This window comes from Hyaena hyaena, unplaced genomic scaffold (genome assembly GCF_003009895.1).
Source record: "Hyaena hyaena isolate Hyena2069 unplaced genomic scaffold, ASM300989v1 scaffold_138, whole genome shotgun sequence".
NCBI classification, from domain to species: Eukaryota; Metazoa; Chordata; class Mammalia; order Carnivora; family Hyaenidae; genus Hyaena; species Hyaena hyaena.
Genome location: NW_024080770.1, coordinates 154,400 through 225,551, shown reverse-complemented (window position 1 = coordinate 225,551; position 71,152 = coordinate 154,400). Strand labels below are relative to the sequence as shown.

Sequence of the window (71,152 nt, the reverse complement as noted above, 5' to 3'; positions counted from 1 at the left end):
AAACTTTGCCACCCCATTAACCTTGAGGGGAGCTGTTCCCTTTCCATCAATTCCTGAAGACACTGGAGCAGCCCTAGTCAGTAAACTAGACCTTCTCCCCCAGTTAATCTTTGATCCTTTCACCGCTGTGGGAGCAGAAGTCCCTGGGGAACAATGTCTCTGGGGAGGATGCCTGACATTTTGAGCCCCATCGGTGGCAGGACCTCAAGGGCCTGTTCCTGGCTTGGTCGTACAACAGATTTCCTGACACCTGCCGAAGAGAGATCTGGAAGCCCCATCAAGGGTGTTTTAGGACAAAGCACCCCATGTGGGGTTTGCTGAGCGTTATTCACTCACTTTTCCAACAGCCAGGCTTTTATAGCTAAATTTTCCCACTGTGGGCTGGTGGACCGTCAGGGCCTGTCTCTTTTCTAAGTTGTGAGGGTTTAAATGTGTGCCTTGGGGGCACTTTATAGTTTTTACTTGATGTCCATAATACAGTTTTGAAATTTCTCCCAGGTATCTGGGTGGAAACCTATGAAAAGGTTTTGCCTTCTTTTGTTAACTCACCTTTTCATAGCTGTCACACCTTCATCTGGCATCGTGGCTATAGGGGCTATCAAGATGAAATTGTCATTTTGGAGATCTCTGCTGTACCATTTCCATCTTTTTAACAAATTGGAGAGGTTGGGGTTTATAATGGTTTAGCACGATGTGAGCTGGGATGGGGCTCCCTTCCAAGCTCTTTGAGCTGAAGTAAGCCATTAAGTCCATCTAGCTCAGTGGTTCTCAAACAGGGGCCATTTTGTCCCCCAGGAGACATTTGGCAATGTCTGGACACAGTTTTTGGGTTGTCAAAACTGGGAGCGTGAGAGAAGCCAGTGAGTAGAGGTCAAGGATGTTGCTGAACATCGTACAGTGCCCAAAACAGCCTCTCACAATAAGGACTTGTCCCACCCAAGGTGTCAACAGCACCACACTTAAGAAACCCTGGTCTAGGGGCACCTGGGTGCCTCAGTCGGTTAAGCGTTCGACTTTGGCTCAGGTCATGACCTCATGGTTTGTGGGTTCGAGCCCCGCGTCAGACTTCGTGCTGACAGCTAGCTCAGAGCCTGGAGCCTGTTTCAGATTCTGTGTCTCCCTCTCTCTCTGACCCTCCGCTGCTCATGCTGTCTCCTCTCAGAAATAAATAAAACATTGGGGCGCCTGGGTGGCTTAGTCGGTTAAGCGTCCGACTTTCGCTTAGGTCATGATCTCGTTGTTTGTGGGTTCGAGCCCCGCGTCGGGCTCTGTGCTGACTGCCAGCTCAGAGCCTGGAGCCTTTTTCTGAGTCTGTGTCTCCCTCTCTCTCTGACCCTCCCCTGCTCACGCTGTCTCTCTCTCTCTCTCTCTTTCCTAGAAATAAATAAAAAATATTAGAAAGAAAGAAAGAAAGAAAACATTTAAAAAATTGAAAAAAAGAAAGAAGGTCTCGTCTAGCTTAAGGGCAAAAACAGGGCATTCAATCATATTTTTACAAATCATGTGGGAAACATTTAATAGGGGAGGAGAAGTAGCTTCATTTAGGATGCCTATCTTATATGGCAAAGCTTTTTAACTAAAAACACCCCAGGAGTGGAGCCTAACCATTGCATCCCCAGGCAGCAGAGGGGATGTAAGAAAAATGCCTACAGAGTTAAGACATCAACAGGTCTTACCATAGTTACACGCAGGCCTCATCTGACACCCCCTGCCACCACTGTCAGGGTCCAGGTTGTGCCAGATCCTGTCGTAGTTATGGTAAAATGTTGCAGGAAATAAGAGACCACATACAGAGCTGATTATTATTAGGTTTCGTCATTTACTGGGACTCTGCATGCAGGGAGGAAGGAAGGTAAGTACTCACTGAGCGGCACCTTAAATTGAAGACTGTCATATCTCGAAGCCTAAACAATCAAAAGTATAGGCTTTCTTTGATCCATGGGTATAAACTAAGATCCTCTCCAGGAATTGCCTGATGCCCACTAAAGGAAGGAGGCTTCTTAAAACCCAGGAAAGGGAAAGATATTTGTGATACTCAGCTGGAGAAGGGATGGTAGGTATCATGGTTACAATCAAGATCAGAAAAGACCATTTGAAGGAGTGACAAAATATACATCTAAAAAGGGTCATGATGTTTGCCCAGTAAAATATTAAGAATGCGCCTTTTTCCTCAATTAAAATGCTTTACTTTGAGAGTAACAGGTTTATGGTCAAGTGCATCGCAGTGTCCCGTCCCGCATGTTAGTTGCACATTAGGTGTTAGGAAGATGCAAATCAAAACCACAATGAGCTTTCACTTCACACCCAGCATTCCCGGTGGGAATGTAAAATGATGCAGCCGCTTTGGAAAATAGGCTGGCAGCTCCTCAAAGAGTTAAACATAGAGTTCTCAAATGAGCCAGCAATTCCGCTCCTGTGATGAACATGATGAAATATGTGTAATGCCAGGAAGTAAGGAAGTGTTCAAAAATGGATTAGGGCATGTGATCCAACAATCCCACTTCTGTGTATATGTCTATAAGATAGAAAAGAAAGACCTTGAAGAAATATTTACATGCTCAGCTAGATCCCAGCATTATTCACAATCACCAAAAGGTAGAAGCAACCCAAACGCCCACCGACAGATGAGGGGACTAATAAAATGTGATATGTGCATGCAATGGAATACGAGGCAGCTTTAAAAATGAAGGAACCCTTGTCACATGCTACAACTTGGTTGAGCCTTGAGAACATTAGGCCAAGTGAAATAAGCCAGTCACAAAATGACAATGTGTGGTCCCACTTAAATGACATATCTAAATAGTCAAACTCATATACATGATAGAATGGTAGGCACCAGGGACTGAAGAATGGGTAAAAGCGGAATCTTGTAATGGGAATAGAGTTTCAGTTCAGCAAGATGAAAAAGTTCTAGAGATCTATTTAACAATAATATAAGCATACTTAATATTACTGAACCGTACACTTAAAAATATTTAAGATGAGGGGGGGAGGGCACCTAGGTGGCTCAGTCTTTTGAGCATCAGACTTTGGCGCAGGTCATTATCTCGCAGTTCATGAGTTCAAGCCCCACATCAGGCTCACTGCTGTCAGTGCAAAGCCCACTTCATATCCTCTGTCCCCTCTCTCTCTATGCCCCTCATGCTCTCTCTGTCTGTCTCTCTCTCTCTCAAAAAAAAAAAATCGTTAAGACAGTAAATTTTATGATATGTTTTTTACCACAATAAAAAAAAAAAAGAATTTAGGGGGCATCTGAGTGGCTCAGTCAGTTAAGCGTCTGACTCTTGATTTTGGCTCAGGTCATGATCTTACAGGTTCATGAGTTCAAGCCCCATGTCGGGCCCTTTGCTGACAGTGCAGAGCCTGCTTGGCATTCTTTCTCTCCCTCTCTCTGTCCCTCCTCCACTCGCACATGCCCTCTCTGTCAAAAGAAAGAAACTTAAAAAGGGGGAGCATTTATTATAAAAATTGACCACTTACTACACCACAAAGCAAGAGTCAAAACATTCAGAACATACAGACTTACTAAAAAAAAAAAAAAATGGCGACAAAGCCAAGAAAATTAGATGATCAGTCTGTCTAACAGCAGTTTCCAAAATAGGAGTACAAAAAAAAAAACAAAGAAAGGGAGTTTACCAAAGAAATAATAGAAGGAACTTTCCAGATTTTCTAAAAGATATGAGTTTCCAGGTTGAAGAGACATCATGAACTTTCTAAACAATGAAAATAACGCTTCAAGAGCGAGCAAGAGAAGAAAGCACTAGCTGCATATAAAGAATTGGAAACTGAATGTCACCTGACTTTATCAACAAAACTATTAAAAGATGGAAAATCACAGAGCATGTTTTTTAAATGTTGTGGGAAAATAATTTCCATCCTAGAATTCTATACCCAAATAATCTGTCAGCCAAATGTCAATACAAAGTCATTTTCAGGGGGCTCCTGAGTGGTACAGGCAGTTAAGCGTCTGACATCAGCTCAGGTCATGATCTCACTGTTTGTGAGTTCAGGCTCCGCATCAGGCTCTGTGCTGACAGCTTGGAGCCTGGAGCCTGACTCAAATTCTGTGTCTCCCTCTCTCTCTCTCTCTCTGCCCCTCCCCTGCTCATGCTCTGTCTCTCTCTTTCACAATAAATAAACATTTTTAAAAAGTGATTTTCAGACATTCAAGATTGAAAAGATTGACTTTCCTTGTAATCTTTCTTGGGAATCTACTTGGTGGTGTGCCCCAACATATTAAACTAATAATTAAAAATAGAAAAATATGGGATGAAGGAAATGGGAGATTCCACATAGGTAAGATGGTAAGGAATGGGGGCACCTGGGTGGCTTAGTTGGTTAAGCGTCCGACTTTCGCTTAGGTCATGATCTCGCGGTTTGTGGGTTCGAGCCCCGCGTCGGGCTCTGTGCTGACTGCCAGCTCAGAGCCTGAAGCCTGTTTCAGTCTGTGACTCCCTCTCTCTGACCCTCCCCTGCTCACGCTGTCTCTCTCTCTCTCTCCTAGAAATAAATAAAACATTTAAAAAATTTAAAAAAAAAAAAAGGGTAAGGAATGGTTGTAGAGTGAAAGAAACTTCTGGAAGGCAGCTGTGCAGCCGCCTAGAGAACTAGTCCGGAATGGACCAGTCCTGAGAAAACCCTGAGCAGGAAACTAGAAAAGCCATTTGCTCCACCATTTGCTCTTTAGTAACTAACTATGTGTTATAAACATTTAGCTGAACCCGGTTCTCAGTAATGGCAGAAAACTAGAAAGTATTGCTCTCACTCTTGATAAAAGAAAAGAGGATTTGCAAGAAGAATCCATCATGGATTCTCTCAGTTTGGAGATTCCCTACATCTAATTTAACCTCTACCACATCCCTGGCTGGTCACCTGGCCCAGGACACAGGACATTTAGTCCAGTGATAGAGACGTGCCTTCCGCAGGCATACATCACACTGCCCCGAAGTTCTATTTGTTCAATAGTACCTCCTTGATTAAAACCGAATTCTGGCTCTCGGCCCCTTGAGCCCATCTCTTCCTCTAGAGCCGCATAGAACAAACAGCCATCTCATTCACATCACGGCTCTTCCAGTCTTTGCACATTTTTGCGGCCTTCTCCCTGCCCACCCTACCCATGTTCCCTCTGACGTCAGCATGCGTCAGAATCACCTGGAGGATTTATTTAAACACGGCTCGCCGGGCCTCACCCCCAGAGTTTCTGACTCCCCTAGGCCTGGTGTGGGGCCTGAGAATTTGCACTTCGGACACGTTTTCAGGTGTGCCGAGAACCAAACATTAAGAACCACAGTTGAGCAAACAGCTCCCGCTCCTTCAGCTGTCGGTCCACTGTTTCCGTGCCCCTCACCCTTATGTTAAAATGTAGCATCAAGCCTCCAGGATGGAGGTTATGATGCTTCTCATAAGCCAGTGACTTCCAGCTGGAGGACAAGCAAGGAACAGTTAAAAAGGCAGACGAGGGTCATGGGAAAGGAAATCCCTAAGCAATGACCTCGTCCGGAAGCAAGTGCCTTCAGTTCCTCGGCAGCCAGAGCAGCAGCTGTAAACTGAAAATGCCTAAAAGGTATATCTTCACCTGCCCGCTCTCCACTGCTGGACAGGCCTCCTTTCCTTCCCTGTCTGTGCCTTGTTTGGCCTTTCCCTGCTCCCTAAAATCCTGGGTCCTTGGGATGGCCTCTGGACATAGTACTACCCATAAGGGCCTCCAGGTGGCGCTTTAAGCTTATCAGAGGCTGCTTTTTCCGTTTAAAGGTGCCAGGCTGACCTAACCCAGGTGAACAGGTAAGGCTCTGGAAAAGCAGACACATCCAGGTTACTATGGCCTCAGTCCCAGTCCCCAGAGCAGCTGGGGATGGGGTCAGTCTTGAGTGTGAGTGAGGGGCCATAATAGCCCTTCTCCCTCCAGGAGAACCCCTAGGGAATTTGTCCCTTTCAAGGCCAATCTCAGGGGGTAGTTTAAGGTCACCAGATTTTGCAAATAAAAATAGAGTGCTCAATTAAATTTGAATTTCAAGTAACAAATTTTAGGGTTTTTGTGTGTGTAGATGTATCTCAAGTAGTGTCTGTGGCAAACTTACATTAAAAAATTATTTAGGGGCACCTGGGTGGCTTAGTCTGTTAAGTGTCTGACTTCGGCTCAGGTCACGATCTCATGGTTCATGAGTTTGAGCCCTGTGTTGGCTCTGTGCTGACAGCTCAGAGCCTGGAGACTGCTCCTTCAGATTCTGTGTCTCCCTCTCTCTCTGCCCTTTTCCTGCTCATGCTCTGTCTCTCTCTCTTAAAAATAAACATTAAAAAAAATAATAAATTGTTTATCTGAAATTCAAATTTAACTAGGAATCTTGTATTTATCTGGTAACTCTAGTTTAAGTTTACTTAACATTTTCTGCCTTGCATTTAATGCATGCTTATGGAATATATGCTAGGCATGTGTTAGATAACTACAAAAATTAGGCAAGTATGGCTCCTGCATTTACAGATTCGTTCGGGGAAGACATACTGACAGATGATTATAGTACAGAAAGTGCAGGAATCAAAGGAATAATGGAAGAAGTTTGCATTTTGGCACTGGCTTTAGTTCTAGTCATGCTTCTGATGTTCATAAGCTGTGTGATCTTAAGCAAGTTAGTTAACCTGTCTGGGCCTCAGTTGTTTATTGTGAAAAATGGAAATGATACCAACCTCACGAGGTGATCAGAGAGGTTATAGGAAATTAATCCAATGAATCTCAGCCTTTATTACCCACATGATTGTCACAATGGGCATTTTCTTCAAAAAGCAGGGTAACACCTTGCAACCTAAGCCACTGGTCTAGAGTTGCTGTTTATTCTGGACACAGTACGTCATTACTGTTCACAGGAGGCTTGTCTTACGACCTTTGCTAATTTTAAATTTGCATATTGGCTTCGATGTAATATATCGGATATAACCGAGGTGGGAATTCAAGTGAACTCCTGACCCTAGTGAAAGTTTGGTTATTACTCAAAATTACCATTCACTAGATATTTACTGTGTGTGAGGCACTGTGAGGCATTTTTCATACATTATCACATGTAACCATCACAATAGATGAGAAAAACCAAGGCCCAAGGTCACATAGCCAGGAAGTACTGAACCCAATGCCTCTACAGTTCCAGCAGGGTAGAGGGAAGTTAGGGTCACTCTCTAGATAAGGACTCATCTGCTTCATGTCATGTGACCAGAATTCATCCCTCAGCAAAATTATATATTATGCACACAGGTCCCCTGTACATCTTAAAACCACGTCAAGGGTTTCTTTATGTGGGAATCAGCCCTAATCGAGTGTCTGTTCCACTTTAAGCTAGTTTCAAATGAATAATGAACACCACTGGTAACACTAACCTTCCCAAAGTATAGAAAGGTCAGGTGGTTTTTAGCTTGCTTGGCTATTTTTAGTTTTATGTGAGGTGCTAAGAATACAAAGGTAAAAAAGATGTGGTCTATGAGTGTGAGGACCTTGGACCTTGATAAAGAATATGCCTGGTACCAAGGAGAGCGTGTCAGCTCTCTGTCCCACATGTCATGACAGTGTCCCAGAGGAGATGACACTAAAGCTGGTCTTGAAGAATGAGTAGGAGTTTGCCCAATAAAAAGAAAGGAGTGGAGCATGCAGCTGGGTGGCTCAGTCTGTGGAGCATCTGACTTTGGCTCAGGTCGTGATCTCATGGTTTGGTTTGTGGGTTCAGCCCCGTGTGGGGCTCTGTGCTGGCAGTGCAGAGCCTACTCGGGATTCTCTCTTTCTCCCTCTCTCTCTCTCTGCTCCCCCATTTATGCTCTTCCCCCAAAAAATGAATAAACTCAAGAAAGAAAGAAAGAAAGAAAGAAAGAAAGAAAGAAAGAAAGAAAGAAAGAAAGAAAGAAAAGGAGGGACTCCAAGCAGGGTGAACCTCAGACCACACAGACCACAGACTTGGCCACAAAGCAGACTGCAAGTGCCTCCTCTTTGTGGCTGATATATGTGGCAAAAGGTGATGAGGCTGAGGGACATAAAAGGCGAGGCAGGTGAACTGGAAATGTCTGGTAAGGACCAGATTATAATACAGTTTGTCCACCATCTGAAGGAACCTGAACTTTATCCTTTTATCCTAGCCAGTGGTTCTTAAAGTTTCCACTAAAGTCCCCCCAAAAGGCAGTGGACAGTGTACAGGCATTGAGGTGTCCTGAGTTCAAACCCTCTAAAATCATATGCCTTTAAAATCATATGATCTTTGCATTCTATTTCATCACATGCATTTGTCTTAATATTTTTAAGTGTTCTACTGAATCCGCAAATAAAAATTAAACTTGAGGAAGATGTAACTCTTCTATAGCTGCTCCCTCTCTGTCTCCTTACATGAATCCCCCATGGCCAGAGGTTGCTCCAGCTGGTTTGAAAAGGACAGCCATAGGGATTTAAGCAGAAAAGTTATGTGATAAGAGTTATCTTCTGGAAAGAGCTTTCTAGGAGTGGCTGTTGAGGATGGGTCAGAGATGGGAGAGGTTGAAGGCAGAGAGACCAGGTGGGAAGCTCAGCAACAACCCAGGTAAGAGAGGGTAAAGGTGATGGGGATAAAGAAGGATCATATCTGAAAGATATTTACAAGTGCAATCGATAGTATGGGAAAACCGTTCTGGTATAGGGAGCTGGGAGGCGATGTGGGCTAAGATCATCCTCAGGTTTTTCCTAGTGATGCCACTGGCAATAATAGGGAATATAGGAAGGGTGGGTTTGTGGGGGGAAGGGAGGGTAAATAAGTTTAACTTAAGCTCACTGAGCTTGAGGTGCTCATGGGTTGGAATATATCTAGAAGACACTTACATAAACAGGTCTGATATTTGGGAGAGTTTATTGGGCCGGAGATCCAGATCCAGAAGTCACAGGAATAGATGGAGGCACCCAGGGAGTATGTACTGAGGAAGGAGAGAGAAAAATGAGATGGGAACCCAGGGAAATAGCAGTGTCTAAGGGCAGATTTAGGGAGCAAGAGAGAATGGAAAAAGGAACATCAAAAAGTCAGGAGGACCCATGATTCCCTGGTTAATGGCCAATTCTAGGGCCGGCAGGGTGGGGGTGCAGGAAAGTCACAAGATGATCCTGGAACATCTTGTGTCAGAAAGCAAGGAAATGTTCAAAGAATGATGAAAACAACTCCAAAGGGCACAAGAGCCAACTTGGAATTTCTTCCCCGGCCAAATCTGTGACAAATGGTGTATCAAAACAAATAATCATAGGAAAAGATTATCACCCACGGGGGGCGGGGGGCGGGTGGGAATCCATGTCAATGCTAACATAAGTAAATGGGAATGGGTCCAAGCCCTAAATCAGGAACTGGCCACATGTGCCCAGCTGGATTTGAGAATTGCTATGAACTAGTAACTGCTGTGTGTGCCTCTGTTTTTCTCCTTTTTGAAATGATAATGCCATAGCAATTGTCCCATGCCTGTGCCTCTAGTGTTTGCTGCCCATGTATGAGACACATGATGTGTTTCTTTACTTCGCGAGGGCTTCAGGTCAGGAGGATTGATATTCAAGGAGCTATGCCCAAGGAACTGGATGTGAGGAGCTATGTCCACATGGGGACCCAATTTAGATGAGGGGTTCTTGGACTTCGAGCTGGTGCTGTCATGGAATGAGACTTGGGGCTTCTTGGAGGATGGGATAAATGTATTTTGCATTGAGTGGGACGTGAACGATAGGGCGTGGCAGATTGTATTTTCCAAAGATGACTTCAACAATCTCTCCCATCCACATGCTCTTATTATATGACTTGGATATTCTTCCCATTGAGAGGTGGGGGTCTATGTTCCCTCCCCTTGCTCTTAGGTAGACTTTTGTGATTTTTTTTCCAACAAAAAGACACACCAGAAGTGATATCTGAGGCTAGGTCATAAAAGATCACTCTCATTCTCATCCTGAAGCCTTCGACTACCATATAAGTAGTCCAACTGCCCTGAAGCCACTGTGTGGCTGTGGTAATCAAGCTAACTCTAAGACAACTGGAAGAGTGAGTGTTGTCTAGCCAGCCCCCTGCCATTTAAGCTCCTGCCGCCATCTAACTGCTGCACTGGTAGGAGAATCCTTGAGCCAGAACCACCCAGCTGAGCTTTTTGAATTGCCATCCCACAGAAATGGAAATAATGGAATCATTATTATCTTAAACACTTAGAGTGATTTATTTTGTAGCAATAGATAACTGGCACAAGGTAAAATGTTAAGGTGGAGAATCTGGGTGAAAGGTATGCAGGAACCCTTTGTATAGTGGTCGTCTATCCCCTGCAAAGATGTGGGGCTACGAGGACATAGTCTCTTCCCACGATCCCTCGGGGCAGTCTACACCACCCTAGTCTACACTTACAGCCATGGAGCTGAGCTGGAACTTCAGAATGGAGATGCAAAATAAACTGAATCTGAAAATTTCTCCTTGTCTTTATAGCACCCAGACCCCCTGAAGATCCAGTTAGGAACAGCTTCTGTTCTCCAATTCTGTGGCTAGGAAAAAGTATGGCCTAGATTTTCACTCTCCTAACCCCTCGATTTGTCCTGGGGATTAAAAAAGTATTTTTTTTAATGTTTACTTATTTGAGAGAGAGAGAGAGAGAGAGAGCAGGGGAGGGGCAGAGAGAGAGAGACCCAGAATCCAAAGCAGGCTCCAGGATCTGAGCTGTCAGCACAGAGCCCAATGCAGAGTTCTAACCCACAGACCACGAGATCATGACCTGAGCCAAAGTCAGATCCTTAACCAACTGAGCCATCCAGATGTCCCTGTCCTGATAATTAACCTCTACAAGGAACCCATTCCTTTCTGAAAGTTGCCTTGGATAGGAAGAGAGGGTCTTGACTAACACTTGCTGTGTACCTCTTTTCATATTCTACTTATGATAGACTGCCTTCTCCTTCTCCCCTGAGAAAATGGGCTTAGAGTCCTTTGACACCAATAGTCCTGGGATGGAATCTCTGGGAGCTAAACAGGGAGTCTGGGAAAAGAATGAATTCTTACTTCTGAGTCATTTGAAGAGAATGCAGCATCTCCAGTATGCCAACAAGCCCAGCCGCATCCAGTGATGTTCACCTAGAGGGCTTGATCCAAGCTGGGTCAGCAGATGATAGAATGGTGAGGTGTGAAGCGCTTACACTGATTATAGAGGGTGACGGGAGTCATGGAGGAGGTCAGTACCCAGTGAGGAAATTTTCTTTAGCGGATACATTCGGGATAGTATAGAAGGGAGACTAGCTAGGACAAGGATTCAGGAAATGCAGAATGCTAGAGTCTCAGTTAATAGATGACTAGAATTTTGGCATTAAGATGGAGAGCTAAGGGAGTAAGGGAGTTATAATAGTAGCAGTAGTATTAAAGATTAAATATGCATAAAGATCATAAGGAAAGTACTCAGATTGAGACTCTGAGGCAGTTTGGTCAGAGAAAGTAAGAAACAATGAAAATCTTTTTTTTTTTCTTTTTACCTTTTGACTCCCTTCACCCATTTCTTTGGGGTCAAAGAAAATCTTGAAGAATCTTTGAAGGAAATCTTTGTCTTCACTTGATTCAATTACATAAACACTATGTATTTATGTGGAAATCTACTATGCGTCACATTCTGTGCTAGATGCTGAGGGAGCTGATGAATAAGACAGAATTCCTGCCCACAAGGGGTACATGGTCTGACTGTGGAGACAGATTGTAAAACAAAGACAATACTATATAGGATGTGTGCAGTAAAAGAGCTATGTTCAAGGTGGGTACAGAAGTGACCTCAGACATCTGTGGGAGTCGGGGCTGAGAGAGGGAGAGCCAGAAATCATCTGCAGGAAGAGAACCAAGCTAATGAAATCACTAAGGGGGGCGCATAGTGGAGCCCTGGACAGAGCACTGAAGGGCAAGGGCAGCAGGCAGAGGGATAGGAAGAAAAGGGATCTAGAAGAACTGGAGAGATCTATAAAAGCCGACTTGGCATAGGGAATTTGGAAACACCAGTGAACATATCAGGGAGGGAACTACTTATGAGGAGATAGAATATCAACCAGCTAATGGGAAAGATGAAGAAACAAGAATTGCTTACAAATGCATCAGGAGAGACAATAAGGTTGATAAAAACTCAAGTGATATGTGTATAGGCGATTTCGTTAGCTCGATTTAGGGGTGAAGGTATAGACTTTCTGGCAGAAGACGAAAAGGTATGTTTAACACAGGTAGGGGGAAATTGAACTTGGAGATTAGAGTAACGGGCTGTGATTAAAAACCATAAACCGCGAGGAGCTTAGCCTTAGAGCTCTCCTGTGTTGCTGAAAGAGAAGAAATGTACGCGAATTTTTTTCCTTTGCAGTAGCCCTGAGGCAGATAAGAATCCGTCATCTGGCTACTACGGAATCAGGTGTAAATGGTTGTTCCTTCTGTGATTAGTTAGACGGGGTGGAGGAATTGTTACCCTGTTGCTAAGGAAAAAGGAAGGGGCTGTTCCCAGTTGCCATGGTGACAAGGTAAGAGCGCTCCCTCGGTACCACCATAAATTTATGAAGTGGTTTCTTCTCCTTGTTGCTATGGCAATGTAGAGGGACTGTTCTCGACGTCTCCCACCCCCCCTCACCCCCCGCCGCCGTTGCTAAGACGAGGTGGAGGTTGGGGCTGTCCTTTCCTCGCCGCCCAGTTGCCTTGGAGACGGCGGGTGCCCTGGCCCCGCCCCTCTCGGACTGACAGCGGTGGCCGCATCGCGCCTGCGCAGTGCTCTCTTCCCCCGCAGTCCCTGTGCGTTGAAGCCGGAGACCGCGGCGGCCTCTCTTAGGACCCCTCGCCCCGGAGCCGCCGGCCGGAGCCGCAGCCTCAGCCGCAGCGCCCCTGCCGCCTGTTCCCCGCCCCGCCGCCTCCGCCGGAGCCGCCTCGCGCACTGTGAGTCCCGGCAGAGGCGACTGACGCCGTGGGGCTGAGTCAGCGAGAGGCCCGGGCCCGGGCTGGGGGAGGGGAACCGGGCTGCCCCCTCGCCTCCCCAGCCGCGCCCCCGCCCCCCAGCCGCGCCTCACCCCCGCCGCCTCCGTCCCCCCCATCCCTCTCTCCTGGGTTCCCAGCGGCGGTCGTCGGGCCTCCGAGCCACTCCCCCTCCCTGCCGTCCCTCCGGACCCACCTCGGGGTTGGGGGGGTGGGGGGAGTCCTTCCCCACTGAGATGCGGTGCCACCGCACCTGCACGCGGGACTGATTCTCTCCCCACAGCTCCAAACTGCCTCCGGTCCGCCCTTGTCCCTTCTCCTTACCCCTCTTGGGCCTGACACCTCCGGCCTCTCTGGTTTTCCCCAGTGATATGCCAGAAAAAGAGTGACAAGGGAGAAGGCGAGGGGAGACTTGGGGGCGGGGGGGGGGGACACATTCTGCCTGCCCCAACCTTGGGGCCTCAGGTTTCTTACCCACAAGCTCGAGCCCTGGCTGGTGTGGGGAAGCAGCTCTGGACAGTTCTGACTGGCTGCTAAGAGCTTGTGGGGCTTTCAGAATAGATTCCGCTGAGAAGGACGCGGCCCCATGACGATCAGCTACTGTTTAGTGAACACCCGCTAGTGCATGGTGGCCTTCTAGTGGGCTGGGCTATTGCCTCGGCTGGTGCCACGGAGAGGGACTAGGGGTATTGGGGGCCGGGCCGGGGGGTGGGGGGCAGGTTGCATTGGGGAGCTGAAGTTACTGCGCTTCCGGTGTGTTGTTGTGAATAAGCATCATGCGGTACTCTTTAGTATGCTTTTTTTTTCTTTTTTCTCTTCTATTTTTTTTTTAATGCAGTACAACCCTGGTATAATGTGAGGTTTGGAAATAGGCCTGATACCATCCACAGCAAGTGCTTACTGTTTGTGTGTTGAAGGGTTGTGGCGAGACAGTCTCTGATACCTGTAAATTCCATGTAGTAGCCAACCAGGCGATAGTGAGTTTGAACGTAACCCGGACACAGTGAAGAGGAGGGAGAAGAACTGGGGTGTCTCCGTGGTGTAGGTCTGAGGCCTGTACCCCAGCCTCCTGCAGCTGTGAGTTTTTATGGGACATGTCACCGGATAGGGGTTCTAGCATATTTGGACAATTCCCCGGGTTACGTCTGCTACCAATCCCCCTGCCCACCCTGCATTCCCTGATCTTGGAGCATCCCAAACTGTTTTCTTTTTACAGCAGAAATTGAGCTGTGAAGTCAGAGTTGGTGTCCGCAGCCAGAAGCTGTCTCAATAAACGTGCCTCAACTTGAGGCCTCCTGACTACGATGCATGTACCTCATTTCTCATTGCCAACTTCCTTTGATTCTTTTTTTTTTTTTGGCTTCCAGATTTCAGCGTGCTGTTAGCAAATATGTGTAAATATCAGCCAGTTAAACCCTAAAAGACACTTTGTGGTTTGTTTGTTTTTTACTACAGACTGCAAAAAGAGTAGATAGTTTGCTTCTAAGAATCATAAGGGAAGGATCCATTAATTTGGAGTTTGGGGGGGGTTGCAAACAGTGAGAAGAAAAGATTTTGCTCCTTGACTTTGCTCAATCATGGCCTATTGGCAGCCTTCTCAGAGCCACTCCCCACCCCCATGCCCATCAGATTAGTTTACAGTAGCAAAGACGGCTGTCGCCCTACTTTTAAACATAGAGATGAAGTTTAGGAAAACTACAGCCCCCATGCAGCAGTGCAGTTTCTTCTGTTTCGAATGCCAGTCTGGGGTTTGGCGGGATGCACCTGCCTGTGGGGCAATGGGAGCCGTGGGGCCTGGGAGTTACATTCCTTCTGTGTGGTCCTCTGTGTTGCATAGCTCACCGAAATACCCGGGCAGGGCAGGAGCAGACAGCTGGGCCAGAGGGCTGCTCCTCCTGGGTCGAGTGTATTTTGGGAATCAGCGATATTACTGGGGTGGAGGGTTGCGAATGAAGAAGCAAGAAAATGTGTCGAGGCTAGAGAGATGAGGAGGGTGTGAGTAAAATGTTCCCTTTCCAGTTTGCTGTGGGACGGTTCATTTTCCGAGCATCACAGTGGTTTTTATATGGCTTAATTTGCCTTTGAAATCCATACCAGTGTTTTATGGGGTAATGATGAAATGCCTTTTAAGTGGCTATTATTGGGAAATAGGACTAATACCTGTGTCTTATACATTGCCCATCCAGCTGTTACTGAATGCATTCGTTAGGATCAGGGAGAGGGGCATGATTTGAATCAAGTTAGACCTAAATCTATGTAATCCATGTTGTGGTTTCGTAGCATTATATTTCCCTGATGCTAAGACACACTAGTAATTTACCAACAGCTTTCAGTAACATCATTTAACACAACCAGATCATAATATATATGTTGATTCTAAGGCACATCAAGAACATCAAAATAGCCAGGAAGTGGCAAGACTTGAAGGAGGGTTTATATTTATAATATTTCTGGGCATGCAAGGATGCCATCACTGACCTACCATCCTCAAGGTGCATGCATTATGAGGACAGATTTTGTCACACCCTTCCCCCAAGCCAGCCTACTTTCAGGGGTTATGTGTGTAAGATGATTGACTGCCATTAGGCATAATAGTTGGCTATCGAACAGAGGAAAGTTCCTAGGTAGGCATCCCACCCAAGGCCTTAATATGGTACCTTCCAGAAGCTGAGCCAACTAGCTGGCAGCAAACGCCTTATGAGCTGTACATTACCTTAGCTGGGCAACATCTTTCAGAAGCTGAGCAGAAAATACTATTTTTCTAAAGCAGTGTGCATCTGCCCTTGTTTACAGACACGCTTGTAAAGATCCTGAAGCTCGTGCCCAACCCCTGTATGATGTTAGAAGTAGAGGGGACATCAGACGATGTCGTTCAATTTTCTTTTTTCCAGATTTTAGCAGGGGACGCTAAAAGTGATTTGCCTGAGGTCGCCCTACTAAGGTAGAAAGTATGTAAAAACACTTTGTAAACTGTGTATACCATACAAGTGAATGTTGGTGATTATTAGTGGCTGAGTCAGGATTAGAACCCAGATTTCTTTTAGAACCCAGACTAGAACCAGCCTACAATACTACATTGCCCCATCCCTCATTTTAATATTCCAGAGGCTTTTAATAAAAACAATTTACTAGTCTGTAATTAGTCCCGTAGATGAGGACTTGTTTTATTGTCTGAGATGTTGCAAAGCGAGGTAAAATCTAGTGTCATGCTGTCTAATTAAATATTTATTCTTGCTGCCTTAAAAATAATAATTTTGTCTCCCACACTCTGACCTGAGGAAGGTTTTGCTTTGAAAAATTTGCATCATCTAATATAAAGCAAATGTGAAGAAGGGTATTTGAAGCCCTCTCAGCTTCTCATCTGGGAGGCCGCTGTGTCCCAGGAAGCAGGATGCAGAGGGCTGAAAGGGGCCAAGAGGAGGAGAAAACTGGGTTATCGTCCAGCTCCCAGACTGTAACCTTCTGTCGTTCCTGGAAGCCCCGGTGAGACTCCTAACCCTTCTCCTTGAGGAAGTGAGGCGGTCTGGCCTCTGGAAGCAGACAGACCTGAGTTCAAATGCTGGTCCTGCCCCTTCCTGGCCTTGGGGGGCCGTGGAACCTCCGAGTGCCAGTTCCTCACCTGCAAGCCTGGGGCGATAACCGGCCTGTTTCTCAGGGTGGTTGTGGGGATTAAATGAAAGAAAGTATGTAATGTGCCTGCTGGGTAAGAGATAGCAACCACTATTTTGTGTTGCCAGTGTATAACATAAAAAATATGCTTTCAGAATGGTCCCATGACTTAAATCCATCTTGGGCCCTCAATTCGGCAGCCCCCATCTCCCAGCAGCTTTCTCATCATGTTTGACACGCACAGAGGGGAGATCTGTCCTGTGAAGGCCTGGCACTTGCAGTGTTATTCCAACTGCCAAAACAGGAGTGTATGAAGTGCCCCTTTGTGGCCATGGATTCAGCTGACCTGGCTGCCTGAGAGACTGGCAAGGCAGGGGCGCTTGACTAGCAGAGCACAGACTTGGTGTGTTTGTGTGTGTCACGGTGGGGGCCGTTAGTCCTCCAGCTGGGGAGGCCAGGGTGGGGAGGGAGCTTAATTTGAAATGAAAAAGCCTCTGAGCCCTCCCTTGTGACTAAAGCTCCCATGGCTTTCATGTACTTTCTCTGCTGTTAGGAGATGCAGCCCCATCAGTGACTTTGCTCGGATCAGCTTTTTCATCTGTCCGGGAGATCTGGAGGGCCAGGGAAAGGCGCTCCCCATCCGCGGAGGGAAGCCTTCTTTCTCGCAAGGAGAGGTAAAGGGAGGTCATCTTGGATGGCGACGTTTCCAGATGGGGTCCAGGCAAAGATTACCAAGTAGCTCCCGAGCCAGGGCAAGCCATTCATGTCTAGAACACAAATGAACTTAAAGTCCTGTAGGTTTCATTTGGGAAGGAAATACCCAGGAATAGGCATCTAAAGACTGAAAAGATAAACACAGTAGGTTTTACCTCTTGGAAGTAGGACTTGGGTGTGGAGGAGGGAAAGGAGGAGGGAAAGGGAGACTCGAAGGGGAACTTTTACTTTATGTGCCTCCCTCTGTGAATTGTTATAAGAAGTATGTATGCTTTTGTAATTTGATGCAGACCAATAGAGTTAGGAATGGTTGGGTTTTTTTTTTAAGTTTATTTATGGGGGAGGGGAGGAACGGAGAGAGGCTTCCAGCACAGAGCCCCACGTGGGGCTCAATCTCACAAACGATGAGATCATGACCTGAACCAAAACCAAGAGTCTGATGCTTAACCAACTGAGCCACACAGACACCCCATCAGTGGTTGTTTTTCAGTGAGCACATTTTGGTACCAAAGAAGCCATTGCCTTCACTTGGAGCCTTCAGTGCATGGGACAGATCAGGTTAGTCTGCTTCCCTCCCGCAGGCCAAGCCAGTTTATACCAAGCCAGCCTCTTAAGTAATGGCAGGAAAAGTCCTAAGTGGCTGCTTCCCTGGGAGCCCAGCATGCTTCCTTGACCTGCTACCTCCCTACCTCTTCCTCATTTTTTCCTTCCCTTCTTAAGAATAGTCCCTTCCTCTTGCCCAGTTGAATCTATCATTACTATTCTAATATGCTAATTTAATTTTCAACTATTAATGAAAAGGCATCTGACCGAATGACCTTTATGCAAAATCCATGCCCCTTACTTTTCATCAAGAAGGCTTGAAATTTAAAGGAACTCCAGCTGAAATGCTGGCACAGCCTGTGGTGGAAGCCGTGTTTTAGATCAGACCAGGCCAATGGAGCACACCTTTCACACAGTGACTTATTAACTGCTTCTTGCTTCTCCGAGGAATTACTGATAAACTCTGACAAAATTATGAAGTCTTAATTGAGCTTTAATCTTCTCAGAAGTTAGTCAGTTCTGTTTCCTAGCCAAATGTCCTGTTTATTATAGAAAGAGGGCACACCTACCATTCGGACACATGCTTTGGCATGCTCAACCAGGAGTTAGGATGGTTATGCTGAGTAATCCACATTCCATCACCTAATCTTCCCCTTTGGCCAAGAGTACAAATTTGCAACAGTTGGCTATGGTTGGTGAGGCATCCTGTGGCCAAGGATGGTTTTTCCTCTGTGTTGAGTTGACCAACCAATATCAGCCTAAGCTCTGTGTCTTTTCCTCACTAGCGTCACGTCCTATCAGCTTTGCTAAACAGGCGTAACGTAACATCAGCATTTTGAGCTCTGGATGCCTCATTTGCCTGAAGTAAATAGGGCTTGACCTACCTACAGTGTTTCAATGTCAAGTAAAATTACTTTTTACTGAAAATAAAAACTATTTTGTATATGGAAGATACATGCCACTGTGTGGTGTGTTTAAAATAACCGAGCAGGAAACACTGCTTCAGATCTGATCACTGATTTTGACAGTGGATGTCAAAAGCCTTAAAAGGACACACACATATCCCTTAGATGAAAAATTGCCATTCTAAGAATATTTAGAAAATCAAGGGTGTATATAAAAATACTTGTACAAGGATTTTTATTAATGTAACATTATAAATAATATCAAACAGTTACAACAACCAAAGGATTAACAATTAGGAATTGGTCAGGTTTATCCAGATAAAATATTGTACGCGTGCACACATACACACACACACACACACACACACACACACACACACAAACTGCACATACACTAAAAATCTTGTAGAAGAATTTTTTTAAGTTTATTTATTTATTTTTGAGAGGAGGGAGGGGGCAAAGAGAGAGGGAGAGAGAGAGGATCCCAAACAGGCTTCGCTCTGTCAGTACACAGAGCCAGACGTGGGGCTCGAACTCACAAACTGTGAGACCATGACCTAAGACAAAATAGAGTGTCAGATGCTTAACCAACCAAGCCACCCAGGCACCCCAGGATATTTACTAATACCAGAAACTTTAGATATACTAAGTCAAAAAACAGATGCAAGATAGTATGTCAAGAATGATACCATTTTTATAAAGAAAAATGTGAAAAGATATTAGGTGAGCATATGCCAAACCATAAGTGATAATCTTAAATGACACTACTTAAGTATGGGATTATAAATAGATGCAGTTTTTTTATAATGCTTTGTACTGATTTCCAAAATTTTTCTGTTAAGCAATTATAACTTTTATTATAAAACTTTTAAACTGGTGCTTTATAGGGGCACCTGGATGGCTCAGTCAGTTGACCATCTGACTTCAGCTCAGGTCATAATCATGATTCACGGGTTCAAGCACCACATCCAGCTCTGTGCTGTTAGCTCAGAGCCTGGAACTTGCTTTGGATTCTGTGTCTCCCTCTCTCTCTGCCCCTCCCCTGCTCATGCTCTGTCTCTGTCTCTCTCAAAAGTGAATAAACATTAAAGCAGTACCTTATAGATTCCATGTAGTAGAGCAATCTCAAAGAAAATCACAAGATTTTAATTTATTTATTATTATTTGATTTCACTATTATCATGATTGATGAAAAACAGTTCCTAAATATGTTTCTTTAGATACTACTTTATTTCTTCATTGAGAGAGAACATGCCTGGAATATGATTGTGTAGGTGTGTAACTTAACATGACCTAGATGCCCAAGTCCATTATCCAGCGAAGTACTCTCACTTGACTCAAATGAGATGTAAAAAAAATTACGAAAAGAAAGTATCTTAAGATTGTCTTTTTTGCCTCTTATGTTTTGCTATTTAAATTTACCAGAAGGCTTCAGTAAAGCCTGTATAACAGGCCTCTGTTTTGGGGGGGCTTTCTTCCCCAGTGTCTTGGAGGCCTATCTGAGACTTGCAGTCATGTTTTGGTGATTGTGTACCTATCTGAACTATTTGGAAGGACTGTGCTTAAGCCTGTGCAAGCTCCTTTCTCCCTTTGCCTTTGGCCATATTCTGTTCAGCCATCAGCTCAGAGGTCCTTTTTCTCCCAACGATAGAGACAGTTGGGTCCTCACCAGGAGCCACTGATGGGCAGAAGCCCCCTGCAGGAACAGACTGGGCAGCTCCCCTCTTTGCCACACCAGGTCCCTGGAGCTCCTGGCTGTGAAGGGAAGGGTGGCCCAGCCCAGAGGACTGATTCCTGCCTCCCACCAGTGCTGGTGTTTGCTCAGCACCTCTGAGCACTGGGGATTCGGGTCTTAGAGTTGAAGGACATACTGTGTGTCACACAGCTTGGCCTACGCTGCCATAAATGTTTGCTGAGCAGAATCTGCCCCTTCCAGATGGTTCTGAGTACCCAGCACTTGTCCCAGATGGGGTGGAGGCCTTCCTAGCCACCTGGGATTATTAGTGAACAAGTCTTGGACATGGCTAGCTGGGAATGCTCCGTCACCTGGAGAGAGTAATTATCAGAGAGGCGTTCATCTTGTCTTGAGGGTGTGATTGTCCTGGTCACCTTGTCATTTAAATGGGGTTTCCCGATTGGTAAGAAATGAAATCGTAGCCGCTCTGAGTCAGCAAGATCATAGCTGCACTAACGTGTGTTGTGCCATGTGGAAGGGGCAGGCCTTGGACCACTGGATGAAATTAAATATCTGTTCCCATGTGAGGAGTGTTTCACTGAAGGCTTATCTCCGGTGGTGTAATATGCACTGTGTAGCCAGACTCTTCTGCAGCACCAGTCTCTTGGCAGACAGCCACTGGCCCCAGCCCCTTTCCTGTGGACTCTTACCACTTATCAGGGACTCTGATTTAGTCTCTGATTTGTTCTGATTTTAGATGGGTAGAGTTCACAGCTGAAAGCTCCAAGTTCGGGCATCCTATTAACACCTTTAAGTGACAGGACCACTGCTAAGTACAGAGATGTGTTATGCTGGCCCCAAAATAGCAAAGTGCAGTGTTTTGAGACTTGATAAGACTTGTATTCCCCAGAAAGTACAGTTTCCAGGTTTATAGGTTATTCATATAAAGTTGCATATTGTCTTCTCAAGGCTTTATTCTAAATGTGCTCTCAACAGATACTCCCCAAGTCCTTTCTGTCTTGTATTCTAAATCATATGGAATTTAAAAGAAATGAGATTCAGCCCCTGTCTCCATGAGGAGATCGTAGTCTGGTTTGGAAGATAAGACACATGTGTGAAATGACTCATGTATATGACAACATCGAATGTCAGCAACACATCTGTCATGCTTTGTCACATAAGATGTGGTCTTTGTCCTTAAGGAACTTGTCTGACATTCTGCTGAGAATCAGACAAAACTGGTACAAGTCACTACAAGGGGATGGGAACTCCAGCAACGATGGGAAGGGGCGCTTTGGTAAGCACTTCCAGAAGGAAGAGTGGCCCTGAGCTTGTGAGAACGGGAAGGGCTTCAGAGAGGGAGACCTACTGGGGCTGGGTGAGCGGGACGATGCCGGGTCCTGTCCACCAGAGGACAGATGAGTAAGAGTTCAGGTGAAAGAAATGAAAAGAGCAGTGCATTGTGTGTCATTAGTATTAGAGAGTCTAAATTCAAAGGGGAAAATAATCATCATGAACTGGAGTAATTGGAAAAGACTTCACAAAGGAAGCTGAGCATGCACTTGCCCTGAAGGTAAGCAGGATTTCAGGAGACAGGAGCCCAGAGAGGGCTCTTTAAGATCCAAGGAATGACTGGGAGCAAGTGTGGCAAGGACTGTAAGCAGGTCACCCTTACCAAATTGAGGGTGTGACAGTTTGGGACAATATTGGCAACATTAGCCAGAAGTTAGGATGTTGAAGAGACCGTTTGGAGATAAGTTTCACTTCAGTCATGGAAAATTAGAGGTGACAGTTGGAAGCCTCTAAGTGGAGTGATCACATAGAGCCGGAAGCTGAGGCTGAGGCCGGGATGGAGCTATAGAGGTGAGAGTCAAGAACACATGAGGGATGGCTTCCCAGAAAGGGGCTCTCTCCAGAAGGTCCTGGGTGTAGAGCATGAAGATGAGTGCTCCAAGTAGCAGGCCTCGAGAATTGTCCATAATTAGGAAAAGAGCAAAGAGATATGGGGAAGTTAGGATGATTCAGCAGCAATGGGAGAGAAAAGAAGAGAGGTCAAGAAGAGAGCTTTAGTGCCGCCGCCTTGACCAGACTCAAGGATCGATCCAGAAGATCATGGTGATTGCTGAGAATGTCAGTCCAGTAAAACACTGGAGATGGAAGCCAAGTTGGGTAGTGTTAAGTGGGGAATTGGGTAGAGAGAAAACAGAGGCAATGGAAGGTCACCGGAGAGTGGCAACAGGAAAAGAGAGAAAAGTAGTAACCAGAAGCAGCAGCAAGATCAAATTTTTTATTGTTATAAATCTCTTCTTTATCAGCAAATGTATATAAAAGTTTAATAAGCGTGTATTTTTGTTTATATAATTTTTATGTATCAAAATCACTTCATCTGCAGATTTCTCTGTATCAACATAATCCATGTATTTGTCATTTCAAATATCCCATTCCAGTACACTTACCTTGATGAGCACTGAGTAATTATATGGAAGTGTTAAGTCACTATATTACACACCTGAAACTAATACAACACTGTATGTTAACTACACTGGAATTAAAATTAAATAGATACATAAAAATAAAATAAATATCCCATTCCTTCTGTGGTATTCCATTATATTAGTACCAAAAGATGCTGAACTATCAATCTATTATTGGGCAATTGGGGTATTTCCAACATTTTGCAAGTTGCAAATATAAATATCTGTGCTCTGAACATCACTGTACAAGTTACTATTTTTCTTTTGTGGGTTTTTTCTTCAGGGTGTATCCCATAAAGTGGAATTACAGAGGCAAAGAGTACAAACAATGCTGGGGTTTTTTTCCTTTTGTTTTTGATTTTCCCATTTGGCCTGTCCCCCCACCCCTTTCCCTCTGGCAACCACCAGTTTGTTCTCTGTATTTGTGGGTCTTTTCTGCATCTTTTTAAATGTTTATTTGTTTTTGAGAGAGAGAAAAAGTGTATGAATGAATTGGGGAGGGGCAGAGAGGGAAGGAGACAGAGGATCCGAAGTGGGCTCTGTGCTAACAGCAGAGAGCCTGATGGGAGGCTTGAACTCACGAACGATGAGATCATAATCTGAGCCAAAGTTGGACTCTTAACCAACTGAGCCACCCAGGTGTCCTATTTCTGTGGCATTTTTTTAAAATTAAGATATAATTGACTCATTATATTGGTTTCAGGTGTACAACAGCATTTCAAAATTTGTATGTATTGTGGAATGATCACCACAATAAGTCTAGTTAACATCCATCACCACACACATAGTTACAAATTATGTTTTTGTTGTGATGAGAACTTTTAAGATTTGCTGTCATAGTAACTTTCAAATATACAATACAATAAATAACTACAGTCACCATGCTGTACATCATATCCCCAGGACTTACGTCTTTTATAACAGGAAGTTTATACCTTTTGACCTTCAATCACCTCCCCCACCCCTCATTCCCCATCTCTGGCACCCATCAGTCTGTTCTCTGTATCTCTGAGTTCGGTGTTTTTAGATTCCACATGTAAGTTTTTGCCTTTCTCTGTCTGACTTATTTTACTTGGCACAATACCCTTAAGATCCATCCGTGTTGTTGCAAATGGCAGGGTTTCCTTCATTTTTATGAATGAGTGATATTACATTCTGTACACTACCACATTTTCTTTATCCATTCTTCCATTAATGGATATTTAGGTTGCTTCCATGTTGTTTTTATACTAGGATTATTATACATTGTTCTCCATGGTGATCCAACCAACTTACAGAGTAAGAGTTTGGTATTGACTTAGAATGATTTCTGATAATAAGGAGGTCCGAACATGTGTAATGGCAGAAGAGAGAAGGAGTTATTTGAGGAAAATAATTTGGGTACAAGAGAGAAGGAGAGCAAATAGGAGGGATCTTGGGGACACCAGGGAAAGGGTGACTATGCAGAGGAGGGGAAGGCACTCTTCTACTGAGACTGGTAGGAGGAAAGGGTATGGCTCTTTCTACTCATGACTTAAGGGTGAAGCCCAGGGGAGATGACTGGAGTTCCTGCTAAGAAAAGACCTTTTCCTCAGTGAAATGGAGCCAAGGCCACTTGCTGAGGTAGGGGGTGAGGTCTTGAAGGTTTGAATTAACCGCTGTGAGAAATGAGCCTGGGCGTATGAGAGATGAATGAAAGTCTTGTTCAGGGCAAAGGGCTGACTTGAACCCAGTGATTCATAACGAGCTAAGTCTCTGAAGTCCTTTGGCCTGGGGAAGCGGCAGTGAGCAGCCGCATCAGGGGTTCAGGGCACGTGAGGCAAGGTTTCTGAGGAGGTGGAATTTAAGTTGGCATTGACGCAGCCGGCCCTAAGGCCAGAGGTGGAGGGAAGTGCTATGAGAGGTGCTGGTTGTCGGCAGGAGGAGGGGACAGAGTAATTACAGGCTCGAGCAAGAGCAGAAAGCAGGTTTGGAATAGGAGGGATGAGTAGGAAAGAGGTTATTGACAGAAGATTTTAATTTTAAAATTTTGAAGAGACCATTTTTACTTTTAACTATTTATCGTTGCATAAGATTTAGGGTGTTTTTACATGGGCATGTATTACTAGTTTATTAAAATAAAAAATTAAAAACTAAAGAAAAATTTTAACATTTTTATTTATTTTGAGAGAGAGAGAGAGAGCACGTGCGTGTGAGCTGGGGAGGGACAGAGAGAGGGAGAGAGAGAATCCCAAGTAGGCCCCATGCTGTCATTTTGGAGCCCCACATGAGGCTCAATCCCATGAACCATGAGATCATGACCTGAGCCAAAATCAAGAGTCAGAACTCAACCAACTGAGCCACCCAGGTACTCCAACATTTTTTTAAACTAATAGTTAAAATCTCAGGAGTAGGGGCATCCAGGTGGCTCAGTTGGTTAAGCGTCCAACTCTTGATTTTGGTTCAGGTCATGATCTCACAGTCTTGAGATGGAGCTCTGCATCAGGCTCCATGCTGGGCATGGAGCCTGCTTGGGACTCTCTCTCTCTCTTTCCCACTCTGCCACTCTCCCTGCTGCCCCCCCCCCACTCTTTCTCTCCCTCTGCCCCCCACCCTCTCTCTCAAGTTAAAAAATAAAATAAAATGGTTAATTTCAAAAAAAATCTCAGGAGTAGAGCTGTGCCTTCAGGGGTAGCTGAATTACTCTGAGATTGATGAAGGACAGTTGAAGATGGCGGAGGACCCCAGAGTCTGGCTTGATAAGTGTTAAAACTGTGAGGTGTCGGGGCGCCTGGGTGGCTTAGTCGGTTAAGGGTCTGACTTTCGCTTAGGTCATGATCTCGCGGTTCGTGGGTTCAAGCCCCGCGTCAGGCTCTGTGCTGGCTGCCAGCTCAGAGCCTGGAGCCTGTTTCAGTCTGTGACTCCCTCTCTCTCTGACCCTCCCCTGCTCACACTGTCTCTCTCTCTCTCCTAGAAATAAAGAAAACATTAAAAAAAAAAAAACTGTGAGGTGTCTTTGCTTGACAACCAATAGCTCCTGTGGTCACAGCTTGTCACTAGGGAGCAGCACCCAGCCCCCAGCCGTCATCCACCCACACACCAACACTGTTTCCAGCCTGAGGACACCGGCCTTCCCTAGGCTTGGCAGCACGTCCAATGTGAGGTGCTGTGGCTCTGGCTGTTTCCAACTCTCTGACCAGGCGCCCTTCAGAGCCATTCCTCTCTGGCCTGTGTCAGTGGAAGCTCTTCCTTCAGGCAGATACAGCCTCTTGCCAGGAACACAGTTTTGTGAGTGGAGTGTGGATTCCATTTCAGCCTCACTCATCCCCTCCCTGAGTGCTTCGTGCAGTGTACGAACAGATGCATCTCAATATTCAGCCCTGTTTCTCTTCTTGCAAAGAGGCCTTCTTTGAAAGAGGCCCTTCCCTCCTGGCCCCTGTTTTTCTCGTGTCTTCCTGGACCATCCACTTTGACCCTGACCCTGATTGACACCCATGGTTGTGGCCTGTATTTCGCTTGCAGGATTCACGTTACCTTCAAGCTGCATCACTGAGCCGTTTACCCGGCTGACCTTGCACAGCAGCACAGGGGCTGATAGCAGGGAACTGAGAAAGGTGGAAACACGTGGGAAGTCAGGTGCCGGCATCGACACGGGGAGATGGAAAAGCAGGGGGCGCTCTGTATTCTTTCCAGGGCTTTCCACATTTTGTAAATGCTGTTTCATTAAAGCCAGGACTGAGCAGGAGTATGGCTCCCTGCCAGTCCCTACCAGGAAGGAACAAACAGCTTGCAGTGCAGGCCTCAAGCCAGGTGGGGTAGGAGCTAACGTGCTTTGTTCTCCGTGTAGAATTTAATGGGCTCTTTGTAAACATAGCCTCCTGCCATGGTTCCTTTCTCTTTTCTCCTGGGCAGCCTAGGTGAGAATAATTAGTCCTTGGCCCTTGATTGCTAAATGAAGAGGAAGACTACAGCTGGTAGGCTGCAGTGCACGAAAGAACCTTGAACCTAGAGTTAGGAGACCTGGGCTTGGAGTTATATGAACTTGAACAAATCACATCTCCTCCTTGATTTCATTTCCTTTTCTGTAAAATGAGAGGTCTTTGTATATGCTTCCCCACCCCCCCAGAACATTCTTTCCTGGGCTAACCCTCCTTAACCTCACCTGCCTGGGCCTAAATATCATTCCCTCAGGGGAGAGTCTCATGAGCTCTACCCTGGCTCCACCTCAGGCTGGGGCCTCCAGGACAGGACTTTTCCAATTGTGGGTCACAAACTTTAATTGGTTGTGAGATTAGTTTATTGAGTTATAACCAGCACTTGGTAACAAATAGACCAGAAAATGTCAGAGTGCATAGTTCATAGTAAGAATAAGAATTGTTTGGGGCACTTGGGTGGCTCAGTCGATTAAGAGTCTGACTTCGGCTCAGGTCATGATCTCACAGTTCATGAGTCCAAGCCCTGCATGGGGCTTGCTGCTATCAGCACAGAGCCTGCTTTGGATCCTCTGTCCCTTCTCTCTCTGCCCCTCCCCCACTGTTTTTCTCTTTCTCTCTGCCCCTCCTCCATTGGTTCTCTCTCTCTCTCTCTCTCTCTGTCTCAAAATAAACTTAAAAAAAAGAATAAGAATTGCTTGATGAAACTTTTGTTTTATTATACATGTCTATATGTGTATTTTTGTATTTTGGATTACAATGTAAAATGTATTTTTTACTAAAAGGCTAAAAGCCATTGCTTTCAAAACACTCTAGTCGTGTATTTTTCCTCTATAGCACTTAATGTGATTACATAGTTTTTTGTATGATTATTATATTACTGTTTGTCCTTCACTAGACAAAAGGCTCCATGAGTCAAGGACCAAGACTGACTGACTCATCAGTATCAGACCTAGAAATAGTTGAGACTCAACAAATAATTGCTGAACGCGTGGCTCTCTGAGGTGTGTTTTGTTGCCATCAGTCCTTAGTTCTATGTAGTCATTCCTAGAAGTGCATAGACAGTGACTGTAATGATGAGCTAAGGAGTCCTTACATCCATCCCTAATGGACAAGAGGACCAGAAAAAACAGACCTCTGACTTCCATCTCCAGGTTGGGAGTGGCACTGGAAACCGAGAAGGCTCAAACCAGCTCCTCTCAGAGAGAACTAGGAAGCAGATACCACTGTCACCACTCTATTTAATAAGGCCTCACTTGATCAGTGTTAACTCTCCAGTAAGATAGAGACAGAGACAGAGACCAAGACCCACCACATAATTGGTGCTTACATAAAAAGAAAGTTGACTGGTCTAGTGTGGCCTCTCCTAAGGGTGCATTTCTGGCTCTCTCGGGTGTGGGTTACTAGACCCTGACCTAGGAGCCCACCAGGTTCCAAGGGTAAACTCAGAACTCCCTTTCTTCCTACAGCACCTCCACCCTGCCCACCGACACTTCCAGAGAACTGGTCTACTTGCTGGGGCATATTTCCTAACCTAGCCAGCTGACAACAGAGAGACTATGCCTTCCACAGTGTAACAAGCCTCTGACTGTAGCCCAGAGAACCTCCTATGGCCGGGAAGCCTCCCTTAGCAAGACCCAGCCAGGCACTGCTCTGCCCAGAGCAGTTCTGGACGTGCTGAGGGTTGTAACTCAAGATGACTTGTGACTCTTGAGGACATCAGGAGCCCACTGACAACACAGGCCCTGTGAGGAGTATTTAAGAAGGCCCAATTTGCCCCTTTATCTTTAAAGCTTATCATTAGAACTCAGATGGCCTTGCCAGCATCTAGCTGTTTTGTGGAAATTATGTTGCTTGCTGCCTGGAGCAGATGATCTCTTGGGGGGAGAGGTGACGTGGTGGGTCAAGGAAATAACTAGTTGTTTTAGAGCTCCCAGAACTGTTAGCTGAAATATCTTAATTTATACATGGCTTTCAGCTTGGTTTTCTGGAATTGGCAGCCCCTTCTAACTGCCTTTCCAAAGAGGCTGCCTGTCAGCTTCTCTCAGAAGCTTTCCCAGGTATCAGAGCCACAGTTGCGTTGTTGAAGGCAGGAAGTGAGCTGAGAGAAACAACTGGGAAGCCTTGGATGACAGCTCATCCCTGGGTGGCCAGCCGGCTACTGCATCTCCCTCTGGTCCCTTCCCGATGGTGGGAACTGGGGGTTTGGAAAGGCATTCCTCCCAGATTGCCGGGCCTCCAGCCGTTTCTCTGAAGGACACTCTTAGGAACTTGGCATCGCTTGTCCCACTCTTGCCCCTAATTTGTGTCCGTGCATTAGCTTTCCCATGCATTAAAAAAAAATTCTCAGAAATCGCTGTTAACTTGCCAATATTTTCAGAGAAGCTTCTAAGAATAATGTGTGTTTAACTAAAAACTTTAGTGTATAACACTCCTGAAATCTCCTTTTTTGGGTAGCAACTGTAAGTCAAAATTGCCTTTAAAAATATTTTAAAATTGGGGCGCCTGGGTGGCTTAGTCGGTTAAGCGTCCGACTTTTCGCTTAGGTCACGATCTCGCGGTTCGTGGGTTCGGGCCCCGCGTCGGGCTCTGTGCTGACTGCCAGCTCAGAGCCTGGAGCCTGTTTCAGTCTGTGACTCCCTCTCTCTCTGGCCCTCCCCTGCTCACGCTGTCTCTCTCTCTCTCTCCTAGAAATAAATAAAAATATTAAAAAATATATATTTTAAAATTAAAACATTACAGAAACACATTAAGCAGAAAATAGAAGTCTTCCATTATATAGAGAGAGGGGGGGTGGAGCAGGGAAGGCATAGAGCAAGAGGGAGAGAGAGAATCCCAAGCAGGCTCCACGCTGTCAGCACAGAGCCCTAAGTAGAGCTCGAATTCACGAACCATGAGATCATGACTAGAGCCAAAATCAAGAGTCTGATACTTAACCAACCAAGCCACCCAGGTGCCCCTACATGCATATTATTTCTTTTTAAAAACATGGGGTCTAAAAAAAAATGGGGTCTTACTAGTTTTCATATACAAGAAAATTGGAAAGGATAGAAAAGAGTACATAAGAACATGAATGGTAGTGGCACCTTGTGCTGGCTTAGGCGCCGCCCCTCTCCCACAGCCTCCCCAGGGAAACCTACACGCCCAATGCAAAGCTGTGCTAGTCCTACAAAGGCTGCTTCAACACCCACTTCTGGCTCCCCCTCCCCCCCAGCCCACCAGCCCTGAGCCCTCCCTACAGAAAGCCTGTTGCTGTCATTGCCATTTACTGCGGTGACCATATCACTGCCTTTTCTTCCAGTTGTTAACTAAATTAGAATCCTATCCATTTACAGTTTTTCCCAGCAGTCGCTTTTAAATCCCAGTGCAGGCTGCACGTGGAAAGCACTTCCCATTACTCCGGATATCACTGTATATGTTTTTGTCCCCCGTACCACTATTTCCAAGGCACTGACATGACATGTTGGGGGACTTTGTTTTGAACTCACCCCTGGAAGACACTTTCACTGTGCCTGTGGAGAAACCGAAGCCTAAGGGCAATGACTTGTTTTAGATCAAAATAAAATTCTGGCTTAGCTCTGCTTACCTGCAGGCATCCAAATGCCCAATATCACTGGCCAAACTGCCTATGTTTGCTGAAACTTCTGGAAACAAATAGAAGGGACATTCCTAAATTCTTCCTTCCCTAGCCTGGGTATCAGCTGCTTAGTACCATTTTAGATAGATGTGCTTCAGCCCTGAGACAGATTGTTAAAAGCCATGTGCCGCTGAAGCTTTTTTCCTCCCTTTGGAGAAAGATCTTGGCCTTCCCTCAAAGTAAGTCAGAACCACACCTGGGCCATCCTGCCAGGTCCTGACATGTTTCAGAATGTTCTCATTCTCAATTCTTTTCTATGCATCTCATTTCTCCATGTGCAAACACAACCAGGCAGACTTCTGACAGTGTGGATCTGAGTGGGTGAGGCGATTCTAATAGAAGGAACCCAGCAGAAGTAGGTTCCAGAGACCCACTCCACCACCTCAGGTTTGGTCCACACCAGTGCCAAGACCACCGGGTAATCAGCATAACCCAGAGCAGCCTCCAAAAGTGAGAACAGAGAGGGGCTCTGCAGCTTGGAGTACGGCTCAGGACAGGCTGGATCGGTCTGTGGAGTAGTTCCTGTGACCGCTGCAACAAATTTCTGTGAGCTTCGTGGCCTAGAACAACTCAACTCTGCTTTACAGTTCTGGAAGTCAGAAGTCCAGAATAGTGGGCAGTATGCTAGCTCCCCAAAAGTCTCCCTAGAACCTGTGAATGTTACCTTATATGATGAGAGAATGAATTTTACCATTTTAAAAAATGTTTCTTTATTTATTGAGGGAGGGGTAGAGAGAGTGGGGGAGAGGGAATCCCAAGCATGCTCCACGCTGTCAGCACAGAGCCCCATGTGGGATTCGATCCCACAAACCACAAGATCATGACCTAAGCCAAAATCAAGAGTTGGATGCTTAACCGACTGAGCCACTGAGGCACTGCAAATGAATGAACATTACTTTCTATGAGGAAAGGTGTGGTTACAGATCTTGAGAGGAGGATTTTATCCTGGATTATCTGCATGGGCCCTAAATGCAATCACATGTATCCTTGTAAGAGGAAGGCAGAAGTTTTGAGAGAGAAGAGGAGGAGACAGTGTGACCAGAGTGATGTGGTCACAAGCCAAGGAATGCCTGGATCCACCAGAAACTAGAAGAGACAAAAACAGATTTCCCCCAAGAGTCTTTGGAGGGAGAACAACCTTACTAACACCTTGATTTTGGACTTCTGGCCTCCAGAACAGTGAGAGAATTACCACAGTGTGGTAATTTGTTATAGTAGATAGAGGAAATTACTACAGAGGGTAAAAATCATGGTGCCGGCAAGGCTCTGTTCCTTCTGGAGGCTCTATGAGAAAATTCATTTCCTTGCTTTTTCCAGCTTCTAGAAGCTGCCCACCCGCCCTCCTTGGCTTGGGGCCCTGCATCCCTCCAGCCTCAGCTGCCATCATAATGCCTTCTCTCTACCCCACCCACTCCCCTCTTTTAAAGACCTTTGTGATTACATTAGGCTCACCTATAATCCAAAATGATCTTCCCGTCATAAAATCCTTAATTACATCTGCAAAGCCCTTTTGCCATTTAAGGTAACCTCTTCCCAGGTTCCATGGATTAGGACATAGACACATTTGAGAGCCTACCACCATCTATATAATCTTAAAAGGTATGACTAGGAATGGTGTGTCTGTTCACCACATCCCATGTGTTCAAATAGATGAACTTATTCAAGTGAGAAAGAAAATATCAAAAGAAAACTTCCTTGAACACAGGCAGGAAACATGGAATGCATTGCCCCCACAGGCTCTTGTAGGCAGAAACTGTAGAAGGACTGAGGTCAGGTGTGGTAAAAAGATGGGAATAGGGATGTGAGCTAGGCAAAGTGACATTCTCCCTTTAAGCTCTCAAGGTGATGATGTATATTGTGAGGAGCGGGGGTCTTCCCCACACTCACCTTTGGTGCTTATCAGGCAGACTAAGCTAAATGGGTCTGTAAGGGCATTTCATGCAGCCATCAGTCATAAAGCTGGTGCCTGTGGAGACCAGGATCCTGAAGGTGAACCAAAGGAAGAGTCACAAGCAGTGCTGTGATTAAAGGTACTGGGATTAAAGGTAATAGTGCAAGGTCATTGTAATGGGAGACTCACAGGGAATGGGAGACCATACAGTGTCTGGGTCTGTCGTAAAAGATGGAAGTGTTTCATGCAGAGTATTGGTCAGAAGGGAGAGCAAGAGGGGCACCTGGGTGGCTCAGTCAGTTAAGTGCCTGACTTCAACTCAGGTCATGATCTCAAGTTCATGGGCTCGAGCCCTGCATCGGGCTCTGTGCTGACAGCTAGCTCAGAGCCTGGAGCCTGTTTCAGATTCTGTATCTCCCTCTCTCTCTGACCCTCCCCTGCTCACACTGTGTGTCTCTCTCTCAGAAATAAGTAAAAAAACATTATAAAAAAAAAAAAAGAAGAAGAAGAAGGGAGAGCAAGAAGGTGAAGAGCCACCATTTGGAACATGTTTCCATCTAGAAGCAAGAATTGAGGATAGACCAATCCAGTAATAATTACTCTTGAAGGCAGGTGGAGTGACTTGAGGCAGTTTGAATCTATATCAAGACCATCAAAAGCAGAGTTTCATTCTGCCTCTTCCTGTCTCTCTAGCTCTGAGAAATAATACTTTCTTCCTCAGAAGTAAATAAAACTTGCTACTCGGAAAGGATGAGAAGACATTAATTATTAATGTTTATTTTCATATTTACAGATGAAAGGCATGCCAACTTCAAAGAAGTAGAGTTGGGAATGGGGAAGAGAATTAATTCACAGCATTACAATTATCTACTAGAAAACACTTGTGACGATTTTGAAAGTTTTTCATGATAGAATATAAAGTTGGAGAATTTTTAAAAGAAATTTGACAACCAATAAAGAGACTAGAGAAGAGCCTTCAGACAGAAATATTTGTGTTCCTAACCACTCATTTCTAGGACAAGGCATTAGACAAAGGTCCTACACGCTTGTGAGACATGGTGAGGAGTTATGGTGAATGCCTTGGAACCTTGCCAAATAATTAATGGCTTAATTCTGTGTTAGCTCCTCTTTTTATAACACAGAGGTCTGAGACTCCAATTAATGAATTTCACTTTAAAAAGCAGCAGCCTCCTGGATACTTGCTCTAGTTTAGAGCATAAAGCACAAGGCACGGGACAAAAAAGAACCCATCATCCTGGGGCATCTCTCTGTAGTCAGCTCTACTCCCACTTTATGGGCAGGTGGGCCCCCTGGAGGCTGGGTTCTAACGACCAAAGTCATTGTTACATGGCATGTCTCTTGGCCCACTGGGCTGAGCAGCCACAGCGACGGGGCGCCAGTGTCTTTCATGGGACCCGCATCCTGACTTGATGGAAAGGGTGACTCCTTCGGGACGGTTCTTTAATACAAGGACTCCCAGTGTTTCAGCATTCTGGAATGGTGTGAGGTAATATCTGCCCTCATCTCTAGCTCTTTTTTTTTTCATTTGTATATGTGGTCTTCAAGAAAGAACACTGAGTACATTTGGCTTCTTTTTAGATGTTGGCAAAAGAAACCAATTAGCTAAAGTGATCATTAATAGCCGTGACCCTTCATTGAATTGTTTTTCAGTATCCACATAGGAAGTCAGCATATTTTTTTATATTTGTTTCTGGAGTTGCTTTACTCCATCACAACATTCTAGAACGCAGCCAGAAAGAAGACTGAAGCTTCTTGGAGATGAGGAGAGCCTGCAGTATAAGAGTCATGCTTTCCCATGACTCAGCTTGATGCTGGTCAGACCACTCACTAATTCACGGTGACAGAAGCAGCTCTGCCTCAGAGCTGGCAAATGGGGAAATCTTGCACGTATTCTCTAGAGCAGGGTGGTCTCTAGCATGGCCCGGCCACCGACTCATGAGGAAGGCCTGTGAGAAAGGCAGACTTCTGAGCCTCAGACCATATTCGTCTCAGGAATCTGCATTAGTAGTGGACCGCCCATCCGATGACCCTTGTGCACTGTAAAATTTGAGAACCTCTGCTCTAGAGAGTTTTCCTTCTTGAGGTATTGGAGAGGAGTGGTCAGTGTTGGTTTGAAGGCCTTCATTCAAAGCCAGATGTGACCCTGGCCACTCCTTAGCAGAAGAATAACCCTACTCTTCCTTGGATCTAGAGAAGAGTTGTGCCCTAGCTCAGCACCTTATGTACTGTAAAATCCCCAGCTTATTATTCATTCTTACTGTGTGCCGGGAAGACAGCTTCACCTCCTTAACTCTTTTTTATAAACAGCTCTATAATTACAGCAACCTTGTCTTCCAAACTGACACAGAAGTGAAGCCTTGAGATGCAACTGTCTTTGTCTTTTTCTTTTTTTTTTTCTTTTTTTTTAATGTTTTATTTATTTCTAGGACAGAGAGAGAGACAGCGTGAGCAGGGGAGGGTCAGAGAGAGAGGGAGTCACAGACTCTGAAACAGGCTCCAGGCTCTGAGCTGGCAGTCAGCACAGAGCCCGACATGGGGCTCGAACCCACGATCCGCAAGATCATGACCTGAGCGAAAGTCAGACGCTTAACCGACTAAGCCACCCGGGCGCCCCTGTCTTTGTCTTTTTCATTATTTAATGGCATTCTAAAGCTTTTCTTGACACCCTTGGAAGAAAAGGCTATGTGGAATTTTTTTAAAGTTTATTTTGAGAGAGAGAGAATACAGTCAGGGGAGGGGCAGAGAGAGAGGAGAGAGAATTCCAAGCAAGCTCCATACTGTCAGCACACAGCCTGATGTAGGGCTTGATTTCATGAAGCACGAGATCATGATCTGAGCCAAAATCAAGAGTCAGCCACTTAACCAACAAACCATCAGAGCCACCCAGCCAAAAAAAAAAAACTATGTGGAATTTCTGATGACTGTTTTGCAGAGCATTAAGAAACATCCACTAAGTTCCAGAGCCCCTGGGCAGCCTTCGTTTTGTTGTGGTCAGGGAAAGAAATTACTTTTCTCTGCTATGAGCTGGGCCATTGCTTCAATTAATGAGAAAAGTGATCCAAGGTTGCATAATTCAAGGGAAAGGACAATAATATCATGAATGGAATGAGAGGCAAGCTTGAATTCTGTTCTCAGCTTCAGTTTTGACTCAACATGGTAGGAGCCCCCAGTGCTTCTGTTTATCCTTCTATAAAATGAGGTCATTACCAGTTTCTGTTGCCTAATCATGAGGTTAGCATTGGGAATACTTTGAACTTCTCAAATGAAAGATAATATAAAACTACAAAGTGAAGAGTTGGTAGGGAGAGAATGCTAGAAGGCTAAGAATGAGATGACTAAGTGAGAGAACAACATAAGGGTGTCAGGATTTTCCTTTTTTTTTTTTTCTTTTTAAAGTGTTTTTATTCATTCATTTATTGAGAGAGATAGAGTGAGTGGGGGAAGAACAGAAAGAGGGAGACAGGGAACCCCAAGAAGTTTCCACATTGTCAGCACAGAGTCCAATAAGGGACTCAAACTCATGAACCAAAAGATCATGACCTAAGCTGAAACCAAGAGTCAGATGCTTAACCTACTGAGCCACCCAGGTGCCCTAGGTGTCAGGATTTTCTACTCTTTTATCGTGGAGACTTTCTGGCTTCCAGTTACCTTACTTGCCTTATGAAGGATGAGGTGAATACAACCTTATAGAAGGAAAGGCAGTCTAGTGTAGTGGTTAAGATCAAAGACACTGGGACACCAACCTATTGAATCAGAATCTCAAGGTAGGGGATGGGGCAGCTGCAATTTTTAAAAATTCCCAGGGAGATTCTGATGCACACCAAAGTCTGAGGAACAGCATGTCCTTAGCAGACCACTGGCAGTCCCCAAAGAGATTGTGTATTTCCACACCTCTCTCACATGCTCAGTCTGTCCACACTCCCTGAACCACCTTTCATACATTGCAAGCATTATCTCTTGGTTTTGCTTTTTACTAAATGAACTCCAACTCCTCCTTCAAGGCCCAGATCACAAATCACCTTTTGCTCAAAACTTTCCCTAACCTTTTCAAAGAAATTAACTATTCCTGAATATAAAAGAATATGCAACCATCAAGGAGAATATGGTGAATCTCTATACACTGCATAGAAAAGTAACCACAATATTTTTAGAGGAAAAAAGTCACAATTTTTTAATTCTATTTTTCTTCAAACAATGGAATAAATATGTGTGTGTGTTTTGAATACATATGTTAAAAGGTCTGAAGAATACATGTACCTGATATCAGTAAACTTTACTTTTTAATTTTATACCCATCTGTGGTATTTGAATACTACTTTTGTAATTTTTCAACTTCAATAACAAAGTAATTACCAAGAGAGTAATTGCTCAAATAATTACCAGGGAAGAATTGATTGATGTTATAGCTCTTGTATATGACGTTATCATCGGTGTGTCTCTCTCCACAGTGATAGCAGGGGACTCATCCTGTTTGTCTGCCTATCACCAGTGTCCTTGACACTTAAATTACCAAATTTAAGAGATCTAAAACAGAGTCTGGGGAGGCTTAGTTGATCAACCCCAGGGACAGTCAGCTCTGCCACTGAGGCTCAGCCTATCCATCAGTTAGCATGTCTAGTCCTAGAAGAAGGACAGTAGCAAAAAGAAAGTGATAGCGGTGGCTGAACCAATACTGCCTACAGCCTTGATCACTCTAAATATAAAGAACTTGACAGTGGTGGTAGGGAGAAGAGGACTTTGGAGATTATAATTGGCTACAAAAGGTCTGTGTGTCACTGCCATTCACTTTATTAAAAGTCACTACTCCACAGTTATGATCCATGTCTGCTTGCTTCAAAGTAACCCCTACTGTTTTTCAAAACAGAATAAAACTCCCCATTCATTTTATAGAACCCTGCAGAAGTAAAATAAATGGGTTAATTTTTACACATTGTCCATAGTATCTCCTTTCTATCTCTATCCCTCCAGAATCCTGTAATCATGAGATTACCTAAACAATCTCTCTGGGAGGCCCTGGCAACCTCTAGGCATCCACTCCCTGTCTTACATATCTAGATCAGACTCTCAAACTCTAACTTAGGCCAAACGTAAACAGGTAACAACTGTTTGTATTTTTTCCAATCCACTAAAATTAGTGGGCATTCCTCCCCTCCTTCCCTCACTGAAACCACTCACTCTCATAAATCATGCTGGACTTTAACCTTAACCTTCTTAGGCCACATATGTGAGAACTGGTTCCCTGTCCTTCACTACCACCACCCCACACACATTCTTCCTTTCTGCCAACTTCCAGTGAGAAATTGTTATTTTGGTATGTATAATTGTTTAATCTCATGATTTTGGGAAATCAGAAACCTATTCCTCCTATAATTAAGGGGGAAGAATAACTGAGATATGTTTGTATTTATTATATTTATAACTAAAAGCTATAGCAATTCCTTTTTTAATTAAAAAATGTGATTTTAAAGTCATAGGGGAAGCAGGACACTCATTTTCACTGAGTAATGTTCTCAGATAATTTTTAAAAAATTTTTAAATTAAAAAAATTTTTAATGTTTATTTTTGAGAGAGAGAGACAGAGTGTTAGTGGACAAGGGGCAGAAAGAGAGGGAAACACAGAATCTGAAGCAGGCTCCAGGCTCTGAGCTGTCAGCACAGAGACCGATATGGGGCTCAAACCCACAAACCACAAGATCATGACCTGAGCCAAAGTCAGATGCTTAGCTGACTGAGCCACCCAGGTGCCCCCAGATAATTTTGTTTTTTAAATACTGACCTATTCTATGAGTTGGAGATGGGTTATTTGAGGTGAGGAGAAGATAGGTCATTCAACAAACATTGAGCAACTAGTTTGGGCCATGCTTTGGATTTCAAAATACAAATATGAGACACTGTCTCTGCCCCTAAGTTCATATTAATACATTCTGCTGTAATAACTCAATGCATGTGGGTGTGGCTCCCTGGCTAGTGAGATGGCCAAGTTGAAGACCAGCTGCTGAGCCCTCTGTTCCCTTCTCAGCATTACCAACTCGGTTTGCTGGATTTAGGAGATAGGGCAGTTCTGGCATTTTATCCTACTACTCTAGGCCCAGCTTGGTCCTGGCCACTGGTCAGGTTCAAAAGTTCATGTCCAGGAGGAAAGCCAAGACTATAATGGAATAATTGAGCACCATGCTCTCCTGATGTAGAGGGTGGGCTTCTCCCACATGACACAGACTTATTGGAAATATTGACTTTAAGGAATGCTCCCAGGATACCCCCAGGATTTGGCTGGAGCCCTAAACTTTGTGAGTGGGAGCTGTCCAACATTTCAGCATACTTTTGCATCTGCATACTTTGGAAAAAATATAATAATCTGGCTATTTGTTTTATTGTGTACCATGTTCTAAAGGAATTTACACAGTTCAAGACTTAGCCTCTTAGGTCTTTATTTTTAAGATTTTATTTTATTTTTTTTAATGTTTTATTTATTTCTAGGAGAGAGAGAGAGAGAGACAGAGAGACAGCATGAGCAGGGGAGGGTCAGAGAGAGAGGGAGTCACAGACTGAAACAGGCTCCAGGCTCTGAGCTGGCAGTCAGCACAGAGACCGACGCGGGGCTCGAACCCATGAACCGCGAGATCATGACCTAAGCGAAAGTCAGACGCTTAACCGACTAAGCCACCCAGGCGCCCCTAAGATTTTATTTTTAAGTAATCTCTATCCCCAACATGAGGGTTGAACTTAAAACCCGAGATCAAAAGTCTCACACTCCACCAACTGAGCCAGCCAGGCACCCCTCTCAGGTCTTTAGATCTGATACCTTAATGCTCACTTCTCCTTAAAGTCATTGATACCTGAAAAAAAAACCTGACTTATTATTTACTTAGGCACATTTGTACCAGAAAGCAAATTTAATATAGGAAGGGATGTACTTCTTTCCTATGTCATGGTGACTTGACAATTAGAAAGGTAATCAGAGCTTGCTTTGTGAGCACAAAATCAGAACAAATAAAATTAGAAATGATGTATCATCCACACTATGGTCAAGCTTGATTAATTCTCCCTTCTCCACTAGAAGACACACTGTCCTAGTGACCAGAATACCAATGTCAACTAAACAGAGTGCCACTTCATCGGACAGTGTTAAAATTGCACTAATATAGTTTTACTTTCCAGCCATTTTTTTTTCTAGATTCCATAATAACCAACCCTAATGTTTATAATTGCCTTTACAACCAGATTCTACCACATGCTATATGCATAGAATATGCATAAAAAAATGACAGTTTTTACAATTTTGTATTTTATGTTGCATTGATAAAAGTACTACCTGGTGGCAGCTAGGGAGACATAGTAATCTTTTTACAATATCTCCAAGTCACACTATTCCACTTGAAATGTATCCTGTCTATAGCATGTAAATACTTGTTAGCAAGGATCAGCAGACATTTTCTGCAAGGGCCAAATAGTAAATATTTTACACTTTGCAAGCCATACAGTCTCAGTCAAAATTACTCAACTCTGCTCTTATAATATGAAAGCAGCCCTAGATAATAATAGGTGAATGAGCATGGCCATATCCCAGTGAAACTTTACTTACAAAGAAAATGGGGACACTAACTCATAATTGCTGACCCCTGCTTAGTAGTCATAATCACAGAGGGGATCTTTCTTGAATTTCTTGACTTTGCTTTGGTCAAAGCAAAATACTTTCTTTTGTCATAAATCTTAGTATGATGGTTAAGCCTTCAGAAGTGGTTTACAGTCTCCCCTAAAAGAACCAGGAATCCTTAGAGAAATGGCTTCTTTTAAGATGGAGGTAGGGAAAGGACAAGTTGAGCCTGCAACATCTTGTCCACCAGAAAGTAAGGAACTTTTCCAAGAATGATGGGAATGTGTCAAAAGGACATGGGAAGGGGCTCCCAATGGCCAATACCAGGATAATTTGAGCATAAAAACAAATGATAGTAACATATTATAACCCATTGTAAAATAATCTATGAGTTTATACTGATTTAAAGAGATAAATGAAAAAATTAATAGGATAGGAAAGGAAAGCTCTTCCTTAATGATAGGGTTAGGAGAAAAAAAAACTGTTCCTCAAACATGGGGGAGCAATCAGAACCACTTGGGGAGCTTTTCCACATACCTGAGTCTTTTTTTAGAGAGGTGTGTGTGTGTGTGTGTGTGTGAGAGAGAGAGAGAGAGAGAGAGAGAGAGAGAGAAGCTCTCCCCGGAGACACTGCTCAGCCTTCTGTGTTTAGAGACCACTGACATGTGAGCCACTGAATACAATGAAAAGACCGCAAATGGGAGTGTTGTATCTTGAGACTGCTTGGCCCAATCATGCCTGCTTCTCACCTCTATTCCTTTCATTATCCTTGTCAGTGTATTTGGTCCTCTTGGAACCTGGTGGATCCAAACAGAGGCACTCCTGCCTCTAGGGTTCTTGGGCAGCCTTAGGAAACAGACAGGCATTTCCTTGGAGCACCTGCATGGCTCAGTTTGTTAAGCGTCTGACTTTGGCTCAGGTCATGGTCTCTGTTTGTGAGTTCAAGCCCTACATTGGGCTCTGTGCTGACAGCTCAGAGCCTGGAGCCTGCTTCGGATTCTGTATCTGCCCCTCTCTCTGCCCCACCCCCGCTTGTACTCTGTTTCTCTCTGTCTCTCAAAAATGAATAAACGTTAAATTAATTCTTTCCAGAGAATTTTTAGGAGATCAAAGACAAGCCTGTTAACAGACAAATTAAAGTCAGGTCACAAAGTGAACATTTAGGGGCATCTGGGTTGCTCAGTCTGTTAAGCAGCTGACTTCAGCTCAGGTCATGGTCTCATGGTTCATGGGTTCGAGCCTCATGTCAGGCTCTGTGCTGACAGCTAGCTCAGAGCCTGGAGTCTGTCTTCAGATTCTGTGTCTCCCTCTCTCTCTGACCCTCCTCTGCTCATGCTGTCTCTATCTCTCTCTCTCAAAAATAAAAAACATTAAAAAACAAGCAAAGTGAACATTTAAAACATTTTTATTCTATTTTGAACAAGTGTAGATATGTGAGACCAAAGATATATAATACATGTTATATGATCCCTGGCTTCAAGGTGTGTATCTGTTTGGGAATATGTTGGGGAAAAAATTAAATGAAAACATAAAGGATTGGTAACTTAAGTATTTTGTGGCAAGCTACATATGTACTTAATCACCAAATGAACTATGTAAACTCATAAAAAATTATTAAATATAGAGAAATAAGAGATTGCCAATGACTAGAGAGGGCAGAGACGACAGAGTAATAGAATCAGCATCTGTTGAAGAGACCTTAATAGGTTACCTAAAAATAAAAGTTCACCTAGTTCAGCCTTCTGCTGGTTCTTGACCCTCCTAGAACACCCCCACACGGTGTCATCCAGCTTAAAAACTTGCCATGATAGGACCTCACCCCTTCCTGGGATAGGCTTGTTGCATTTAACTAGCCCTGCTGGGAAAGTTCTTCTTCATTGGGTCAAAATCTGTCTTTCTGTACCTTTAACCCTTGATCAGTATTACCCCGTGTGACCACAGAGAAGAACTCTAATCCTTACTCTTCCCCTCATAGCCCTTTAAGTAATTAGAGATAGTTCTCTAGTCACTCCAAGTTTTTCTTCCGTCTCTAAGTTAAACCCCAGTTTCTCCAGCAGATCCTCACAAAACCTAATGTGAGTATATTCACTACATTCACCATCACGGTCACTTTGTTATTCTAAAGGTAGGCTGCCCCTGAACTGAATTCAGTATTCCAAGGGGTAAGGGGGGAAATTATCACCTTCCTCATCCTAGAAAGACCCTATAATCAGTTATCTAGCTTCAAACCAGTTTTAACCAGCTGTTACTTTGGGAAAGTTACTTAAAACTCTCTGAGGCCCAGTTCTGTTCTGCTATCTGAGAACATACCGTGTGCTGGGCACCATACTAGACATTAAGGATTCAAGGACTTAATGCCAGCCCTCAAGAAGCTCATAGTGAAGTGGAAGAAATAATTATGGTAAGTAGTACTGTCTGCATTAGATGTATGCCCACACAGTATTACAGAAATACCTAGAAAGCCAACCTAACCCAGCTCAGTAGAAAGAAGTAGGAATCAGGGCAAACTTGCCAGATGAGTTGACAGTTGACATGAAGCTTGAGATTGGGTGGGCATTTTCCAGGTGAAGGTCAATGGCAAGGAAGTACAGGCATTTCCAAAGAAGAAAAGCATGAACAAAAAGCTCCCAAGTTTGACTCACTTGATACAGTGTCTTACAGCTGGAACACGGAGTAGTGAAAAGGGGGAGAGGGGATGGGAGGTGAAGCTGGAAAGGCAGCCAGGTGCCAGTCACAGGGAGTTTAATGAGGCACAACGGGAAGACATTGGGAAGCCATTGAATCAGAGGTTGCTTTAACAGTGGTCTGCAAAGAAGTAGACATGAAGCCTGTAAAATGGGGCTGATGATACCTTCAGCCCATCAGTACCTCCCCATGTTGTAAGGAACAGATGAGATAAATAAAATGCACAGGGGGGTCAGGCGCATGCCAGGCGCTCAGTCGGTGTGGCCCCTTCCCCAGCCTCTCAGGTCCATCAGAAAGACAATTCATATCAAGGTTGTATCCATTTAAAAGCCTTCTGCATTTTTGCACACTCTGTTGCAAACCCTTATGTCTTCTGCCTAAAATCTTCCTTCCACTTGGTTTTTCAGATCCAAATGCAGAACCTCACCTGAATTTTTTTTTTTTGAGTGTTTAGCCTCTTGCCATAGCCTCTCACAGCAGTTTGCGATCCTGACTGTCAGCAGTGCTCCTGGGAATGGTGGGGTAGGAGCTTCACCTTAAAAGGAGGAAGGCATTGAGGAACAAGTCAGGGCAAGGCGGGAGTCAATATCAGGAAGGCTGGAAGAAGGAGAACAACAGTCGGATGCTGAGAGTTTAACGGGGGGAGAAGTCAAAGACAAGAAGGGGGGAGTGGTAGGGAGTGAAACTCTGAACACCAGGCCAAGGCGTTTGGTCTGTATCCTATAGGCAGACATAAAGGGCCCCTGGAGCCTTGCAGGGGTTTGATGACAGCAGTGTTTTTGGAAAGTTTGTCTTGCAGTGAAGGGCAACAAAATTGAAAGGAGACTAGAGGAGGAGTGCTGCTGGTATTCCAGCTGGGCAAGGAGGAGGTCAGTGAGAAGGGCTGGGACGAGCTGGATGAGAAAAATTACTGATTTGACAACTTGGCCAAACGGGAGGGGTAGGATTGGTTCCTACAACATGCACTTTCAATGCAGCACTTCACGGATCCTCACAGACTGTTTTTTTTTTAATCTTTTTAATGTTTTATTTATTTCTGAGAGAGAGAGAGGCAGCGTGAGCAGGGGAGGATCAGAGAGAGAGGGAGATACAGGATGTGAAGCAGCTTCCAGGCTCTGAGCTGTCAGCACAGAGCCCGATGTGGGGCTCGAACCCACAAACCGTGAGATCATGACCTGAGCCAAAGTCGGACGCATAACCGACTTAGACACCCAAGCGTCCCACCTCACAGACTGTTTTAAAGCATTTCCATGGTGGGGCGCCTGGGTGGCTCAGTCATTTAAACATCCAATTCTTGATTTCAGATCAGGTCATGATCTCACAGTTTGTGGGATCAAGCTCCACATCGAGCTCTGCGCTGATAGCATAGAGCCTGCTTGGGATTCTCTCTCTCCCTCTCTCTCTCTGCCCTCCCCTGCTCACTTGCTGTCTCTAAAAACAAATAAACTTAAAAAAAAATAAATAAAGTGTTTCAGTGGATAATACAGATTTAAAATACAATTTAGTTCTAATATTTTACCATTAGAAAACATTTTTTGTCACATTATCATTATCAATGTTCCCATTCCCCAATATTTTTAAACTGTAGTTTGGAAGAAAAGAAATCATTTTCCACCTCACTAATCTTTCTGCCAATTCTGTTAATGGTTCATAAAAATAAAGATTCCACAAGACCTTAATTTTTAAGATGCAAATAATACCTCTCCACTCATTTATATGGATGGCTGATTTTACACATAAATGAGTGTGTCTGTGTATTATGCTTTATCCAGATAACAGAACAATAGACGCGTACTTCACAGTATCAGGCAAACATCTGCCAGGAGTGTACCGTGAGTCAGATGTTATGAAAGGTTGTCGGGAGTGGAAAGGCATGGACGCTGCTCCCAGAGCTCACTGGTGAGCAGGGAAGGGAGGCCCGTGAACAGATCAGTGCAGTGCAGGCTCACGTGAAATGTGATCAAAGTACATATACAGGGCTGCAGAGGCCCAGCACGTCCTTGTTATGCTGTGGCCAGAGGTGGCAGGAGGAGGAATGAGAGAAGGAAAGAGGGAAAAAGAGAAAGAAGAAGAGTAAAAGATTTTAAAGAGGGAGGGAAAAGACGGAGGAAGAACAAAGTATCAATACAAAGCACAAAGAAAAATACCTTACCCTTTGTTACACTTTGTAACGCATAAAGTCCCTTCAGATAGGTTATCTCATTTGATTCTGCTTTGTGAGAAAGCAAAAAATGTGAGACACAGGAGAGCAGATGGAAAGGGAAGCCCACAGTGAAGAGGAGACATGAGCTAGTAAAAAAGCTCGGAGCCCCTCATGGCCTCTCCCGGCCACTGGAGAGGGTAGCAGGGGTCCCATCCCAGCCGGCCAGGTTACAAGCTAGGCAGACCTTTTACAACCACACAGACTAGCAAGGAAGGGCTCGAACCGCCACTTCAAAGAAGTCTGAACCACCCAGACAAAAAGCAAAGGAAGCCTTTAAGTGGTTATTTTGGCAACTATTATCAAGGACTGCTTGCTGGCTGACTGACAACAAGCTTCCTTCCATACTTCTCTACCCTGTTTTAAAAAATATATTTATTGAGTTTTTTCTTTTCTTTTTTTTAAAATTTTTTTAAATGTTTTATTTATTTCTAGGAGAGAGAGAGAGACAGCGTGACCAGGGGAGGGTCAGAGAGAGAGGGAGTCACAGACTGAAACAGGCTCCAGGCTCTGAGCTGGCAGTCAGCACAGAGCCCGACGCGGGGCTCGAACCCACGAACCGCGAGATCATGACCTAAGCGAAAGTCGGACGCTTAACTGACTAAGCCACCCAGGCGCCCCTCTTTTCTTTTTTTTTTTTTAATTTTTAATGTTTATTCATTTTTTGAGAGTGAGAGAGAGAGAGACAGTCAGGGAGGAGCCTCACTCTGAGAGAAAGGGAGACACAGAATCCGATGCAAACTCCAGGCTCTGACTGTCAGCACAAAGCCCAACGCAGGGCTCAAACCCACAAACCACGAGATCATGATCTGGCTGAAGTCAGATGTTTAACTGACTGAGCCACCCAGGCGCCCCTTAAAAATATTTTTATTGAGTTTTTTCTTGTCACAAAAAATTACACATGTTCATTAAAAAAAATTTTAGAAAATTCAGATAAACCTGAAGAAGAAAATAAAAATCCCCTATATCCCTACCGTCAGATAGAACCACAATTATTATTTTAGAATACATCTTCACATTATTCTTCAATGTCTTTTGGAATATTTCTGCTCTGTAATGCCTTCCCTTCACTTAATACATTGTAAACGTCTTTCCACGTCTTTATCAGTTGTGACTGTGTTTTGATACAAATAACAGTAAACTCAAAGGACAACTAGCAGTGTTAGTTAATAGCAAACCCCAATCTAAACTAAGCATGGCTTCAACAAATAATAGGGGTATTTTTCTCACATGGCAGGAGTCTGAAAGTAGGAGGTACAAGCTGGTACAACAGCTCACGACACCATGAAGGACATTCCAGCTCCTGAGCCAGTTGGGTGCTACCTCATGTCTCAGGTGGCTCCTCTCTGTAAGAGAAGCTATGAAGCAAGTATTTCATCTTCCTGACCCCTCTAGTGGGGACAGGAAAGGGGGAAGGTCCTGGGAATGGGCGCTGAGTCAGCGGGCAATGGAGCCAGAGTCACTGGCTACATATTATTCTACAACCAGCAGAGTTCAGATGTGCTTGACTATTCTCTGTCAAGCAGCGGCAGAGTTCAGATGTGCCATGATTTATTTAACTGTTCATTATTGTTGATCATTTTCAGTTGTTCCTAGTTTTTCATTATTATAAATATGCTTATGTCTAAAGTTTTACACATACTCACGATTATTGCTTTAGTACAAAATTCCTGGAAAGAGAAATAAGGTCAAAGAATATACAAAATGTAAAGGATTTTAATATCTTGTTGTTGTTTTTTAAACGAAGGCCTGTGCTAAATTACACTCTCACCAACCATGTTAAAAGAGTACATTTCCCTAGATTCTCAATAAAAGGTGTTTTGTTTGTTCATCATTAAGCTATTATCCTATGACCTTTTAACAGATTCAACTCTGAGCTAGCGTGGACCAGATTCTAAAGCTCTGGGTTCCCAGAGCAGGGATCCTGAGGGCTGCAACCCTCCCCCAGCCTTCTCCAGTGCTGCCTGGAGGCAGGGGCTCGCGGGGTGTCCTGTGCTCCCAGGCACACGTGTGGGTCCTCGTCTTTGCAGGCACTGCAGAGGACTCGTGAGGTCTCTGGTGAGCAATACCTCACTCATCTGTCCTTCTTTTTTTCAAAGTCCCTTCTGCCACCATGAAGTCATCCTCTGTTCCCATCTTTGTCCTAACTCAGTGCTATCCTGGCTTATTTGGAATTGAGGTGCGCTTGGTGTCTGATATCCTCACACATCAGTCTTCCCTCAAGTAGGGTAGCCTCACAGGCCTACCTTATAATCTGTAGCAGAGAGAAGGGTGAGAAAACAGTATCAGGAGATTGTGGGGAGAGGCTATTTTAATCATATTAAGCTGCTTTCATGACATGCTGCGGTTTCCTGAGGGGGGTGTCCTTAGACATCACTACCCTTTGAAATAGTTATTAACTAGTCAGTCAGCAGTTGACCACTGTGTACAGCCCTGCTCATTAAACTAGGAGCCCTCCATGGATAAGAGAAGAATTCCTCTGGCCCAGTCATCTTTATGTACATAGTAGGTACATAGTATCTTAAATATTCATGAATGTCGGCATATGTTCATGTGTGAACAAATTAGTGAACGAGGAATCCAAGCAAGACTCATGCTCAATCCAGGAACATCTCAGCACCACACCATAACCCCTCTAAAATAAGAAAAAGAAAATTCCAGAATTCTGGTTCCAGGAAGGAAATGATAAGGATTCTATTTTGGTGGTCCCTTTAGGACCTCACCCTGACCTCCGGAGAAGTGACACATAAAATGTGAGAAGTGCTATCTTAAGGAAACTGAGTTCTGTGTGAGCTCTCCTTTCATGGTTTGGAGCTACTGTCAGTTATAACCACCACATAGGAAGAGAAAGGAGGAGAAACTAAAATTTGTGAGTGAAGCACCCTATTCCAAATCCAGCTAAAGCCAGGATCGTGATGCCCTGGCCAGTCACTGCTGTCAAATGCCCAGCTGGGGGCCTTTACCCAGACCCCTCACTTTTCCCAACTATGGACCACTACCTCATAAAATATCCACAAAATACATCCACTCACAACTTACTGTATTTAACAGTATTACCTACAGTCTCCAACTGCCTCTTCCTAACAAATTACATTGTTATGTCCAAGACTTAAAAATTCTCTATCAGAATTGCTTTACCAACCTCTCACCAATAACTAACTCTAAAGCGGGTTGGTTAGGTCCTGTGTGAGTGCCCCGCTCAGGTTAGCTTTAACCTTCATGACAGCCCAGCAGCACAGCTACTTAGAGATCATTAGTAAGGTTGAACATTTTTCATATTTCATGTTTGTTGGTCATTTGTACTTCTTCCATGAATGGTCTATACAGAGCATGTGTGTTTTGGGTGCCCGTAAGCCATACACGTAGTGAGTGATGTCCAAAAGGCATTTCTATTTCATAACAAGAAACTGAGGCCTCGAGGAGCCGCCTTTGCCCAGAGCCCAGAAGATTATGAGAGGCAGGGCTGAGCTGGGTCCTTTGGAGTCTTTTTGTGTGTGTACCGTGCTGCCTGTCCACATGGCTAAACATGCCAATTTATTTCATAGGAAATACACTGTAAGGCTACCTATTTTTGGAGATGCAGTTAAAGTTTTCTTTCTTAATTCTCTGTTTCTCCTACTTTCAGCAGAATCTTGGAAAACCCTAAGTCATTTTCCCTTTCTTTTTTTTTTTTAACGTTTATTTATTTTTGAGAGACAGAGAGAGACAAGCATGAACAGGGGAGAGTCAGAGAAAGAGGGAGACACAGAATCTGAAGCAGCTCCAGGCTCTGGGCTGGCAGCACAGGGCTCGAACTCATGGACCACGAGATCATGACTTGAGCCGAAGTCAGAGGCTTAACCAACTGAGCCACCCAGGTGCCCCCACTTCCCCTTTCTTAGCCCCTTTACCCTAGTGTACCAGGCAAAAATATGAGGGGGATGTATCTAGGGTCATGTCCAGCTTTATCCTGGTACCCTGGTAATGTGGATCTTCTCCATTGTTACCAACTTCCACTTTTTTTAAATCAAAATGCATATTAGTGTAGCTGCCATATAGCAACAGTATTTTCTTTCATTTTATAATTACCTGAAGTGAATCCTCAAAACCTTCATATAGGGACACTTTCTAGTATCTCACGTTCAGAATAAATTATGTGGAATATCAGGGATTCCATTTTGAAATAAATAAATAAATAAATAAATAAATAAATAAATAAATAAATAAACAAGCAAGCAAGCTATATCTGGGGCCAGTACAAATCCATCCCAGAACCCTACATAGATCTTCAGTAAAGGCGTGAATAGTGAGAATTTCCTATCAGAATATCCAGATGTTTGGTAACCACATCAATGACTTATGGGCTCCTCAAACTCTACAGCCCAAACAGTTCCCAGAAGAATACATTTATATGGGTAATAAATGTGGAAATATGTTCTCCCTCACTAGTAATCAAAGCAATGTTTTTTAAAAGAACAAAAAAAGTGTTGGCTTTTATCACATCAACACATTTTTTTAAATAATAACATTCCGTATTGGTGAGAGTGTATTGAAATGAGCACTCGAACTTCTGGAAGGAAAATAAAAGGTACAGTCTTTGTAGAAAATCATTAAGCCTTAAAAAATGCCATGCCCTTTCACATAGTAATTCCCTCCCCACAGATAGTAGTATATTTAGACAAAAGTGGAATGTTCATAGATGTTAATTCTAGCACTATCTAAATATCGGAAATGTCTAACTACTGGAGACTGATTTAATAAAGCATTGGAAGGGGTGCCTGGGTGGCTCAGTCGGTTAAGCGCCCCACACTTGATTTCGGCCCAGGTCACGATCTCATGGGTCATGGGTTCTAGCTCCACATCAGGCTCTGTTGCTCATGGTGCAGAGCCTGCTTAGGATCCTCTTTCTCCCTCTCTCTCTCTGCCTCTCCCCTGTTTGTGCTCTCTCTCTTAAATAAACTTTAAGAAATCTTATAATAAAGCATGGAATATTCTGCCCTATTAAGTATGATGTTTCCTAGTACCCCTACCTCTGCTTCCCAGTGCTCGTGTAGGATATAAGTGAGCTCCTGGGCTTCACCCCACCCTTAAACCTGCTCCTCCTGTAGTTTCCTCCATCCTTCCAGTGCTGGGGCCAGAAACTGTGGGGTCACCCTTGACCTCTCCCTTTCACATCCCACAGCTGGCCTGCAGCAGATTCTGTCTGCTCACCTTCAGTATGATTTGCCCTACTTTCCAGGCCTCTTGTAAAGCATGAACCGAAAAGGCTTGAGCAGAAAAGAAAGCAACCCTGATTCCTCTTGAGCAGCTAAGGTTTTGATTCTTAAATCGAGGCCAGGTTTTTGTCCTTCTTGAATTATCTAACAATCTCTTTTTCCTAGAGCAGAAACCGATGGGCCAAAATCACCTCATTGAGAACATGACCTCTAGAAGTAGGCTAGCAGGATTCAAAGTATTACTGCAATGAACAGAAAAATATGTGAGGGAGAAAGTAATAGGCTTTCACTGGTGGCAAGCCTACTTACTGAGAAATGTTGTGTGTTTTCAGTGAGCTACAGATATCGTATGCCATGAAGGACCACCCATTTAAAGGGGACCCTAACACCAAGTGTGCAGAAGTCTCCACTAACTTAGCTGCTAGGCTGCTGCCCTTAGGACAGGCGAGTGGGCTCTGCAACAAGAGAAGAGACGCTGCAGTAGACTGTGGATTCCCTGGAAGCTGAGCCACAACAGCAAAGCTTTGTCCAGATCTCAAGGGTACACACCAGTAGAAAGGTTTTTGATAATTAGGAAGCCCGAAGTGGGAAGACGTTGAAGGGCTCATTTAACTCACAAAAGGCCTCTTCGTGTTTAGATCCCTAGCGAAGAGGTTTGCATCCTGAGGGCTTGGTTAAGTTATAAGTGTGATGATTTGGAAAAGTTGGAAAGTTGGGAATGACCTACTGTCTGTCAAAAGTATAGGATTTGCCTCTTTGGGGTAAATCATGTCCTGGATAATAAACTTTATTCTGACCAAATTGTAACTTCTCTTTGGAACACTGTGCCCACTCTGAAACAGCAGGTGGCTGGAATCAGTCTTAGCGTTTACCTGTCTTTAGAACACAATGAAAGGCCATTCGCTGGAAGAATCATGCAGAAATTTAAGGCCTTTAAGGCTGTGGCTGGAGACTTGTGAGAAATAGGCAAGGCCTCGGGAAGTCTTTAGGGCATAACAGTGCAGGTAGATTGTTGGTTTTCCCAGAAGAAGGCAAACAAATGTTGACTCTTTGGACCTAACAGAACACTAAAGAAAGTAGAACATGTATCTGTAACTGTAAAATATGCACCCTCAGGAGGCACCGAAGGTAAGAGTATTTGATTCTGGTCAGGGAATGACTATTCTGTTTATGGCCCCAAGGTCCTGAGTGAATCTATATTCCCACCCACTGGGGGTGCTGTAATTGTCCTTCAAGGTATGAGTCCTTTCTCCGGTATGCTCTTGACTACTTTAGTCCTTCTTTAGCTCTAAGAGGATATTGTGCCAGTAGGGGTAGAAGTTTAGGCAGGCTATTCTGAACCTTAGTGGACTCAGGTCCACCAATAGTCCTGCAAACAACTGAATGTTTGGAACTCCATCCCCTTTTTATTCTACAGCACCTCTTGATTTTGTTCATATTGAAGGTTCCCCAAAGTGATCACTATAATTGTAAAGTATCCTTGATAAAACCGTGCCATCTAGAAAGATAAGTTCACAAATCTGGGTTGTAGAGTAAATGTCTACAAGCAGCAAGAACCTGGCTGCCAGGGGAACAGACTTGAGGCTGAGCAAACCCATAGTTTTGAGAATAGTCAGTCCAAAGAGTTGCTTGTGTACCCATGTCCCCAAACCTAATGCCTGGGCCTTCCAGCTACAAACCCCAACCAGCTTTGTGGCTCCAGAGGACAGAAAAAACATGGAGAGATGTCTCCCAGAGCCAGATTTTCATGGACAAAGTAAGAGAAGACTGAGGAAAGTTCTCATAGGGTTTTTAGTAATCACCCAAAACTGGAAACACTCAGATATCCTTTAGTGGGTGAATGGATAAAATGTGGCATATCCATACTTTTACCATTGTTTGGAGTACTACTCAGCAACCAAAAAGGGCAATTAATGTATGTAACAACTTGTATAGAACCCCAAGGCATTATGCTGAGGTGGGGGAAAAGCCAATCTCAAATGGTTACCATGTAATTCCATTTATATAGCATTTTTAAAATTACAAAACTATAGTGATGGCAAACAGATCTGAGGTTTCCAGGGGTTAGAGCTGGGGATGAGGCATGGTTATAGAGGGCCCACACAAGGGAGTTTCCTTGAGGTTATAGAATAGTTCTGTGTCCTAGTAGGGTGGTGATTACATGAATCTATACATGTGATAAAATTTCATAGACTGTACACCAAAAAAGAAAGAATGAAAGAAAGAGAAAAAGTGCATGTAAAACTGATTAAATCCAAATTTGATGTCTATAGCTTAGTTAATAATGTACCAATGTCAACTTACTGGCCTTCACAGTTGTTATGTAAGATGTTACTAGGGAAGTTGGATGAGGGTGCATGGGAATTATTTGTCCTATTTTGCAATTGTGAGTCTAAAATTATTTCAAAATAAAGAGTTTCCAAAAATTTGGAGGGCACTGATTTCTGCAAGCAGCACTTGGGAATCTCTTCAATTTTTGCTAGAAAAAGGAATATAAAATAAAGCCTCAAGAATTACAAATTTAATGCAGTTTCTAATTACTGTAATTTCATTTGCTGTCATTTTGATTTGGAAATTATACTCAGTTTTTTTAACCATGATATTGTTACAGATATTTTTGTATTGTTACAAATATATTGTATAAAGGGGAACAAAATTCCCTTGAGTTTCCCCCAGGATGCAATACACCCTAAGCTCTCTGCAGAGCTCCTGATGTGTAGCTCCTGTCTACCTTTCTAACCTCACCTCCTCGTGCTCCCAACATGCATTCTGGGGTGAACTATGTGTAATCCTTGCCCCTGTCTCTCCTCTTAACTCTTTGCTTGATGACTTTCTCTTTCAAGACCCACATCAAACTCTACTTCCTCTACAAAGGCTTTCCTGACTCAGTAAGCAGGATTGCTCCCACAGCATGCCCTTCCTGCCTGTGGGGTTGTAGCAGAAAGTGGAGCCCTTCGGTTATTTGTTCACTGGCCTACCTCCCACCCTAACCTTGAGGGCCCAGACTGACTCCCATTCCTTTCTATAGGCCCTGTGCCTGGCTCAATGCCTGTAATACACACTAATTTATTAGTAATGTACTAATTTATTAGTAACAAATTTTGTGCATCCTACCCTGCCTTAATAGACTTCTCAACAAGATTTTCAATCAAACTGAGGATCAAAAGGAGTTCTGTTCTGAACAACTACAGTTAAACAGGACAGTAAATGAATACTTAAAATATATTCCAAACATTCAAATTAGTTAAGACTTTATTATAAGTTTCCCCCATGCTTTCTTTTCATTCATGACATAGGGTTGTCATAAACTTTAGAAAGACCACGAGGTTGCACTTGTGAGCCTCCGTGGACAGATAAAGTCTAGAACTTAAGAACAGGATACGGATTCTGAAGGAGGATGTGTGCAACATCAAGATGAAAGCACAAGCCTGCATGAAACCTGTGTATTGCTTTCAGCTTTTACTAAGAGTATCACGGTGTCCCCGCCTCGCAGGCAAGTCGCATGCTACATCACCTGTGATATGGCAGCAGACATAAATGGCCTGGATGACAAACTCCTGACTTCCCCACTCAGCAGCCTTCTGGGCAAATGATCTGGAACTCTGTAACTGTCATTGGGTCTCTCTTCTCTCCACCCTGCAGCACGATGACTCAGATGTTCATCATTTCTTCTTGCACAATCTAACGACCATTTCTCTATCAGAGGTCTGGTAACTTCATTAAACAGGGCCGATGATCTCCTTGAAACCGGTCCCTCCCTTGGCTTGGACACATCACCTACCTCTCCTACCTTCTCTCTTGATCACATTCTCTAACATTCCTGTAAGATTGAATCACTGGTCTTATGCCCATTTTAAAAAATAAGAGTAATAACAAACCTCATTTCTGTGTTTCCACTTTCCCATTTTCTCTTCACTGCTTTCTGATATATTGTCATCTTTAAAGGCCCAAGTTAGGTGCCACCTTCCCCCAGCAATCATCTAACTGAGCCCACACTGATTCTTTGTGCTCTCTTGGAGCACGTAAAAGCCAAATGTACTTTCACTGTGTAGCACTTCCTCTGTTCTGGTTTGTGGGATCCCTTATTGTTTTATAAATTACTCTTATTCCTTCAAATAAAGGCTCCTTAAGGACAAGACCCATGTCTTAAAATGATCCTGTGTCCTCAGGGTGCTTCACAAAGTGTTTAGCACCTTGTGTCAGTGGTCAGTAAATAGTTGGTGCTCTAGATTAAGACAATGTTGCAGTAGCTTGGAAAAAAGAAACATAAAGAAGAACACCTTTGGGGCACCTGGGTAGCTCAGTCAGTTAAGCATCCGACTTCGGCTCAGGTTCCGATCTCACAGTTCATGGGTTCGAGCCCTGCGTCAGGCTCTGTGCTGACAGCTAGCTCAGAGCCTGGAGCCTGTTTCAGATTCTGTGTCTCCCTCTCTCTGACCCTCCCCTGCTCATGCTGTCTCTCTCTGAGAAATAAATAAAAAACATTAAAAAAGAAGAAGAACACCTTTGAAATTTATGTTCTCTTTTCCTAATGCTCAAGGGCCTAAGTCAGAGCAAGTCATCACGCACTGGGGCTGTATAAGATCAAACAGCGCTTCTTGCCACAGCGTAGTGGTAAAGTAAGAGCATAGCCTGTAGGTTCAAACGGAATGGGTTCATGCTCTAGACTTGCCAGTGGTTGAGCTTGAGGGTGAGCAAGTCACTTGAACCCAGAGCCTTCATTTCCTCATATTCAAAATTGAATAATAAGCCTTTTCAGAGATGAAGGCTTTCATCCATAAGAGTGTCATTTGTGGTGGGAACTTCAGGACCCATGGTAGAGCAGGGCAGAAGCTGTTTGAAAATAGGCAGCCCTTGGGGCGCTTGGGCATCTCAGTAGGTTAAGCGTTCGACTTCTGGCTCAGGTCATGATCTCACAGTTCATGGGTTCAAGCTCCGCATCAGGCTCTGTGCTGACAGCTCGGAGCCTGGAGCCTACTTCAGATTCTATGCCACCCTCTCTCTCTCTCCCCTTCCCCAGTCATGTTCTGTCTCTGTCTCTGTCTCTATCTTTCTCTCTCTCTCTCAAAAATAAATGTTTAAAATTAAAAAAAAAAAAAGAAGAAGAAGAAAGCAGCCCTTACTGTACCCCGTCCAGTGCACACCCCCACTGAGGGGGGCCCGCTGTCTCCTGCGGGACAGGAAGCTAGAGTCTCAGGGACCTGAAGAATGACAGTCTGCACGGGAAGACAGAAAACCAACCACTGAAGCTTGTCAAGTTCTAGACATCACCAGGGTAGACTCTCTGGTGGAAGGGCTAGCAGATTAAATGAGCAGCCTGTCAAAAAGGCAAGGGAATAAAGCTGGAGGATTCTGAGAGGGATTGGCTGTGGGGCAGAAAGAGATACGGGGGCAGAGAGGGGCTGAGCTTGGGACTGAGGGTAAGTAGGCTAAACAACCATCAGATCCACTTGTTGCAGAGGTAGGGAGAACAGGCCACTTGGTCCAGTGACAACTGCAAGCCACGCAGGCTGACGAAACATCGTTTTAAAGGAAGATAAAGTGACACAGCTTGCATATGCCCCTGAGACACAGACCTGCTTTTGAAGTGTGAAGGATCACTAAGGAAGTATCAGACACACCAGAGCTGCCGAAACCAATGTTCTTTTCTCAGCACATCACAGCGGCCGCTGCTGCCTCCTTCCCTGTCTATCCTCAGGCTACATGGATGGGCCAGCAACCCACCCCCGTAGAGCAGGGCAGGGCGAGAGGGCCTGAACACAGCTTCCGGGGGCATGGCAGCATTACCCAGTCCAGCCTGGGGAAGCCTCTTGTAGAGTGGAGACCAGGGGCACCTGGGTGGCTCAGTCAATCAAGTGTCCAACTCTTAATTTTGGCTCAGGTCATGATCTCAGGGTTTTGGGGTCAAGCCCCGTGTTGGGCTCTGTGCTGAGTGTGGAACCCACTTAAGATTCTCTCTCCCTCTATGCCTCTCTCCAACTCTCACTTGCTTGTTCTCTTTCTAAAAAATAAATAAATAGATAAATAGAGAGTTGAGATCACTGTTCGTCAGGGCATGTCCAGGACCCTGGTAACTGGGACTTCCACGGGGTTCAGGGTCTTCAAGAACAGCCACATGACCTAAAAGTATTGTGAGAACAGAATCCTAGAGAAGCTCCAGTCCCTACCTGAGCCAATACCATCCAGATCCCTGTCCTGGATCTGCTGGATTGGGCCCGTGCTGGTTCCCCATCAGCCCTGGAACTATTCCACCTGCCCCCTACCTCCCTTTGACTAATTCTGCTGTGAGAGCTGACCCCCCATATGAGTCGGGTCCTTGCTCAGCCTTGAGAAGAAGGTGATTGGCTGGATGTGCCAGGGCTTTGTGACCCGCGGGCAGGGCTCCTCCAGGCCCTCAGAACCCTTCACGCCTGCCTGCACATATTGCCTCCATGCAACCCCGGAAAAACCTGGATGTGTGACCCAAGGGGACAAGGGGTAGCAATTTTGCAGATTTTCCGGACAGGTGACTTCAGCACCCCCCGGGCCTGGGCAGGAAGGGTTAACCCAATGACAATGGGCATAGCCCCACGTCAGGAGCGGGAAACGTTTTGGCAGACTCCTCAAAGTTGTCCTCTGATCCGCCAGCATCTCTTCCAGTCCTCCTGGCCGGTAGGATGACATCTACAAAATGGAATATATGGGAAACCTGGAGTTGGGGAGGGATTGTGGTCAGAGGCCCAGCTTCAGGAAGCCCAGACGGCTGTCCCCAGGCAGAGAGGGCAGACCTCTGTAGTCTCTTTCCCTCCTGGACTGGCCTTCCTTGGTCTTGGAGATCTGAAGCTGGATATGTGTTGAGCACATGCTTCTCAAAGAAGTGCCCTTGGGTTCTCACTGTCTGCCCCAGTACTGCTGACAAACACTTACTGAAAATGTACTGTGTGCTACGCTCTGCTCAGCATTGTATATGTGGTTCATCTGATCCTCATAAAAGCTCGATGAAGTGGGGACTGTCCCCATTTGATAGATGAGGAAACTGAGGCCCAAAGCCAAACTGCTAGGAAATGTGAGAGCCAGGATTTGAACCCAAGTGTTCTGACTGGAGATCAGTATTCTTAACACAGCACCTTTTTGGAGGCTGCTGTAGGCATGCCCAACACCCACGACAGGACTGAAAGACCTGGTGTGTCTTTCATAACCATGCTGGACAGAAGGTAGAGTCCTGGCAACTGCAGGGGCTTCTTCTAAGGACCAAGGAACTGGGGGTGGATTTCCCTGAATTGTCTTCAAGACGCATTTGTAGAAGATAGATTTCCACTGACAACCTGAAAACAAAAAGCCAAAATCAGATTTAGGCTAGTGAGCTTTCAGAGTTCTATAGATTTATTTATGACTTAGGAATATAAATGCTTAGAGCTAATGTAGTCCTAGGTCTCTGGGAAGGAACTGGATGGTTTCTAGAAACTCTTCTGACCATGGATGTTGAGATGTAGTCATTTTCAAGTCATTAGGCTACAGAATGACCAGCGGTTCTGCATCTCCGGATGGGCTACCTTTCCCATCTCTGGTAAATGCACCCTGAACCTTACAGTCCTAGCACAGGAAATGATTTCGCAAAATCACCAGCTTAAACCTCCTGAACTTGTCTTTCCCATGACTCCAGACCTGTAGCAGGAGCCATGGCTCTGAAGAGCAGGCTTTTCCCAAGGCCTCATTTTCAGTCTGGTCCTAGAATGCAGTTTACAGCTGGCTCGGAGGGTGACCTACCACAACCCAGTCAGGGGCCGTTTCTCCTGATAGTCACCATGTGCCACAGATGGTGGTAGAAACACAGGGACAGGGAAGACCTCACTGTGGTAGCTTTTGAAACAGAGCCTGACCCCTTGTGCCGTTGGCTCCTGTTCTCTCAGAAGAGATAAAGCAGCTCTTGGTAACAGGTGTGTTAACGTGGAGTTTTCTCAGACTGTTTCTCTGCTTTTTTTTAATGTTTTATTTATTTATTTCTTAGAGAGAGAGAGAGAGAGAGAGAGAGCATGAGCAGGGGAAGGTCAGAGAGAGAGGGAGATACAGAATCTGAAACAGGCTCCAGACTCTGAGCTGGCAGTCAGCACAGAGCCCAACATGGGGCTCAAACCCACGGACCATGAGATCATGACCTGAGCTGAAGTTGGATGCTTAACCAATTGAGCCACCCAGGCGCCCCTCTCTGCTTTAAGTGGAGGTGATTGGACCACAAAAGGCGAGATGCTTGGATAAATGCTTCATATATCTTTGCCCCCAGAAGCTGATCTGGTTTGAGTCTAGGTCTGAGTTAATACCCAATACAAAAAGTCATCAGAAGAGGGACCAATTGATGAGTTTAATGTGATTTGTGGCTTTGAGGAATAGAGAGGTTGATGTTCAGTCCAGAATGTGAGACCCAATGTTCCAGGCCATTCCAGCTGGTCCAGCTCTTAGGGGACGCCAGGGCCAGGAATAAGCACTCCATTCCACACCCCGTGTCCTGACACCATGAGCTTTTGACAGAACCAGGCTTTTTCTTTGAGGGACCAGATCAAAGTTAGGGGCTCTCTTTTTCTAAATTGAGCTAGGGAGAGGAGGATTTGGGGATGGGGGAAATGTTTAAGGAGGCTTTGCTTGGGACTTGGGTGCCACCTGCTGGCCGTAACTTAGTTGTATTTGCGGTGCCAACTCTAGGAAAGGAAAATGAAATCCTGCCCTCCCTATCAGGATGGGGGATAAGGGAACTAGGAAGCTGTTTCTTTGGGACCCTCTAGCAAGTATGACAGAAAATCCTTGCAGAGACCCCTGGGTACCTTAGATGAGTCCCCTTGAGCTAAAATGGACCTTGACCAAGGCAGAGAGTAGCCAGTCCTGAGTGGAAATAATGGCTCTGTTCCTAGTATCAGCCTCCCACCTACACTCACCCCACTCTCCCACCGCCCCCCACCCTCTTTCCCAAAATCCCCACAGGAGGTAACAACATGATTGTTAGCCCTGAAAGGGGATACGTTTTCAACTTCCTTCTTGCAGGCCCTGTTGCCATTCTGGGGACCCTAGATTGAGGCTGATCAAAGGAGAATGCCCTCCCATCATCAGGCACAGCCAGAACTGAGAATTTCTGGCCAAGCTGAGAAGACTTTGGCATTTTTCAAGTACCTGTGTAGCTCTTGGTGACTCTTGGCACCCTGATAGCAAGGTCTCTAGTTGTATTCTGTAAGGAAAACTAGACATTTCACCCATGTATCAAGGAGGAAGATGGCTAACACTTTCCCCCCTGGGAGGTGGCAACACTTCCCACCATCCCAGGCTATGCCACTGCAGTGTGAGCGAGTCAGTCCCGGCCAAGCCCCCATGTCAGATGAGGATCAGAATCACCTGGAGGGGGTGTGTGTGTGTGTGCGCGTGCGCGTGCGTGTGCGCACGTGCATAATACATATGTGATATTTGTGTGTATATATGTATGTGTATGTAACTATATACAGGTGACTCTTAAACAATACAGGTTTGAACTGTACAGGTCCTCATATGTAGTTTTTTTTCGATACATACGGTGGGCTACTGTAAATGTATTTTCTTTTCTTCGTGATTTTAATAGCATTTTCTTTTCTCAAGCTTTATTGTAAGAATACAGTATATAAAACATATATGAAATATGTGTTGATCAACTGTTTATGTTATCAGTAAGGCTTTTGGTCAACAGTAGACTATTAATAGTTAAGTTTTTGAGGGAATCAAAAACTTACATACAGATTTTTCAACTGTGGACGGGGATCAGGGCCCCTAACCCCTGTATTGTTCAAGGGTCAACTATGCATATACACTACATGTTATACGTTATATATAAATATATCTTAATAAATGTTATGTGTAGTATATTATATATAGTTATATACATAATATATATAGTACAGTTATGTATAATACATATATAGTTATACACACAGACAGACACACAAACACACACATACTTGCACTTGGCAAGCATACATGCACTTGGGCTTCACTCACTAGAAAGTCGAAGGAGAATCCAATGTACTCTTCTAGTAAAGAATGTGAACCATCACCTGTTCAGTCCTGTGGAACCCAAAGAATGGTGGAAGACTCTTGAATTAGTCCTGGAGGACTAATTCTGACCTGGACCAACACCTCTGCTTGTATTCAATAATCAGTCCTTGAAATGCATACACTAAACAGAAAAAAAAAAAGAATCCCTAGAGTGGCTCGGGAATTCCCAGGGCCGGCCTAAGACACTGACCCCCCACAATCCATGATCTCCTAGAAACAGCCCTGACCAGCCTAGATCCCCTGAGGCCTACAGAATGCAGAACCCCGCCCCCCCTTCCCACCCCCTTCCACCACCCTGCCTCTGGGGCCTGGCGGAGAAATCATTCCCTTAGCTCCAGCTAGTGGAAGGCCAGTACCCACAACAGCCTATGCCCTCTGCGCTCAGCTCAGGCAGGCCTCTGCAGCCCCCTCTGGAGGCCTGGCAGGGTCTAACCACTCATATGAGGCCATTCAAGCCCATCTCTTTCTAACTCTGCCTGCTCTCTCCTGCCTGACTTCCTGTCCACCTACTGTTTTCACTGCTCTTTGGGCCTTTCCTTATACTACTCTCCTGTGAGTTTTCCCAGTAAGACTATAAACTCCCCAAGGTAAGGGGCAAATCTTTTCTATTCCTCACAATCCCTAACTATCTAGTCCTCAAAATAAAATGCACTTTCCTCGATCCTATCCTTTCTGCCTCTTTGTCAAGTTTGGTGTCCATCCATTCCCACTAGCTTACTGATGTTAGGTGAGTTTCCTAGGAACCCAGAAACACTCTCCTAAATCCATTCTCTGCAGTGATTGTTCATGGAGAATGGTCTGGAACCCACAAGTGAATGAAACATAGCCTGGCCATTGAGGAACTTACATTTAGGTGGAAGGGACAGACATAAGTGATTTCAAGAGAATTGACAAATGCTGTGATTGGGCATGTTCAGGGTGCTATAGAAACAGAGAGGGGCAGGGGCGCCTGGGTGGCTCAGTCAGTTGAGCGTCCAACTTTGGCTCAGTTCACGATCTCACAGTTCATGGGTTCAAGCCCCGCGTTGGGCTCTGTGCTGACAGCTAGCTCAGAGCCTGGAGCCTGCTTCGGATTCTGTGTCTCCTTCTCTCTCTGACCCTCCCCTGCTCATGCTGTCATCTCTCTCAGAAATGAATAAAACATTTAAAATTTAAAAAAAAAAAAGAAAGAAAGAAACAGAGAGGGGCAGGGCAGGGGTTCAGAGACAATGTCCTGGAGGAGCTGATGCCCAAGCTGAGTCCTAAAGGTTGAATGGAGGGAGGGGGTCCAGGCCAGAAGGTGATGAAAGATGATTCACAAAGAGGAGAGGCCATGAGGAGGTATCACTCAGTCATTCAACAATTTTGCTGAATACCTTGCCTGCGACTGGCCTGGAAACCGCAATCTTGGCTTTAAGACCTTTACTGACAAGGGGGGCAGGCATTTAAACAAGTCCTGTGGTTAGAGCAAGGGTCAGAATACAGGGCACTGGGCTCAAAACCACTGTGTAAAAGGAGACTCAAGTGCAGTCAAAATTACCTTCGGAAATCTCTGGAATTCCCAGCTCCTGAGTCCTTAGGAGCTCCCAAGACAATACAATAATTTTTGTTTCTGTTGGCTTTTTGCCCCGCCGGACCTCCCTTTCCCAGGGCAACAAAGGGCAAAACAAGAGGGTTTCTCTAGATGTTTCTCAAAAATGCCACTGAAGTTAAATGTACATCTAGCAAAGTTCCATTATGTATACTTGGGGTGGGGGTCGTGAGGGAGCACAGCCCAATGGTTGCCAACGTAGCCTCCTCTCTAAGCGGCTTCTCCAGTCTGTGCCTGCAGACCCTCTGCAGGGGGGGAAAGGGAAGTGGTCTGGGCATATTTCTCCTTCGTAGAGACACTTTATGTATTACACCTAGAGAAATATTCTTCAGTCCAAGATAAGCACTCTCACAGTTCTCAAAATATGCTGTCCTTTCATCTATCTTCTGTTTCTTCACTTCTGATAAAGACCTAGTTACAGGTTATACTGCCCGATTAACTGTGCAGGTCCGTGATAAACAGCGGCTGACACTCGGCTGACTGCGTCTAGGGGAAGGGGAAGGAGGAGCTCATGCCCACTGGCCAGACGGGGGCGCCTCTGCCCAGCTCCAGCCATTGGTTGCTGTGCAGCTACAAAGACCCAGGGCTGCCAAAAGCCAGAAATCTCAAGTCGTTTGTGTGAAACATCCCAATGTTCAAATATTGAGCACTAATTCAAACGTGCTTCCAACCCTGTGAATGCTGAACAGCTCAATCTATAAGGCAAATTCAGCCAACGGGTGTCTCATTCATGACTGCTATGGAGCGTGGTGTGGTTTGGGCTACTTTTAAAGAGTCTGATGGCAGCAGTGTCAGGGATGTGCAAGGAGAAAGAATGGAGGCTGGAGGGACTTTAGGAGACCACTGGCGACCTTGGCCAGAGAGAGTGCATGCGTAGCCAGCCCCCAAGCAGCAGGAGAGGTAGGCAGAGCAGGGCACACTGACCCGGGCAGACGGCAGACGCAGGACTTGACGAATGATTGGATATGAGGATGAGGGGGTGTAGGCTATATAGGCTAACCCCAGGTTTCTAATGTGCGTGATTGGGTGACTGGTGGTGACAGTTGCTGGGATAATGAGTATAACAGGACAGGCACGTACTGAGGGGAGGTTCTAGACAGGCAGAGCTCAGGTGCTTGTGGGTCAGCCAGCAGGCCATGGGCCACAGAAATATGGGATTTCAAGTCAAAGGAGAGGCAAAGGGTGGTCAGCTTTCTAAAACACAAATCTGGTCGGGTGACTGCCAGCTCAAAATCCTCTAATGGCTTTCCGTTGTCTGAACAGAAAGTCCAGACTCCTCCTCATGGAAAACAAAGCCCTTTGCAGTCCGTCCCTGCCAACCTAACTGTACCACACCCCAACACAAAAACCTGCTCCCCAGGCCTGCCGAACAACCCGGAGTCCCAGAATAAGCCATGCCTTTGTTCTTGCTACTCCTTGGGCCTGCCGTACCCTTCCACCCCATCCCTTTGCATGGTTGGAAAATTCCTAGTTCTTTCAGATTCCAGCATCTCTGCTCCGAAGCCGTCGCTGACCTTGTCAAGCAGCAGAGATCACTCCCACCTCTGTGTCGGCTCTAACTTTGTATGTGCTGCTTTCACTGCCTTGAGACTCCCTTCCGTGGGGGTTTGCCTATCTGTAAACTCCTTGAAGGCAGAGACCACATCTTACTTATCACCTGTTTCTTAGCACACGTCTGGCATATAGCAGACCCTTGTTAACTGCCTGAAGAGGGAAATGCCTGATGGATTTTCTGGGAGGGGAAAACCCCAAGGCTGGTCTGGAGGAAGATGCTTTTCACTTCCCCAGATGCCGTCCAGCTCCTTCTCTCCTTACAATTAAAGAAGAGCACGAAGCCCCTGGTGCTGACCTCACTTGTCTTCTCCCTTTGCAGCTGGGGTATGGCCGTCAATGTGTACTCCACATCCGTGACCAGTGAAAATCTGAGTCGCCATGATATGCTTGCATGGGTCAATGACTCCCTGCACCTCAACTATACCAAGATAGAACAGCTCTGTTCAGGTAGGAGCCTGGGTGTGGGGAGAGCGAGCCCTGCTGGAGGGAAGGGAAGGGAAAGTGGGAGGCAGAAAGGCCACAGCAGAGAATGTAGTTTGTAATTAGGGTTAAGGAGGAGAGCAGCAGAGCCCTAAACTTGTCAAAGTGCTTGGAGGCGAAGGAAATGAGGGTCGTGGGGAATGGGAAGAGTCCCGAGGGGGGAGCAGGAGAGGCTCAGGAAAGGGCTGCAGGAGGCCAGGGGCTGTGGGGTACCGAGAGCTAGGACAGGCAGCGAAGCCAGCGGTTAATAGCATGAGGTCCAGTCAGGCTGCACTGGGCCCAAATCTCAGCTCTTCTTAGTGTTGTCTTGGGCAAATCACTAGGTCTCAGTCTTCCTATCCATAAAATGGAGAGAACATGCCCTACCAAACTAGGGTTGCTGTTAGGATTAAATGACACAGATGCAGCGTTTGGTATGGTGCTAGCACACAACCGCATCTATCGGTTGTAATCGCTTTTACTCTTGGAAAGCTGGGAGGATTCTGGACATGTCTATCCTATGCGTAGGACTGACCCTGCCAGGACCAGAAGAGAGGAGACGAGACTGGGTAGTTTGAGGGAGCAGCCCGGGCAGGGGAGCCGCCGGACCCCCTCAGGCAGCTGTGCTTCTCCCCAGGGGCAGCCTATTGCCAGTTCATGGACATGCTCTTCCCCGGCTGTGTGCACTTGAGGAAGGTGAAGTTCCAGGCCAAACTAGAGCACGAATACATCCACAACTTCAAGGTGCTGCAAGCAGCTTTCAAGAAGATGGGTGTTGACAAAGTAGGTTCCTGCGCTCCCGGGGGCCCCGAGGAGCTGTGTGACCCTGGGGAAGAAGATGACCTGCCAGCCGGGGCAGCAGAGGCTGCTGGGGTCATTCCAGCTCTCACGCCTCTCTCCACCCTCCCCTACTCTCCAGAGGGAATGTCCCCCCAGCTCCAGGCATGGTGGAAACCCCACACTTGACATCCCGTCCTGACGACATTCCTACCCTTTCCTTCTCTCTCCCTGTGCGTCTCAGCAGCTGAGGCTCAGTGTACCGCTCCAATTAAGGTCCTTCTCTGTGGGGCCTAACAAAAGTCTCTTGGCTCACTCTCTTGCCTCCGTGGCCCCCAGCCTCTGGCTCCTGCAGCCCCCACCCCACACACATACAGCAGCACCAGGGGCCGTGGCCGGCTCCTCCCATGCCTGGAGGAGAGGGCTGTCTCTGGATCCCAGGCCCAGGCCGCAGCGTGGCGGCTCCGGTGCCGCGGGAGCCCCCCCCCCAAAGGTGGAAGACGGCTACCGCCCAGGAGCTGGCTTTCCTGAGAGCGCTGGACCCTCTCACAGAGGAAGGCAGCCCTGCGGCAGCAGGTGGCTAAAGTTCTCTGCTTGTGTGGTCTATTTCAGATAATTCCTGTAGAGAAATTAGTGAAAGGAAAATTCCAAGATAATTTTGAGTTTATTCAGTGGTTTAAGAAATTCTTTGACGCAAACTATGACGGAAAGGATTACAACCCTCTGCTGGCGCGGCAGGGCCAGGACGTAGCGCCACCTCCTAACCCAGGTGATCAGATCTTCAACAAATCCAAGAAACTCATTGGCACAGCAGGTAACGTGCCCGAGCTGGGGGAGGGAGTGTGGGGGGCCGGGCCGGCAGGGCTCCGCAGCCACGAGCGCCCCCTGGCCACCGGCCCGGCCCTGCCAGCCTAGAGGAGACTGTTATCACGGAGTTCAGATGACGCCGCCTGCTGCCCGCCTAGACCAGGGGGAGTCACAGTAGGGAGGACAGGGCCGGAAAGATTGCTACACACGGAGAGCCACCGGCACCAGCCACCGGGGGCGGTGGTGGTGGGAGGCCCAGGGCACTTGCTTTGTGCCTTGAGATGACGGAGCAGCATGTGATGTGGTTCGTCTGTCCAGGTCCATCCACCACACACCCTCCGTGTCCCCTGCCCACTGGACGCCCAGGGATAGGACTTGGCCAAGCTTCCCCCACTGGGATTCGATCCCCTATCGCAAAGGCCCGTAGCCAGCCCTGAGTCCTCGAGGGATGAGCCTTTTGAAAGGAGGCTGTGCCTGGGTTCTGGAGGAGAAGGGAGAGAAGCAGTGGAGCCTTTGGGGAACAAGAGGACTGGGGAGAGGCAGAGAAAGGAGCAGCCCCAGCATCTGAACCCGTCATAGCAGAGCCGCTCCTCCCGTCTGCGCTGCTGCCCCGCCTGGGCCTGCCCCCCCGCGCCCCCCCCCCCACCTGCTTGCTTTGTGTTAGAAGCAGCCAGCTCTGCGTAGGGAGCGGCCACAGCGAGAGAAGACAAGTGGCCACAGCATGCCGGGCTTGCGGGGGAGGAGCCGGGTCCCTGAGGCAGGCCCAGCACACAGCACGGAGCCCATCCAGAGGCAGGGATGCCGGGAGGGGCAGGGGCCCTGAGACTGAGTTCACCCTCCGGGAGGGTGGGGCTTCTGTCAGGAAAGACCCAGCAAGTGCCAGATTTGAGACCCTGCACCAGCTGCCTTTCCTCAGCCTCTGGGTGATGGTACAAGGGGGCCCAACCCTCGCAGCTTCCCAAAATCGGCCTTCCCGGTCCCCCTCACCTCTCCCGCAGGCCAGCTCTCCTCCACCCCCACCCCTCATACCTTCTTTGCTTCCCTGCAGTCCCTGCTCTCCCAGGCTTGCCAGAGAGCTGCCGGGCTGCTGTGGTGTCAGTGTGGCCATGGCTTGAGGCCTAGATGTAGATGGCCCTCCTGAGTGGGAGAGGAGGGGAGCGGAGGGGAGGGCAAGAGTGCCTGCCTTTCGCATGGGCCTGTCCCCGCAGTCGTCACAACAGGCTGTCTCAGGCCACGCGAGCTGAGGGCTCACATGGCCCCCATCCAACCTTTCTCCTCTGGGCAGTTCCACAGAGGACGTCCCCCACAGGCCCCAAAAATATGCAGACCTCTGGCCGGCTGAGCAATGTGGCCCCTCCCTGCATCCTCCGGAAGAATCCCCCGTCAGCCCGGAATGGCGGCCATGAGACTGATGCCCAGATTCTTGAACTCAATCAGCAGGTGAGCAGGGCGGCCGAGGGTCACTGAGAGAGCCCTCAACGAAAGGCAGGACCTTGGGATGTCGGGGTGGGAAGGGGAGTCCGGGGCAGGGACCTCCGGCCTGAACACCACCTTGTCCCCAAACAGCTATTGGATTTGAAGCTGACGGTGGATGGGCTGGAGAAGGAGCGCGACTTCTACTTCAGCAAACTTCGAGACATCGAGCTCATCTGCCAGGAACATGAAAGTGAGAACAGCCCTGTTATCTCGGGCATCATAGGCATTCTCTATGCCACTGAGGTGAGCTCTGCCTTCACCCCCTCGGGTCCCAGGCCCACTGGGCCCTCCCCATGCTGCGTCTCCCCGCCTGCTCCCTGCTACCAGGGGTAGCCTCCCAGGGGCCTGGGGGAACGGGGTGAGGGGAGCCCGCTGAAGTCAGAGCCCAGAGTCACGTAAAGATCAGCAGGGGAGGTGGGACTAGCTCCCAGTGGACGGCTCCCCCTCTGCCTGGCCTCCCCGGCTCACCACCTCCCTCTCCCTTCCCGCCCTCCAGGAAGGATTTGCACCCCCCGAGGACGATGAGATTGAGGAACACCAACAGGAAGACCAAGACGAGTACTGAGGGCGGCTCCAGCCCTGGCTGACTGCTCGGCTGCCCGTGCCTCCCCATCCTGCTCCTGCCCCACATTATAATCCTTTCCTTACAGCTGGTCGGCCGGGTGCTTTGTGTCAGTGCCACAGCGCTGGGGAGGCAGGCGGGCAGCCAGGCTTGTGGGCACGGGGCAGGTGAGCCGGCAGAGGCCCGGCGGGCGGTGGGCGACGCCTCTGTCCACTCCTCCACCCTATTTATTTCCGTTGTCTCTACGCTGTGTCGGCCAACACTTCCCAGGGCGCCGCCGCCTCCCGCCCCAGCCAGCCGCCCGCCCCCCTGACAGCCAGCAGCCGTATATTTGACAAAGTCATTGGTATATTTTTACTTACTGGATTCTCCTTGCACTTTACCTGTTCTTTTCCCAGGGCTGACAGCACGGGGCTCCGGGGCAGTGCGCCTGGCTTGGCTTCCCTACCGCATTGCTGGGAGCCTCTGCAGGACTCACCCATTCTTATTTATTTTGTCTTTTGACTTCCCAGTAGTTGAGGGGAAGGCTGATGTCGGGAGAGGGATGAGGGGACTGGAGGGGGGAGGGGGTGCCTGAGGCCCGGTGGTCAGGGAGAGGGAGGGGGAGCATGTGAGGGATGACAATGACCTCCTGGCACCAGGCTCACCCACCCTCGGCCCCCTGCCCCCAGCACCGAAGCACCCCAGCACTGCCCCCAGGCCCCCAGCCACTCCTTCTACAGCTTGGTTCATACCACACAGGCTCTGCCTGGACCTTCCTGTACGTCTGCCTCCCATCCGCCCCTCCTCCCCGACCTCTGCCCGCTCGGGCCACCCAGCCTGCATATGTGTTCACTTTTATTTAAATAAACTCGTGTGGTAAAAGTCCATGCCCTGTCTCCCTCAAATGAGCCACGGCCTGGGTCTCGCTGCTCCCCTCCTCCCAAGCACTCCCCTCTCAGAGGTGATGGCCATGAAGCACTGCACCACTGCCGTCCTCTGTCATGCCTAGAAACTGCCAGTGGCACTTGGCCTCAGAGGCCAGCTCTGACCCGGTCCCCACCCCACAACCCTGGTGCCAGGGCTCTAGGGTAGGAAGACACAGAAGCCCCAAGCCCCCAGTCCCTGTGAAGGAACAAAGTTTGGGACCATGGCTATGACCGTGGGCCACCCAGTAAAGTGGCTGGGAGTGGGGGCAGTAACAGAGTGGCCTGGCCGAGGGGGGCTTTGTTTCAGTCTTCTTTGGGCCAGTCAGGCCACAGATTGTTACATACCTCACCACTGTAATCCAGCTGGGGACAAGGCATCATGTGACAGAGAGAGCTGAGTGGGTTCTGAAGAGCAAGCAGCCCCGAGTGTTGAGGCCTAGGACAGCAGTGTCCCAGCGGCTCCTCCTTAGAACAAGCTCTAAGGAACTAGGAGTCAGGAGGGCTCACATCACCCACACAGCCCTGCATTCCTGGGGTATGCCCGGCAAAGGGCCATTGTAACCACATCCCAGAAGCCCAACAGGGATCCAGGCCCTGAAATGAATGGGAGAACCAGACCCATTCAGACAAAGTCATCTCATTTACTGATGAAGGGACCAAGGCCTGCTTCTGACATGACTTGCTTAAGGTGGTAGAAATCTGGATTAGACTTCAGACCTCCTGACTCATGATTCAGCACTCATCCCCAAAGACCACGGAGGTGTGACCTCCAGAATGTTCCTTAGCTGCAGGCTAGTAGTCCTTGTAGGTGTTTCCTCATCATCCTGAATATGATCAAATTGGGGTTGTTTCTCCTGTGACCCTGCTCCATGAGCCTCCGCCAGGCCACTACCATTTCTCTAATGACTCCAGACAGAAGCCTTTAAAGAAGCAGTTAGTTCCTGTTCATTCCTCATTCATGTCACCTCTTAAGCCCACACCCTCATAGATACTTCTAGCCCTATTCTACTTCTGTTGTTCTCCTCCAAGTTCCCTGCCTGCTTTTATTGATTTTCATGATTTTTAATTCCCTTGCCTAATTTCAAAGGGCTTCCCCTTCATTATTCCAGGTAAATATCATAAAATGTTAAAGTAAGGGCGCCTGGGTGGCTCAGTTGGTTAAGCATCTGACTTCAGTTCAGGTCATGATATTGCAGTTTGTGAGTTTGAGCCCCACGTCAGGCTCTGTGCTGACAGCTCAGAGCCTGGAGCCTGCTTCAGATTCTGTGTCTCCCTCTCTCTCTACCCCTTTCTCTCTCTCTCTCTCTCTCTCTCTCTCTCACTCTCTCTCTCTCTCAAAAATAAATAAAGATTAAAAAATAAATAAACATTAAAAAAAAAAAGAGGTTAAAGTAATTGTTCTGTGTGGCCCTAATCTGTGAGCCAAAACCTCACCCTGCCAGCAAAGTGGGTGTGGTAGGCAAAACAATGCCTCCTCCCTAAAGGTATCCATGTCATAATTCTCCAAACTTGGAATATGTTAGGTTATATAACAAAGGAGAATTAAAGTTGCAAGTAGAATTAAGTCACTAATCAGTTGACCTTGAAATAAGGAAAGTACTGTGGGTTATCCAGGTGGGCCCAGTGTAATCACGGGGTCCATAAAAGTGGAAGCGGAGCAGAGGAGGAGTGATACCCTGTAAGAAGGACTCAGTCTGCTGGCTCTGAAGATGGAAGGGACCTGAGCAAAGAAACTCAGGCAGCTTCTAGATGCTGGGAAAGGCGAAAAAACAGATACTCCCATAGAAACCTCCAGAATGGGTCACTGTCCTGCAGACCCCATATTTTAGCCCACTGAGATCCTTCCAGACTCTCGCCCTCTAGAACTGTAAGATAATAAATGTGTTGTTTTAACCCACTAAGTTTATGGCAAGTTTGTTACAGCGGCAATAGAAATCTAACGTAGGAAGTCACACTGTGCTTCCATGAGCTCACCTTCTTGCCTCCACGCCAGACACCCACCTGTCCTCCTTGACCCCACATCTTTTGATTCTTCCCTCAAACCCCATGCGGGTACTTGCCCAAGATCACTCCATGCCCAGTGTCTGAGGCTGCTCTCGGAACACCCAGGTTCAAGTCTATAAAGCCCCTGCCTCCTCCTCCATCTCTTCCCAGTACTCTCATCATACTAAGTCTCTTTCTCATGGAACACTTAAGATGGTGAACTGTAATTTTCTGCTTACACAGTCGTCTCACACAGGCCTCGATTTCCTCACAGGCAAGTGAAGTGAACCTTCCAGCTCCACCTGGCACAGTGCCAGGTGCTTAGGTAGAGAAGGTGCTTAGGAAGAGCTGCCTGGTAAGTAAGTGAATGACTTCGAACGCCTGGATGCCAAGGTACAACCAATGACCTGCCAGACCACCCCATGGAAAGGTGGAAAAGAAAGGCCCTCCCATCCTTTGAAAGATCTCCACCATGGAGCAGACCCTACAGAAAGCTCGTTCTGTTTCTCTTCAGAAAAGAGCATGTCTTCTGTGACCAGCCATGTGACACAAAAGGGGTTGAGCAAAGGAGATATTGTTGTGAGACTGAGTAGAACTAAACCAATGATCTGAAAAAAAAAAAAAATGAATTGATGAATGAGCAGCTCAGTTACGGTCCTTGGCCAAAGTACTCCATTTCAGAGGAAACTAAGGCAAGGTCAGCCACAGACAGGCCAGAAGGTGCTAGAGGACAGGCAAGAGGCAGCAAGAGCTGGTCATCTCCCCTGCCTCCCCCCCCCCCCGCCCCACCCTCTCCTTCACACAAACCCATTTATTTTTCTAAAACAGTAGATCATGCCACTTTCTCACTGGCTTCCCAGTCCAAATTTCTGGCAGACCATAGCATATGGGCTCAGATCCCTTTCCAACCTTCTTCACCTCCCAAATCTCATTAAGCACCATCACCCTGAACTATTTCCAGTTTCCCAGCTTTCCCCTGCGGTGCCCCACCTCTAGGCTTTCACTTAAAGCAATAAATCCATATGGCTGACCTGTTCTTTCTACCTGTCCTGATCTCCA

At 46.0% G+C, this 71,152-nt stretch overlaps 1 protein-coding gene and 1 long non-coding RNA gene across 5 annotated transcripts in view; one reads left to right on the top strand and one right to left on the bottom strand.

The window, feature by feature from the left end:
- The window catches only part of LOC120235817, an 11,211-nt gene extending 6,141 nt beyond the window's left edge, over positions 1 to 5,070 (bottom strand). The window contains exon 1 of the long non-coding RNA XR_005529505.1: positions 4,873 to 5,070. This is a non-coding gene — a long non-coding RNA (uncharacterized LOC120235817). The remainder of the gene's footprint in view (positions 1 to 4,872) is intronic.
- Positions 5,071 to 12,733: 7,663 nt separating this feature from the next.
- On the top strand, positions 12,734 to 67,289 carry MAPRE3 (microtubule associated protein RP/EB family member 3). 4 transcript variants are annotated; one of them, XM_039238329.1, is made up of 7 exons: positions 12,734 to 12,881; positions 63,441 to 63,568; positions 64,218 to 64,363; positions 64,970 to 65,171; positions 66,450 to 66,604; positions 66,731 to 66,883; positions 67,137 to 67,289. In XM_039238329.1, exons 2-7 carry the CDS (start codon positions 63,448 to 63,450, stop codon positions 67,203 to 67,205), a joined length of 846 nt encoding a protein of 281 aa, XP_039094260.1. In that variant the 5' UTR covers positions 12,734 to 12,881; positions 63,441 to 63,447; the 3' UTR covers positions 67,206 to 67,289. The 4 variants fall into 4 exon arrangements, with proteins under 4 accessions (XP_039094260.1, XP_039094259.1, XP_039094261.1 ...); XM_039238328.1 differs by lacking the exon at positions 12,734 to 12,881 and adding an exon at positions 56,361 to 56,455; XM_039238330.1 differs by lacking the exon at positions 12,734 to 12,881 and adding an exon at positions 56,361 to 56,601 and having other exon boundaries at positions 64,970 to 65,126.
- The last annotated feature ends 3,863 nt before the right edge of the window (positions 67,290 to 71,152 follow it).

Excerpts from the sequence above, each read along its gene's own strand:
- MAPRE3 (XM_039238329.1), top strand. The coding sequence starts at position 63,448 with ATGGCCGTCAATGTGTACTCCACATCCGTGACCAGTGAAAATCTGAGT. Across the intron at positions 63,569-64,217 it reads GATAGAACAGCTCTGTTCAG|GGGCAGCCTATTGCCAGTTC; the intron begins GTAGGAGCCTGG and ends GCTTCTCCCCAG. Across the intron at positions 66,884-67,136 it reads GCATTCTCTATGCCACTGAG|GAAGGATTTGCACCCCCCGA; the intron begins GTGAGCTCTGCC and ends CCCGCCCTCCAG.